The following is a 72089-nucleotide window of genomic DNA, read 5'->3' as shown; positions in this document are numbered from 1 at the left end:
CCAGAAGAGCATCCTGCCAATGTAGACGATCTTTTTCCGGAAATACTTATAACGGAAAACTGTTCCGTTTTAAGCATTTCCGGAAATTCATGCCAGTGTAGACGTAGCCAGGGAGCACACAACACACAGATTTTGTTTCAGTAGAATGTATGTCAGGATGAAAATCAGTTCTCCTTTATATTGGTGTAAATCCAGAGTAGCTTTGGGATATTGTTTTTTTCCTTGTAATTTTCTCTTGCTTTCTCTGGTGTGCTGGTATAACAGAGATGTGCACATACAATTTCAATTATGCAATTTTAAAATCACTCTGTACTGTAATTCAAATAGAGTTAAAAAAACGAGATAGCACTGCTAAAAACTGCATCTTCCAGTTTTAAATAGAGGAAGAACAAAACTCATCTATGTTCCGTGTTTTGTATATAAGAAGCTAAAAGCCCATATTCAGACTCTGGTAATGATAATTCCTAGAAAACTAATTTATTTAGTGAGGTGTCTGAGGTCTATAATTCTTTATACTTCATTATGTAGTTGGGCACGTCATGCCATTTTAATGTGCAAGTGTGCATGATTTCATTTAAATGAAACATTAACTGGGGTAATTCATTCAGAAGAAAATCCTTGACTATAAAAGAGCTATGAAATAATACTTAGTAATTATTGGGTGATTTTCCACTTCAAAACTCTTCACAAACAATAGTGAATTAATCAGCACAACCCCTCTCTGAGGAGTAATATTAGTATCCTCATTCTGCAGGCATACTGTTTAAGTGCCTTCCCCAAGGCTACCAAAGGAATGAGCATCAGAGCTGAAATGAAGATGCAGGACTTGCTGACTCTTATGCATATTTTTGGATCCCTAGACTATATTTTTCACTCTAAAAGGCAGCCATTTTTAACAAAGATATGTATGGTTGTAAAAAACTTATTGGAAGCAAACAAGTACTATAGTGAATGGATAGTATTTCAGCCATTTGAATCTGATGGGATCTCAACCACAGGGCAAGTAGGTTGACAGTATTTAGCCTCCACATGCAATCAAAAACTCACGTATTTATAGATTCCCACAGTGTCCTCACTCACTTTATTATGACAGTTCTGTTGTTTCCATTGAGAGGCCGGTGTTTGGAGTAAACACAACTACTTTGACAAGACAGAATCTCATTGAAACTTTTATTCATAATTAGTTTATTTGTTTGAGTTTCCCATCTGCAAAGAAAGTAAATGTCCTTAAATGTAAGACAGGACTATGCAGCACTTTAAAGACTAACAAGATGGTTTATTGGGTGATGAGCTTTCGTGGGCCAGACTAACATGGCTACATCTCTATTACTAGTCTCCTTAAATGTAAACATTCATTATCATGATATTCTCCTTTACTTAAAACAGCAGATACCATAATCATTCTAAAACGCTGAGTATTTAATGGTGCTAATGGAGCTCAGAAGAGAATGTCAGGTTATATTAACCTGCACACCCCATTTCTTTTAAGGAAATGAAGTAAAAGGGAGTAGTTTTGTTGGCAGTGTACATCTGTTATTAAGTGCAAATACATTGCATTTTATTTGAGGCACTGTGGATATTTGATACCTAAAAGTTATTTTAATTGCCACCCTAAATAAAGGAGAAAATAATACTAATTTTCCCTATTTAGATTGACATTCAGAATAATTTTTAGGCATCAAATATCCATTGTTTCTGTAAACACACACACATGTACAAACACAGAAACACACAAACTCACCCCTGAAAATTCATAGTAGAGACTTAAATATAATATGCAAGTCTCTCTCTCACATATGCACACGATGCACATGCACCACTGGAAATGCATAGAGAATGAAATATAATATACAGGTCTTCTTGGTGATTTTAATATCTCATTCTCTCATTCTCATGCAAATAATTGACTAAGTAGCCATTTGATTTGACATACTCTTAGGATCTGTACATACCATGATTTTCAGTTTTCTTTCTTAGAGTGCTTCATAGTCACTCCTGTATTCAGCATAGCCAGCCTGGAAACATGAATTATTAAATAAAATTGTATTTCATCCTCAAATATTCAACAAAGTACAGTGGGTGGGTTATTAGACTTGGATCAGGATTTGGAATGACCACTTCACGGATTAATCACAGGATTGTTATTTCTAAATTTTCTGATCAATCTGATCAGGAGGGGGCAGGCACTATAGATGAGTCAGAATTCCTAGTTTCCCCTCATTTACCATGGGCCAGGTTGTTTTACATTAAACACAATGTCAAAGAGCTATACATTTCACATGCTCTCTCCAAACATTCTTTTGGATTGAGAATGTGAGATGGGCCCATTGTAGTTTAAGTACTGCTTCTTTATTTCACATTTGAGGGACATTTGCCCATGGACAGAAAAGGAAGAATTCACTGTGTATAAAATTCCATTCGCTCATGTTGTGGGCAAGGCTTTCTTTACTGCTTAAGTGCTGCACTGGGGCTGCACTTGAAGTTTCCTGTTTGCCAACAGGGGCTCCTGTCCATCCTTGCACAATGCAGAACAGGTTTCCATGCAGACCAATACGTTATCTAGAGGTTAGACATAGGTTAGAGTTATAAATCCACACTGAAGAACAACCAGTGACCTCAGTGAATTTGTTGTGGAGAGGTTATGGAAACTGGCACAATATAGAGACTGGAATATTAGCTAGTGTAGATGGAGTAGCTTTCACTCTCCATAGATATTGTTAATAAATATATAATGACATTCAAAAATCGGAATTAAAATTTCCGGTCCTTTAACGCATGCCAAAGCTTCAGAACATATAGCTCAGGAATTCTCTAGGGCTTTTCTTCATCAAAACCTGGGCAATGAGTAAGATTTATTCAAAATCCATTTCTACTCTTAAGAAATCTCATAGTGAGTTTAGCATTAACCATCAACAAGGTAGAGAAATTCAGTCTTTTGACTAAGCTATCATTTCCTAATAATAAGGATAATTAAAAAGGTAATGGATTCACTAATTCTTGGAGTCTTTAAATGAGATTAGATGTCTTTCTCAAAAATAAGTTTGCATCCACCCTGTGTGTCAAGGAGGAAGGGAGGCTGGAGGTAGAGGAGTTGGGGTGGTTAGCCTAGATGTTCACGATGGTTCCTTCTCTCTGATCATTTTCTTCCTCCAGGAGCCATGGAATAAATAGGAACCTCACAGTGTGCTCATATCACTTGCAAGTCTACCTTAAAGCAATGATAATACTCAAATCTCATGCTTCAGCCAGCCCTCTGAAAGATTCAGGAAGAATTTTTTTTTCATCCAATGAACAATTTGCCAGATGTATTGTTGGAGAGCTATTTTGCTTTTTGCTGTCCTCATCCTGCCCCTTCCTCTGGTTTGGCCACAGCTAGAGATGAGGACCAGGCCTTTCTAGATGTATTGCATACATGCTCATATTCAAATTGATAATCAGATTAGGGAATTTCTCCTCAGCACAGATTGGCAAGAATTTGGGGCAGAAGAAAGGAGAGTGCCTCTCTCTGAAGCATTGAACATAGATCACCTGCTGGGATCATGTAAGCACAACTCTCTTAATCAATTCTGCTTCTGTGGGAGGGGCTGCTCAGGCAGTTAAGGCATGTTTGCCCCCCACTCCCACCCCACCTCCCCACCCTGAGTCTTTTGCATGTGGAATCCAATAATTTTGTATTCTTTGGATTCAGATTGTAGCCCTGGAATTTTGTAAGTAATAAGTCAGTTAGTTATAATGAATGTATGTTATAGCAAAAAATTTGGATTAAACTTAAACACAAGCTGTAGGTCTCAGACAGGTCAGGCAGCTTCGTTAACTTAGCTCCAGCTCTGTCTGATGATAGCATGTTCTGATGTTAAAGCGAAGGGATGGAAAAATATTGTAATGCATAGTGATGTTAGTATTAGGCAAGGCCTTGTAATAGATAGAAAGAAGTTTCATGTTGAAAGACTTTGTAACTTTGTTAAAGTGACTACAAGTACTCTTTGTCCCATGCTGCAATTGTGTAAATGTATTGTTTGTGTGAATGAGAGAGAGAATGTTTTAGGAGAGATAAGTGTGAAGGCCACTGAATGCTCAAATGGTCAGAGGAGGGGATGGAGACTCAGAAGCACAAAATAATGATCAACTAAGTAAAAGCAAACTGAAGATGCAGACTACCAGGGCAGATTGACGAACCCTGAAGTTAGTGGCAAGCACCCCTTGATAGGGAACCGATAACAACTTTGGCAAAAGACAACACCCAGAGGTGTTGATATCAGATGACGGTGAAAACAACCTCCAGATAAACATATGTAGCAGAAAAACTGATTGTGATGCTGAATGACTGATTAAGGCCTGACAAGGCAAAATGCATAGACTTGCATGGAAGGAAAATCCTATAAAAGATGTGGCGTCTTATATGGTTCTTCGGGTTCCTGTCCTGCTAAGATTATGGAGCATCAGTCCGGACTGACAAGAACCCGTCCCCTCCCTCGTATTCAAGCTATCTGACCAATAGTTTGGGCCGAGCAACAGACTGGTAACTAGTCCATCAGCGGGGCATGTGTATGTGTGTGTGTATATGTTTGTAAATGCATATGCTACTTTTTATATTATCAATAAATGTGGTATGTTGCCTTATCCCCCTGAAAAAGGTCCCGTGTGCTTCTTTTAAGCATAACAAGATGCTTTGGTCTAACTCAAGTCATTGAGTTTAATATGTGCATCTTGGTGAAATTTAATGTCCTGTGATATATGGGAGGTCAGGCTAAATGATCTCACAGTCCATTGTGGCCTTAAACTCTATGAAACTATGCATTAGGTTAAGTAAAGATTTTCAGAGTCTTTTGAAGAAAAATGGGACACCAATTTATTGAGTAGATCTGACTGGGAAAAATTAGCAGCAAATTCATTGTCACATAACAACTGCTAATAACAGTTCTGCATTGAGTAGCCCAATGTTTTTCCTTGATAAATATCCACAGCACATCACCAACTGGTGGATAAAGTATTTCATAATCCACCTGTTATCCACTTAGGTGGATAAAGGAAGCAATTTAAAGCTTTTGAAATCAGGTTAGGAGTACACAAGTGCCTAAACCTCATCTTTTATCTGGAGTTGGCCTTTATTTTGTTGGGATTGAAATTGAAATATCTGTGAATATTCTGACAGATTCAACATTTAATTCATACTGCCACATGTACTCGAGTAATATTTGGAAGTCATCTAGGTCCCTTACTGGAATAGTGAATAAAATAATCAAGGGACTGAGCATTCCTGGAAGGCTCAGAACATGACTTTACAACAAAGTGTGCAATAAGAAGGAGGACATCTGGGAACTTTAGATCTGAATCATTCATATAAACTAGAATAATACTGGATGGCAGTTTTGGTCTTGATTTGAACTTTGCCTTATGCCAGCTGGGTAAATCTCTCTCACTGTGGGGTATTCCATGGCATCTGTGGTTAACAGCTGTATGTTCTTCTTGTATAGGGATGCCCTATATTGTCTTCTTGTCATGTACCTACTTGTGATTCAGCGTCTTATTTAGTATGGAAATATTTCAAACTATTTCATCAGGAAAAAACAGATATAAATTCTATGTATAAAATGTTTTTCTATAACTTTTCTTTCTCATGGGCCCCAAAATATTTTAGCTTCTAGGATCATCTCACTAACATTTTTTCTCATACTTTCTAATATGTAATAATATTTATGAAGTTGGGGAGAAAATATTTCGTACCCAATTAATTTTGGCTGGTTCTATTTTGCAAAGATAGTCCTTTCACCTTGTTTTTAAAATAAGCTACATTTTGAGCAGCTATTTTTGTTTAATTTGCTGTTCGTTTTTACTTTTTAAAGTATATTTTTTATTTAACTATAGAAAACAAAGTAGAGATGAAAGAAAGGGAAGAAAGGGCACATTTCGAGTTTTATTCTTATCTTACTGAATCTGTGATTGCACTGTCAATGTAAACATCATTATGCCATCATGGAGGAGACACAAAACTCATTCTGTATGGTTTATAAGCGGTAACAGAAAAAAAATCATACGTTCAGTTATCCATTTGATAGTAATCTAAGTAGATGGGGAAAACGATGAGGGGAAAATGAGAATGCACGCTCATGGGTGCTGTTCTCCTACATTAGATAAGAGAAATATATCATAGGACAAAATCACTTTGCTTTATATAGTACGTATACCATTGTTTGCTAATAAAGGACCAAAATGCCAGAAAGTACTGAGAAACATGGGTTTTGTTTTCATAGATATAATATCTAATGTTTTTTAAAAAACTTAATGTCAGAGTGTAAATTTTCTAAACAAGTCATTGTATATACAACGGTAGCCACATTTACAATAAATAATAATAATAAAAATAGTTAGCTCTTATATTAAAAGCAAATTGAACATGCATCTCAGAGCAGATTTGTGGACCTGATTCTCCTTTTTACACCAGTGTTATTCCATGGACTACTGTGCAGTTATTCCTGATTTGCACTGGTGTAAGTGAGAAGATCCAGCCCTTGACACAAAAGGCACATTTCCCCATACACTTGGATGGTAACACTGTTAAATGTGCTTTCCTGGGCAGATTAAAATAAGGTTAAAGCATATGACAATTTTTGGAGTTTAGAAAAATGTTGGCAGTAGATCATGGAAATTACACTATGTGGAGCTATTTGGCTACACACCTGGAAAGTGCACTATTTTTCCATGGTGGGATTGAACCAGAATCAGTGGGAAGTCTTTCTATTGAGTCCAATGGGATTTAGATTGGGACATTTAGGAGGTGTGGAAGAGTGACCTGTGCTGCAGAACAGGTGCATGCAGGTTGAACCTCTCTGGTCTGGGGCTCTCCAGTCCGGCAACATCCCTGGTCCGGATGTAGGACCACAGATGTTGCAAGATCAGAGATCCCCAGACCATAGGGCCCTGGCTTGGGGCTGCAGAGTCCATGGAGTGCTGGCAGCCCTGGGGCTGGCTGCGGAGCTACAGTGACCCCAGAGTAGTGAAGCCCCAGTGTGCTAGAGCAGCAGAGCCACAGCGACTCTAGGTCAGCAGAGCCACAGCACCCCAGAGCAGCGGAGCTCCAATACCCGGGTGCAGCAGAGCCCCAGGACTGTGGAGTCTGTCAGGTTTGGGTCACTGGAGCCCCAGCAGCCCTGGGAATAGCTGAGAAGCTGAGATCCCAGTGGCCCCAGGGTGGGGGAGCCTAGCAGAGGGACTGACCTCCCCAGGTATGACAAACTTTCTCCTTTTGTACTAGACCGATCTCCAGGGTGCTAGACCAGGGAGACCTAACCTGTATTTGGTAAGTCACAGTTGGAACACTTCTCAATGAAGTATATTCCTGTGCTCAACAGCTATTCTAAAAAGTTACAAGATCTTTTCAGAGTTTATAAAGTATATTTTTGGCCTTCATGTTCAAAAATGTTTGAACCATTTTTGCCCAAACTTTCAAGCAAAAATTTCCCTTGCACAAATTCCAAGCCTGGAAAATGTTAGACCAAAGGTTAGAAGTTTCAGAAAATTATAGGCAGTTATAAACAAGGACTGAGAATGGGAAATATTCCTAGCTTTAATAGCAGAGATCACTTCTCCTCCTGCTATAATCATCTAGTATTATAGCAGCACAGAAATATCAAATGTTAGTGTAAATCCTGCACCACTTGTAAAATATGAAAAAGCTTTTTTTTAAAAAATAATACTGCCATTTTATAGATTTTGAAATATTTCTTGGCCCCTACATCGGATGTCATTCCACCTTTCTTCAGGGATTTTTTCAAACAATCAAGAGCTAAACTCCTTATAGTTAGTGGTATATTTTCCTTGCCATGTGAACATGCAACTCTCATTATAGAATAAATAGACTTACTTTGTCCAACTTTTGAAACAAAAAGGGTATCAATATTAGCTAAAATATTTGAAAACCTGAATTTAAGGTAATTTTTATATAATATATGCTTAGACCCAGATCCTACAAATACTTGTACAAATAAATAACTTTATCTATGAGATTAGTTCCATTGAATGCACTGAGACTATTCGAGTGTGTCGAGTTACTCACATATGTAAGTGTTTACAGAACCTAGGCCTTGGGTTAGAGGGTGGGGAGAGGGTTTTTTTTTTCTGTCTTAAGGTTTGTACTGTGCCAATTACTACAGTATGTATATACTTTCCCGGTTACTTAGACTGGCATAGCAAGCTCTCTAGTTCTGTGTTCTGTTCATGAAGTAACATTGGGACCTTATTTCCTGATTTGTTTCTTAAAGAACCTTTGAAGGAAATGGCAATAAAATTGTATCTATAAAGGGCCATGTTTGTGGCCTAACTTTCAATCTCTTCATCTAATACTTATCTGTGCTTTGAGAAACAGGAAGAGACTTTTACACAAATATCTGATATTTTATGGTTGCAATACTCTTGAAAACATACTTATGGTTGCAAAACATCTCGAAGACATATTAACATTTTAAAGTATTTATTGTAATTTTTAAAAATGTATTTAAAATATATTATTCAATATCCAGTTTGTAAAGGACTTTTTGGAGGTGAGAAAGAAACAAATCAATGGTTTCCACCACTTCTTTCATCCTCCTCTTACCATCAGCCACCACGAACTACATCACTGTGTCATGCCACGCCTGTGGGTAAGTCCTTCAAAGGAAGGCAAAAAGATAGATTGATTTGTTTCCTTTGTTGAAATGCACAGGTCTCTAACTCATGCTATTTGGCCACACAGGAGTGAGGGAGCTGAGATTTTCAATGGAGTCCAAAATACTGCTTCCCCTCCTTTGTTTGAAGAAAGGATCCTGGCCCGTTGTGGGCCCTAGAATTATTTTCCTCATTGTCTGGACTTCTTCCCTGTTTTATTCACGTGGCAGAATTCAGTTGTATTATGTGTCTCTGCTAGAGTGCTATATTCCAAACCTAGTACTGGAACAGGAAATGACATTAAGTAAATGAGGTACCTACTTCTCCCCCTGGGGCTGACAGTGCAAATCCAAACAGCCTATCTCAATCTCTTTTTTCTCCTTCCCCTTCTTAAAGGGGAGCCAAGCTCAAAAAACCCAAATAACATGGGTAACCATAGGTTTTTTTTCTGTATAATCTACTGAGAGTGTCAATTCACTCAATAATTTATTTTGCGGGAAGAACTTGGACAGGTTCTCTTATCCAATCTGACCACTCAGTCCGGTACTGTAAAAATCTTTCTCAGCTCTGAAGGAGTCATTCTGACTTTGGCTACATTGGGAAAATTAGCTTCAGTTTCTATTTGATTATATCTCAGTCCTTTCCTGAGAAATGCTACCCTGCTATTGTATTTGTATCAGGTTTATTACGTTTGTTTGCTCTATAAATCGAAAACTTTAATTGTCAAAATTGGACCTTGCAGTTTTTTTCCAAATAGGGATAAACCCAGAAGGCTCACACATAATTCATACTTTGACATGAAATCCAATTATTATAATTCCATTAATGATTCCTTAATGGTTCTAGGTGGAACCAATAAGTCTGTTCATTAAAGTTCTGTCTGTAAAGCTTTAATGATTTTCTATGAAATATTAGAGCATTTAGCACCAAATATCTTTGAAAATGGCTACATGAAAAACTATCAGCTTCATAACTGAAACAACTTTTTCATGGAGAATCACTTATTTTCAGAAAAGTGTCCAAGCTAGTTTAGCATTCCTGATACTGTGAAGTTTTCTGGTTTCTCTCACTCAATACATACATACATTTGAAAAAGCGAGTTGTCATCTTATTCTAATTGCTACCTGTAAATCCATTGGGTTAACAAGCCAAATCTTTTTTGTTTTTTTTACAAGACAAATTTCAAGTCAAACATTAAGCCAGAAGCACAAGGAAATACATGTGTAAGAACTGCATGGCTGAGTTACAACTGAAAAAAGGGCTGTCTACAGAAGATGAAAAATGAGGATGAATTAGTAAAGAAAACACCAAGTAAAATATTGAAAGTCTAGAAAGATGGTAAATGAACTGATATTTTTATCATCTTAAAAATTGTTGACTTATAAAATGAGGATGTGTTGCATACATTAAACTGAAATAAAATATATTCTTATAGTGAAATTTACTCCATGACCATTACATTAATCTCTACCCACACTTTTTCCATTAATTCAGCTGTTGGGCAGAACTTTTGCTGTCATAAATGTCACCATACAGGCAAGATGGTAGCTGTAACAGTAACCAGAAATAACGTTTTTTTCTTGCTGTCAACTCTATCTCAGACATTTGTGCTAGGAATGCCCTCCTCTTTCTAAAATAGTTTTCAATTACCTGTTCTTAAATATAATAAACAATAGTGATTTATTTAATATCAAATACTTTTTTGTTAGGGAAGTTGTCTCCTGCTGGTGCTTGTTCTTTTTCTTAGCATGCAAAGAAGTTTTGAACCCTTGAGAAGATAAGCTGTGTTGTTAGTTTTAGGCGATTCAAGGGGTTTTTTTTTTGTTTTTTTTTTAATAGAGACAGCTGTGGGAGAGAGGGAATTGTGCAAGGCATGGAAGAATTTGCTCTCTGCCTTTGGCTCTGATTAAAGTCTGTTCTTCAGGAAGAGTTATTGTCTGAGAAATAAGCATTGGTGTTGAGCTATGATTTCTGATCGAGGGGATTGCTCCTCATGCTTGTTTGAATATCTTATTTCAGGACGGATGAATGTTTAAATAAAGCAAGTTGTACTTAGGAAATAGACACACGCCACATCACTGATTTCTCTGCCTCTGGAAATTATGATTCAAAGGGCCCTCGACATTGGCCACAGCATCAGAGGAGGGATGCTGGTATCAGAAGAGGACAATGGTATCAGAAGAATGGGAACAGTGTCATATCCAATGCTTACAAGCACAGCATTATTTCTTCCTTATTCACACTGAAAGAGTTAAAATTATTAGAGGCCTGTCTGTCTTGAAACATTTGTTCCTAGCTTTCTAATTGATTTAGTCAACTATTTTGCTGCTTTGGTTTTGGTAAGGAGCCATTAATCTGGTTCCAATTGAATGTCCCAAAGAGACATCAGTTGGGAAGTCAGTCATTTTTGTGAGGTGTGTGTATTCAGTTTGTGAGCCATGACCTAATTATATATAGTTGTGTGGGTCTCTTTTATATTTTATGGCAGCAGGCAGTGCTCATACGTCTTGAATGATTTAACTCCAGTCCCAAAAACACAGACATTGAGGCAGTGGTGAAAGGACAATATTAAGCGTGTTGTATAGGAAAATGACTGTATATTAGATCAATAAATTAGCGAATTAACATGCTTTGTAATTGGCATTTTTTATCAAAAGCAGCACCTGATATTCTGGCTAGATATTGCACAAAGACATTAGCACTGTACTACTAGGATTAGTGATAGGCTTCAGTTTCTGATTGGAGGAGGAGCTTGCCCATCTGACTTTCTATTACAAATTCTTAAAATTTTCCCCAAACGGATTTGTAATAAAAATTGTGTCAACATTTTGATCAAAAACATCAGATAGTGGTGGTGGTGTTGGGGGAGAGGGGAAGGGAGGAACAACTGTATAGGGATGAGGATTCTGCAAAATTCATTAAGTTTTTTCCATTTAGTTTGAAATTAGGACAAAACATTGTTCAGGTTTTGAAATTTGGAAAATATCAAATTAAATTATTAGAAATTGCTAAAAATGTAATTTTTTAAAAATAAATATTCATGGTCATCGACTCACTCTGCTTGTTAATATTCTAAAGTTCAGCTATTAATGTGAAGTTCAGATTGAGTAGGGTATATTGGCTGAAAATTATGGCCTTAGAATATAATTGCCAGAAGACAGCTGTTGCGGAGAGTCAGATTAATTTCAGTTAATTTCAGTTAATCAGAACTCCCAGAAACATTGCACACCATTCTCTGGTGACTTTCAGGAGGTGAGATAATCAAAGAACAAATAGGGTAAACTAACTTCAATACATTACTAACTGAAGGCAAAAAAATGTTGGACACAGTTTTCGTTGTTTACAAAAAAACACTGAAACAAGTAACAATAGAAGCAAATGAATAAGGCTTTGTGGAAAACTGTGTTGGAAAAATCCTTTCTCAGAATTAAAAAAAAACCACTCCATGATATTAAACAGATGTATTATTATAGTAGTTTAAACCACAGGAGAAAATGTATTAATGTATATTACATATATAAAAAATTGTCCCCCCCCCCCTTCTATCCTGATGTTACAGATCTGGACACCATTTATTGGCAAATCCTGAGATTAATAAAACTGATATGCTTCTTGAAAAAACTTCACCCAAAACAGTAATACATAAAGGGTAAACTTTGGAGCCTGATTCAGATCTATGACATCAATATCAGGCTGCTATTTTCTGGAGACTAGAACACCAATGGAGGAGACACTTCTCACCACTAACCTGGTCTTAGGATGTCTTGTCTAGCATGGATCTATGGGCTTTTTCCAGGCAGTCTCTGGACCTATACACCATGGTGGATACATACTGAACTTCATACTCTCCATAGTGGTATACACTGCATAAGCAGAAAACATACCTTTTTTTTTTTCGAAATCAGCTGACAATCCCTCAAAGCAGAAATCAATGCTTTCCTATTCGTCCCCTGAAAGACCAATATACTAACCTTCTTGCCTCCTGGAACTCATGATTCCAACTTCTAAGATATTCTAGAAATTAATCATCCCATGTGCAGGATCAAAGCATCAACAATCTGGTGAATAGCGTAACTATGTGTTGGCTTGCAAGCTCCAAAGTTAGACTCTCAGACTTTGTCAGAAGGGGTAATTGTGATCATCGAGTCTGACCTCCTGCACATTGTGGAATCTCTCCTACCCTTTCCCTAACTCAGCCCCTAAACTCTGGCTGAGTTGCTGAAGTCCTCAAATCATGATTTAATGACTGTACATTACTGAAAATCTTTCCTTTGCTCTACTTTAAACCAGGAAGTGAGCCACACCCTATGCTAGGGTGTTACGTGAATACCTTTAATAAGTACCAACAGATCAAGGATGCCAAAGGTGTAAGAGGGCAATCCTCAAAGAAGTGCTCGGCACTTCCCAATCCTCTAGGGATGGTAAAACCTCTATCCGTATCTATTCACCGTTTTAAAGTGCAAAACCGCAATGAATAAAAACATAAGTCCAGGTATAAATTTTATAACAGCAGGACTATATTGTTTAACAAAGTAAAATTTTAAAACACAATATCTCGATTTAACATTAACCCGGGGGCAGTCCCCGTTCTACAATAACTTAAAGGATAAGAAGGGGAAGTCCCCTCAAATCCTTGAATATTACCAGAGTCTTCGACAATAGTGGAACTGCAGAAGCTGGTGACCTCAAGCCTTTGGCTGTTTTAGAGCCTCGGGTGAGGAACAACCAGGCGATCCCTCATCGGGCGATTCGAGGCAGGATAGTCCCACGAAGACAGGAATTGGGAACGACGACCGGCGATTCGTCTTCTACGGATCGTTTTCTCGTCAGCCCTTTTCACGCTCTTCGGTAGCGTCTCAAACCAGCGATGGTAGAACCTGTACTTAACTTATTCTAATCCTAAAATAAAACCCTACACTCCTCCGACGCGCCCGCCGAACAAACACAATGACGGCCGACCTTACGTTGACCGATGCACCTGTCGCTGACACATGGGAGATCTATCCTAATCTCAGAACTAAACTATACTAAACTAAAGGTGGGAATGACCTTCCGTCATGTAACCCAAGGAAGAAGGCTAGAACACCATAAAGATGTTCGGTACCACAAGGATACCTAGTACCATTAAGATACTAAAGATTCTATATATGGAAAATACCATTAAGGTATTCTTTCTGAAAAGAGCCCAGGATAGGATGCTCTACTAACCCGACGAAACACACGACGCTGCAGGCCCCAGCTACGTCCAGGAACCAGCACGAACTGACGTTCGGTCCAAACTTATATAGGGTGGTTTCATGCTTATTCATTATCTAGATGTTTTAAACTGATTGGATATGGCAAGGATGCTTTTCCAGCGTGGTTTGAATTGATTGGCAAATAGGAATGCTCATACATATTCATGTTTATGCAAATTTAACTGACAGGTAGCTCAGGTTTTGAACACAGATATTCTACCTGCACATTCTATGCCATACCCAATTGTAAAAGACAGATCTGGAAAATTCCAGGTACAAAATGGAGTTTTGGACTCCATTTTGGAAAACTACATTTTAAACAGCTTTTCCCTTATTAATAGTCTTACAAACATTTTCTTGCAATTTACAATTCTACACAACATTTACAAGAGTACATAGTGATAAATTACATCACTTATATCCATTACAGGTGGCAGGCCTTAAAATTTACTCAGATCATTCCTCCATTCAGCATTTCTGCCTTACAAGGGAGAAAGGCAAAAACCACACAAGGTCTCTGCCAATCTGAGCCTGAAGAAAAGTCCTTCCCAATCGCAAAAATGGCAGTTTGTTGGATTCTGAGCATGCGGGCAAGGTCCACCAGCCAGACACCTGGGAAATTATTCTCTGTTAAGTAAAACAGAGCCTTCACCCTCTAGTATCCCGTCACCAACCATATTTGCTGCCATCAGTCTCACATCAGCAACATTCCATTGCAGGCAGTTTCATCTTAACTTCCCTGCTGTAAACTTGTCAAGCTCAGTCTTGAAGGTAGTTAGGTTGTCTGTGCCCCCCACAACTACTCCTCTTGTGGGGAGGGGGATGTTCCTGGCGTTGTTTCCTCTGATTATTAGAAAAAGTTGTCTAATTTCAAGCCTAAACTTGTTGATGGTTGTTATAGACATTTATTCTTGTATCCACATTAATATTTAAATAACTCCCCTCTTTTCCCTGCTATTTATCTCTATAATGTAATTTGTAGACAGCAGTCATATTTCTCCAATGCCTTCTTTTTTGCTAGGCTAAGTAAGCCACACTTGTCTCATAAGGAAGGCTTTTAATTCCTCAGATCATCAGAGATATATTGGCATTGGAAAAGGTTCAGAAAAGGGCAACAAAAATGATGAGGGATTTGGAATGGGTCCCATATGAAGAGTGATTAAAAAGACTGGGACTTTTCAGCTTAGAAAAAAGGAGACTAAGGGGGGGATATGATAGAGGTCTATAAAATCATGACTGATGTGGAAAAAGTGAATAAGGAAAAGTGTAGCCTGTTGGGGCCCAAGGAGGGGCTCCTCCCACTCTGGGTCAGTGGGCAGCCCCTGCACCAACATCCCTAGAGATCCTTTTAGTCCTGGGCCTCAGGCCAATTGTCAGCCCCATTCATCAGGCCATCAGAAGCCTTGGTCCTGATTTGGGGTGGCTGATATACAAAGGGTCCACACTCAGGCCCTGGATCAGGGCGGGCAACAACATGAACAAAACTGTCACCAGTTACAGTACAGTGGCTCATGCCCTAATTCAGAGCGTGGTAGCAAACACCCCCAGTCATATAGTTCTGGTGCCCTGGCCTAGGCTCAGGGCAAGGCTGCAAACAAACAATTTCAGGGTTTAAACGCCCAGACCCTGGTTCAGGGCAGGGTGACAAATAAACACAGTTCAGAATTAGTGCGCCTAGGCCCGGGTGTGGGCGGGATGGCAGGCAAACAGCCAATTCCAAGGCCCAACCCTAGCTCAGGGCGGGGCAACAGGAAAACAGTCACAAGCACTGTTTGGAGCACCCAGTCGGATTCCCTTGCTCAGGCAGGGGTCCAGCAAATGCAGGCTGCTGCTTGAGGACAGCAAAGAGGGGAGACTGCCACATAAGAGTGGTGTGATGGGGGGATGCAGGCCCACCCACTCCACTGAATCCCAGCCCAGGGCCCTAACAGCAGCAGAGCTGTCTGCTGCTGGGTCAGTGGGGATCCGGATCCGCACTGCAACGCACTGACCACTGCTGTGGCCCAGCTTCACTGTGGCCAGCTCTCCCTGGGCTACTTCCATCTCCCCCTCTGTGGGTACCTGGGTCTCTGACAGGTCAGCTAGGTAGTTGGGGTCAGTCAGTGCTGGTAGGTTTGCCGATCCAGGCTACTCCTCAGCTCCCGGCATGTGCGGCTACACGTGGCATGGAGTAGGTAGTTCGGATTAGGCTCTCTAATCCGAACTACTGTTACTCCTCATGGAACGAGGCATGGAGTGTAGCCGCGGGCACGGAGTCCGAACTACTGGGGCTTTAAAAATGGCAGCGCCCGGCAAGATGCAAATGAAGCCCGGGATATTTAAATCCCGAGCTTCATTTGCAACTTTGGTTGCCTACATTAACCACCCTAATTTGAACTAGGGTATTAGTGTAGACATACCCTAAGAGATTCTACCAGATTAAATGTAAAAGCCAGAGACTGCCATGTTTATGGCACACAACCTTTGACAAACTCTTTGATGTATGAAATAGTACTACTCTAAAATTGCTATGACAGAGAAATTTTTTCTTGGTTTTTCTCCAAAGTCATAACCAATGGATCCATGCAGAGGAGTCAGTCAATTAGTCTAGACTACAGGGTTTTTTCAAAAAAACTTCCCCTGCGTCTAGACTGCTGCCGCATTCTTTCGAAAGTAAATCGAAAGAATGTGGCAGTTTTTTCGACCATGGAAAACCTCGTTTTACAAGGAAGAACGCCTTTTTTCGAAAGTGCTCTTTCAAAAAAAGGCGCTATGTAATGCAAGCTGTGCTCCAGACTGCCTGGGTGCTCTCTTTCGAAAAAGCGGCTTGTACTGGTTGTAGTCTAGATGCTCTTTTTCGAAAGAGTGTTTTCGAAGGTATCTTTCAAAAAAGCCTAGATGTAGCGTAGGGGTTTGGGAGGATATATGTGTATTTAAAGTAAGTTAAATATATGTGCATTTAAAGTAAGTTAAATATATGTGTATTTAAAGTAAGTTATTCTCAGTGGACTCGTCTACACTGGCCCCTTTTCCGGAAGGGGCATGTAAATTTCACCAGTCGTCGTAGGGAAATCTGCGGGGGATTTAAATATCCCCCGCGGCATTTAAATAAAAATGTCCGCCGCTTTTTTCCAGCTTTTAAAAAAGCCGGAAAAGAGCGTCTACACTGGCCCCGATCCTCCGGAAAAAGTGCCCTTTTCCGGAGGCTCTTATTCCTACTTCAAAAGGGCACTTTTTCCGGAGGATCCGGGCCAGTGTAGACGCTCTTTTCCGGCTTTTTTAAAAGCCGGAAAAAAGCGGCGGACATTTTTATTTAAATGCCGCGGGGGATATTTAAATCCCCCGCGGATTTCCCTACGACGACTGGTGAAATTTACATGCCCCTTCCGGAAAAGGGGCCAGTGTAGACGTAGCCAGTGACTCTGTTGATTTTCCTTTTAAAAGTAGAACATATAACATTGCAAGAAGAGAATTTGATCATATAGCTATGTATGCAACATGACTATAATGGGGAAAAATGAAGAATTCTCTAAAATGGGACTGATACATACATTTTAGCAACATCTGTTACCTTGTAGCTTTATTTTGAGGTGGTATTATTAGCTGTCAATACAATTCCATTTGACTTTCATGAGAGTGTTTACTGCTGTAAAAGCCTTCTGTCCTTTGTTATTTAAAAACAGTTTCTAAAGATGTTTTCAGAAGGTGTTAGCAACTTTAGTGAATGGCATTAGTAGTAGACAGCATCAAACTTGATCAGTTAGTGTGACTTCATCATCTTTGTTGTGATTACGGTAGAATTAAAACATATTAAAGATGATGGTGGATGGGCTCAGAAATAGCAGGCCCTGAGATAATAAAGCAGTATCAGCCTCAACGTAAGGTGAAAAGTGGTGTGCCTCAGAGATAAAAGAATCAACATCTTTTCTTGTCTCTAAATGTACATCCAAAGGGAGAAGGAATTTCTTTACACGCTGAAATGCATTAAGATCCCATTGTCTGACTTTGGGAGATAGCAAGTGAGTTCCTTGATTTACAGGGCCAGATTTTGACCCACCAATCGCTGCTTTGCACTACTTTGAGTGGAGAGACAGTTTAGCTTGTTATCCAAGGATTCTGCTAGTACAGGGTAAAGCCAGAACCAGGGACAAAGGCCTAGTGTCTATACATGGCAGATGTAAGTGAATTTGGACAGAGTTTCATCTCACTGAAGCAAAATTCACATCTCCTAATGGAATCAAAAGTTTGTCCTATAGAAGGAGGACTATCAGATTAATTCCAGAGACAACTATAATAGCATGGTGGGGAAAAAGGAAATCCCTATGTACTGCTTAAAATAGTATTTGTTGATCAGTGCAAATGTGAAACAACTAAATGCCTCCCTGGCCAATACTCTCCCGAATTCCCTTTTATTATTAATGTTTTAATAATAACTTCATCTCTTGTGGGTAGCTTGTCTTTGTGTACTAAAATTACAATCCTAGATTCATGAAATCAGTCTGCCATATAACTAATATTCTCTGATAAATACAGCATTGTGGCTTCACTGTAGGAGGAAGCACAGAAAATCTGACAATGAACCAAAGCTCTTTAAAAATAATTTATTAGCAAGATTGTGACAACATTTCATTGCATCCTACAGTAAATATTTATGAAACTATTTATATGTTTATTTTGCCTATTATGATTATCCAATTGCATATGTCTAGATCACTGGGCTATGACAGTGATGAGAATTATTTAGTGCTCAGATGAGGCTTAGAATTATATGGTGGTGAGATGATGCAGCTTTATTAGACAATCTTTTTAGACAATCTTTCTATTAAATGGCCACCGTTCTTGTCTGTCTGTCTGTGTGTCATGGGTTTTTCAACTTTCACACACACATGCATGTACGTATACAAACATATGGATGTGCATTGTATTTTTATTGCAAGGGTTAGAAAGGCTTCTGGAAAGTTTGATTTGACTGGGATGGGTTCCAGAGGCTTCAAGAAGGTTTGATCTTAAGCCACTGGCGTGTGAACATGGACATTCAACCATGCGCTGTTGCTATTGCCATCTCCTATTATATCGCCAAGTACGTCACTAATGTGAACCTATGAGTCTTGAAAGACGCCTCAGGGACACTATTGCTCAAATAAGCAATATTTCTCGAAAGTTGTATAAATATGTAAGGCTTGGTCAATGGTAAAATTGGCACTATCACCAATACAAAATGACCATATTTCCACTGCAACCAAACCGATATCCCTACATTTGAAATTGAATTCAAAGGAGATGTCTCAAAGCACATCATCGAGCCAATCACATGTCAATATCAAGTGAATTTTGGATACAGTTTTATGGACTGGTGAATGCTTCCAATCATCCATGGTCAAGGTGGATAGAGCAGATGTGAACCTTGGCTTTCAATACTTTGCGCCAGTTCAACTATTTGTTGCGCTTAGTCAAGTCCATTCTTTGGAAGGCATAGAGATTGACGAAATCGATCCAAACAAATTCCTGGGCGACAATGTTTGTCATGAAGACACCTTAGAAGAATTACAGTGCCTTTGAAGCTTTCCTCCTTTTAGCCAACAAAACAATTGATCGATCACCTCAATTACTTTATCCTTGCCTTAAACACAACAACTGATTATAATTAAAAACGTAAATACCTACAAAAAACCCTAAATGTAAATGTAAATACCTAGTGCATTTTGGAAGACACTTTAGCTCAACATACATAAGCATATCAAAATGAACCTTGGAGTTTTTATTCTTTGCAACACACTAGATTTAAGACCAAATAGAAAAAATATTTAAAACAATTTTTTTTAAAAAAGACAATCCTTCTAAAAGCACACCAAAAGACTAAAAATAATTTAAAAAAGTGCACCAAAAAGTCAAAAATAAAGTTTTAAACCAGCAATGTAGGAGAAAGAGTGTATGTCTAACAGTTGGCAACTACATTGAATCATACTTAGCCATCTAATCTTGTCTTTTTTTTAAAGTTTTTAACATATTTTTAAATGTTGTATCTTTTTTCAACAAATGTGTTCTTTTTCGACAACAAACACACATACAGTGAACATATTGACATTAGTGTCAAAGTAATACTTGTGGATCTGAGAGCAGAATTGGGACCAGTTATTGTTCTATTGTTCAAGTTCTACTCCTTTATACATATTTCCCACACATTTTAAAGTTTCTGGCACCTCTCTTTTAATGGAATTAGTAATAAGGTGAGATATTATTTATGATAAGATTAGGATACCAGATTTTTATATTTTCACAATGGGAATTAGAAAGTATTTTGCCAAAATCTGAGATACTGTTAGAGAAAGTACCATATGGTTCTAACTACTATTTCCAAATGCAATAATTTATTTTCTTGAATATGAGCCATTTAAATGGACTCTATTTAAAGTATGTTCTTATTTTTTATTCAGGTTATATTCTCACTGGTCTTGTTTTTGGAGTGATTTTCTTCAAAATAATGAATAAAAAACTACTTTTAATTTGCTTTTAACATTTACCTCACACAGAAACAAACCTCAAATGCCCATTAAATGCCAATTTGAGAATAAAATTAACAAGACTTTTTTTCTCCTTTTGAAATTCAATTACAAATGTATGGTGTGTGTGAGTCTCTATTCTAAATGTAAACATTGGGACATAGAGATAAAAATCCATTAAACAGGAAAAATAAAATTAAAAGACCATGAGAAAATAGCATGTAACAAAAAGATTAGCACTGGAACCTGGATCTCCTTTCATATTGACCACATCACAAATCATTTTTGACCTTCACATGCTTATTCTATAGATAGTGGTACATGATAACGTGCAAAATTCTATTCTTTCTAACTATTACTGAAACAGTAAATAACAGGAAAATCTCAGTAACTTTGTGCATATGTGAAACAAAGCATGAATAAAAATGCATACTGCAAAACTTATGCAACCCTAACGCAAGTGGTTTAGTTTGACTTTAGTTTCAAAAGACCTCCAGCCTAAATCATCACTGAGTTAATCCAATGCTATGCTGGAATAAATTAGTTGAAATCAGTGAAATACCACAGCATAAAACTGTAATAACATAGTGATGAATCAGACTTGCTTAGTTCTTCATAGAGCTGTTGAAAAATGTATGCTATTTTTCAGGGGAAAAAACATTCATAATTTGAAGTTTTGAAAATTTTTGACTACTTTCTATAAGCTAGTCAAAAATATTTTCTGCAAAAAGTGCTGGAATTTGGGAAATATAAAAAAAGTAAGCCAGCTCTGTTCTTTTTCCATATAGGTGCACAGAGCACTTGATGTTGCTGTGGCTTATATATAAGGCGGAAGTGAAGATTTTAACAGAAAATACGCTGATTGATAATAAAATAATGGAAAAAAACATAAGCATCATCCCACTTATCCAAACACATATGTTCAGGAGCACATCTTTGGCAGTAAGGAAGAAAGATGGCCAGACCCGCTGACAGAATTGCTGGGCAAGGTGGGAGGAAGGGAACCGGGAAGAAGGGACAGGGTTGGGGGCTAGCTTTTCCTTCTCTGCTGCCCAACCTGCTCTGCTCAGAGCTCCAACAGCAGTTTAACAGTCTCAGGGCTCCAGTCTTTGCCACTGCAGCAGTGGGCTCTTTTGTCACCCCCTTGAAGTTTGGCCTTGAAGTCTGGCCTTAATCATCTTTCTAGTCCCTTGTTTCTTTAGCTCAGCACTCAGCTTATATTACATCATAAGAACATAAGAACAGCCATACTGGTTAAGACCATGATCCATCTATCCCAGTATCCTGTCTTCCAACAGTGGCCCATGCCAGATGCTTCAGAGGGAATGAACAGAATAGGCAATCATCAAGTGACCCACCTCCTGTCACCCCTCCCATTTTCTGACAGCCAGAAGCTGGGGACACCATCCCTGCCTATCTATGACTAAGAGCCATTGGTAAACCTTTCCTCCATGAAATTAGTTTTTATTTTGGACCCTGTGATAGTCTTGACTTTCACAGTATCCTCTGGCTAGGAGTTCCACCTGTTGACTTTGCATTGTGTGAAAAAATGCTTCCTCTTGTTTGTTTCAAACCTGCCTATTAATTTCATTTGATGACCACTAGTTCTTCTTGTGTTATGAGAAAACATAAATAACACTTCCTTCTTTGTTTACTCCACACTTCCTTGATTTTATAGACATCTATCATACCCCACTTTAGTAATCTCTTTTCCAAACTGAAAAGTTCCAGTTTTGTTAATCCATCCCCATTTAGAAGCTGTTCCAGATGCCTAATTTTTTATCCCCTTTTATGAACCTTTTCCAATTCCAATATATCTTTCTAAAGATGTGGGCATGTCATAAATTTAAATGGAGGCAATATGATATTTTCTGTCTTATTATTTATTGTTTTCTTAATGTTTGCCTTTTTGACTGCTGCTGCACAATGAGTGGATGTTTTCAAGGTACTACCCACAATGACTTTATGATATCTTTCTTGAGTGCTAACAATTAATTTAGACCCTGTCTTTTAATATATAGATTTGGGATTATGTTTACCTATGTACATTATTTTGCATTTATTTTCATCTGCCATTTTGTTGCTCAGTCACTCAATTTTGTGAGGTTCCTCTAATTCTTCACAGCAGCTCAGGTAAATCCTTATGCTGGGAGAATCCCCATAGAGCTAGTTAAACTGGACTTAAAGATACTGTAGGCTGCCAGGAAGGCACAAAGCTGCCTTCTTTCTCTCTCTGTCTGTCTCCACACACAAACATACACATCCCTTAGTAATCAGTTTGCACTATGGACAATAAATAAATACAAACAGATGTAGATACCTTCAATTCCAATGCCAAAAAAAGCCAACAAGGATTGAGTGAGTTGGGATGTGCAGGGTGTTGAAAAGTATGCTCTCTGAAGGTGACATTTGGTCAGAAACCCAATGAATTCTGTAGGCTGCACATTCCTGCTATATCAGAGACATCATATGCACATTTTTTCTGCAGTGAAGAGTCTCAAGTGAACAATTCTACTAAGGAAATAAATTGATGGAAGCCTTGGAGGCCAATCTCCTGGCAAAAGGAAAATTGCTATGATAACTAGCAGAGAAGGGAAAAGACTTTTCTTTGGAGAATAAAGATGAAAAAGAAGTATAAAAAATGATTGTTGGTCATGTCTAAATGGTAGTGTGACCTCCACTAATGAGAAAAAACAATAGTAGTCAAGAATAAATAAAGAAGTAACATAAGATGAGGTGAGCAAATAATGAAAATATCTGGATTGTAGGAGCCTAAGAGAGATGAACCATGCAAAAGTGCTTGCTCTTTTAAGATGGAATGGTCAAATGCAGTGTATTCATCCACTTTTTATATAGTTCCTCCAGCTGTGCCATAAAGAATCTTTTTTGACTGAATCTTCCCTTGGGGATTTTAGATTGAATTTCTTAAAGTCCCGAGTTTCTAGTTAGTACAAGACAAGTTAGAATTATGGCAGGAGTGCTCCAAACTAAATCACTTAATGACTGTAATTAAGCAATTTTATTGTTTGGTTCAATATAATGATTATAACTAGTAACAGTCAAATTATTACATAATATATGGGCTCACTTATTAATGTCAGCACAATAAAACCAAAGACCTACTGCCAATAAAATGGCAGCTATGTTACCAACACATGATTTTCATAGATAATTCGTAAGTGTGGCTTTACAGAGATTTTGTTGCTACCACATTTTTTAGAACCTTGCATTATCCTCTTTTGGCCTTCCACACTCTGCCAACACTGTATGGCTGATAGCATAGAGAGTGTGGGGTAGGTATTTATAAGCAGGAAGCAAAAGATTATGTAGACTATATGGGACCTAACCTCAAGAGGCTCACTGCTTCTTCAGTTCCATCACTTTCTGGAATTGTGTCCTTAACATGCAAATGCCTAAATAGGAGTCTGGCTGAGGAATTTGAGTCTGAGTAAATTCTGTAGTTGTGACAGTCTGTAGCAGCTTGCTAGTTCAAACTAGGGTGGCTAATGTAGGCATTCGAAGTTGCAAATGAAGCCCGAGATTTAAATATCCCGGGCTTCATTTGCATCTTGCCGGGCACCGCCATTTTTAAATCCCCTTTAGTGCGGACTCCGTGCCCACTTTTACAAGACTATGATAAATTTTGTACAGAGTATGCCTTGTGGAGTATCATTTGAAAACTCATAACCTGCATTATTGTCCTGGTAAAAAACGTGAGACAACATTGTATGTAAAGTTATAAGATTCTGCTGTATAACATTGCTATAACATGCTCCAAGTTAGAAAGGCAGGGCCAAACCAGCTCTTCAGAGACAATAGACACAACTGAGACCTTGGTCATGTATGAACAATGTCATGTGAGCTATTAGTTACAAAGCCATTCTTTGGTAGAAGGAGGGCATGAGAGAAAATGTTCATATTGGCAATGAAAATAGCTGGAAGTCCCATGTAAACAGATTGACTTTCACCTAAACCTAGTTGAAGATAATCCTCAAAAAGAGAATGATATAAGAATGAGGAAACAAACAACATACACCACCTCTCTCCCTTCTTTGTTATTCACAGCATTAACAACACTTGGAAAACATAGGAAACATCAATGAATTGGAGAAGGGGAAGTAATTCATTTGGACTGTGAAATCTGATGGTGAAAGAAACCTTTTTGCTTCTTTAAATTCATTTAGTTTGTGAAGCTATATTTTAGCTTAACATTATCTTGTTAAGCTATATTATATTGTCGTTTAACTGTTTCATTTTCTTTATAGCCAGTTCTCAATGTTATACCTATTTTCTTGTAATCACTTAAAGTCTGTCTCTCCATAATTAATATATTTATTTTATTCTTTTATCAAAACCAGTGGGTTTTTTGATTGAAGTGCTTGGTAATCTTCACATAACAAGATTTGTGCATATCATTTTCCTGTGATGAAATGACAGACTTTCAATGAACAAGACACAAATTTCTGAGAACAACTATGAGCTGAAAGTTAGCATTTCTGTACTGACACTTTTGACTTTCAGCCAAAATATTTTGTCAAAGTCAAAACTTTCCACATGGGTTGAATGGTAAGGGTGGAAAATACATTTGCCACCCACCGCTAAAGTATATATGGAAAAATATTTTAGTAGTTTCTAAATCACCAGTAATTTTTTTCTTCTTTTTCCCATCCTGAACATTTGGTTTAATAAAATTAAGGCACCTGACTTTATAGGTAGTGTGGTACAAAAACATACCAATAAAAATATTTAAAGCTCAAAAAGCATTTTTTTCAATAGTTTTTTTGTAAAATGGGGCATACAGAATACCTCATAGTGTTCCGTGGCATAAAATGGTTTATTGTCAAGTGTTTGGGATGTACTACATCCCACATTCATTCTGATAAAACCTTGATAGTGCATCAATATCTACTGTAACATGTTGCTTTTAATTGAAGTTTTAATTGAAGTTCAGGGTGTTTTCCAAAAGTACTTGTCCATTGTGTCTACCATTATGCCCATGAAATAGACTTTAGAGGTAAAACTGAGCCTTTTTGATTTACACAAGAATTCCTAAACAGTGACATATTGATACACCTATAACTCCTGCCCTGAGGCATGGCTGCAGCTTTCTCCTTTTTTTCTTCTTCAGGGATCTGGGTTCCCTATAATGTGCCTGGTATCTCCACCCAAGGAAGACCCTTTTAGTGAAGAGCACACACACCTTTCCTCTGGGAAAACATTTAACACACAATCTGGAGTGTCAGTGAAAGCACTCAATAATAAAATAGCTAAGGGTATGTCTACACTAGCCACCCTAGTTCGAACAAGGGTGGCTAGTGTAGTCATTTGAACTTGCAAATGAAGCCTGGGATTAAAATATCCTGGGCTTTATTTGCATGTTCCCGGGCACCGCCATTTTTAAATGCCCGGTAGTTCGAAGTCCCTGCCCGTAGCTGCACGCGGCATGGGCTAGGTAGTTTGAACTAAAGCCCCTAATCCGGATTACCATTACTCCTCCTGCAATGAGGCATAACAGTAGTCCGAATTAGGGGCTTTAGTTCGAACTGCCTAGCCCATGCTGCGTGTAGCCGCGGCAGGGACTTCGAACTACTGGGCATTTAAAAATGGCGGCGCCCGGGAACATGCAAATAAAGCCCGGGATATTTTAATCCCGGGCTTCATTTGCAAGTTCGAATGACTACACTAGCCACCCTAGTTCTAACTAGTTAGAACTAGGGTGGCTAGTGTAGACATACCCTCAGACAATTCCCAGTATAATCAAATAGTAACTGTGGGTTTATTAGGAATGGAAAACTCAGAACAAGGGACAGGAGGATAATAAAAGACAAAAACAACAATGGCTAAATCCCACTCCTCCCAACATTTACAGATCACCCTGTGCTGCTTTCCAGCCCCTGCCCAGACAAAGAGTTAGCTTGGACTCAGTCTTTGGTGGGTGGCACAGCACTGACATTAGTGGCAACCTTAAAACAAAATAAATAAACTACGGTGTGCTGACAAAGTAGCCATACCAAGGATGGCAAGTAGCTTGTGGGGGATAGCTCAGTGGTTTCAGCCTTGGCCTGCTAAACCTAGGGTTATGAGTTCAATGTTTGCAGAGGGGATTTGGGGCAAAAAATTTGTCAGGGATGGTACTTGGTCCTGTGAAGGCAGGGGACTGGACTCAATGACCTTCAAGGTCCCTTCCACTTCTAGGAGATAGGCAATCTCCATTAATTTATTTTATCATCTTTGTGGCTCTCTGGTCCAGATTATAATATGCCTTGTAGCCTGACCATGAGTCTCTTTACCCTCTTCAATTTTTGGTCTCTGATGAGAGGATACTATACAGAGCACCCCAAATCCCAAAAGGATTCAAAGTCTTCCCTTGGATAGGGAAGTGGAGATGAGAAGTGTCCTCCCTGGCTGGGATGCTTCTATCCCTTCTACACTCCAAACACTAAACATTGTCTCTTTGTGTTCTAGCTTAGAATTGCTTCTGGTAGTGTTTTAGACTTAGCTCATTCTACCTCCATCTTGGACTCTCAGCAAACTGGAAAACATGGTCCAGAGCCTCAATGCTCAGGCTATGTGTACACAGCAGGGAAAAGTTGGAAAAAGATATGTAAATTGCAAACCACAATTTGCGCATCTTTTTCCGCTTTTCTTCCGAAAAAGGCTTTTCTGACATTTGGCCCATGTAGACGGGGCCAGATGTCAGGAAAAAACCCTCTTTCAGAACATCCCTTATTCCTTGTTGAATGAGGTTTACAGGGATGCCGAAAAAATGTCTGCTTTTACAATATTTTTTTCTGAAAAGCAGACGCGTTCCTTGGACGTGGCAGGGCTATCCTGGAAAAGCTCTGCAGTGTAGACATAGCCTCTGTGTGGTTATATAACATAACGTAGTCCTCTTAAAATCAGGAATAAGGGACCTTTTGGAAAAGGCTTTATTTTCCGAAAAATCCCGTCTAGACTGGCACTTTTCTCCGGCAAGGCCCCACGCCGGAAAAAAAGCAGCAGCCATGTTTATACAAATGAAGCGGGGGATATTTAAATCCCCCGCTTCATTTACAATTCCGACTTGTCTCATCTGCATCCCTTTTCCGGAAAAGGGGTGCAGTGTAGACACAGCCAGAGGGTAAAATCATTCTTGTACCTAAGGGAAAATTACCCTGGAGCATGAACTGCAGATACTGGTGGTAAAACTGCCTTCTGAGAGCTACCTCATAAGCAGCAATATAGGTTCTGGGTTAGGGCAGGAAGAACAATGATAGGTATAATGCCTTGTTGCACAGTGCAGGGAAGATTATGAATATCACTTTGATCCATAGGCTAGCCTGAGGAGACTGACATAATTTAGAAACTCCTTGAGGGCCATCTCAATTATTAACATAACTACTCCAGCCACTAGAACAACTCAGGATTAGGATTGTGCAAAGAAGGCTTAAAAACACCTTAACTGCACCTTCTTTATGGGCTGTGGATTTTATGCCATATCTCTAAGAAGTGCAGCCCCAAATCTCATGAAGGATTTCTGAATGTGTGAGTGTAGTACTGTATATAAGTACAGTGTTGTGGGATAAAACCTGAGGTGATTTCAATGCAATTGCACCAATGTCTATTAAAAGTTGGATCTGTCTCAGTCTGGATATTCTGCTTGTGTACAGACCATATGCAGCATCACTTCAAGCAAAAAGATACATACACATAACCTAATTTTTTGAACTTCAACATTGTTATTGTGCTGCAGTCAAAAAATTAATAACTAGTGACAGTTTAATTTCACTTTTTTTCTTTAAAAAAGTTCACTAATAGCAAATTGTAACATGCTGTAATTATCTCAAGTTCTAGAATAGTTAATAGCCTAAGCATTGTTCAATTATGGCACTAAATATGTTTTGTAAATACTTTTTTAAACATTAATTTTCACACTTAGCTGAAAGATTGGTTTAATCTAGCAGATCTCCTTGAATGTCTTAATTTATTTGAAGTAATCTAAAGAGATTGTTCAGCTATATTAAAAGCATCAGAAATCATAAGAAAATTAAAAATTCAGATGTAAAATACAGGTATGCAATGATATTTGCTGTATTTTAATAAGATGTTTTTTATAATTATGTACGTCTGCTTTCTTCTTACACATTTTTAATTAGAAGATTTAAAATTTGGCTTTGAAATTTGTCAGTGGCAGTCCTATCTTAAGTTTCTGACTTATATCTCTTAAAATACTATCAATCTATACAGAACTCAGTACTGCGGTGAAACCTGAGAATGGGTAAAACAGGGAGCTTGTTTTTTTGTGTGTCAGATTTAGGACCATTTTTTCCATTATTCACAGTATAGGTGTAAGTTTATGCATTATGTATCTAAATTTGATTAGCAGGGTCAGATACATATAATCCTGATTGACTAGAGACAGAGACATGATTGGGGTTGAGAACACAAAAGCCTAAATGGTGGAGAGGGAACAGAAAAATCCTTCTCCTCAGGAACTACACTTTTCTATCAGTTTATATTTTGCTACAACATAGCTGTTCTGTATAGTGGTTGATAAAACAGTCTCTATTAGAGGTTGTGCTTATACCTCCAATGGGTCTGCACCTCCCTACCTCATTACTTCCCTTTGGGTGCGTCTCCACTGCACCTTTATTTTGAGATAACTAGCGTTATTTTGAAATAACAATGTGAGCATCTGTTATTTCAAAATAATGTTGAAATGATGGGCAGCTTATTTGGAAATCTGTAAACCTCATTCTACAAGGAATAATGCCTATTCCAAAATAGCAATTTAGAAATAAACCATGTGTAGATGCTCCACAGCTGCTATTTCGAAATGGCCCTCACCAGGGCCATTCTAAATTATTCTTCCCCAGTGCCTCCTAGGCTCTAAATTGAGATAGCACATCCACATTAGGGAAGCCTGCCTCAGACTAATTTTGAGGCTTCCCTGCAGTGTAGATGTGCTATTTCAAAATAAGCTATTTCAGAATAACTTATTCCAGAATAGTTTATTTCAAAATATCAGTGCAGTGTAAGTGTACCCCTTCTGATTAAAACAAAACAAAACAAAACAAATGAAACCTAATATACAAATGTTCATTATGAAGTAGTTCAGATTGCACAACACACAGTATACCTGCCACACACCCATAAATGAAAGAAAATGAGAAGTTAAATCACTTAATAAGACAATCTATTCTCCACAAGAGACACACGTAACCATGAACTACCATACACAATATAACAGGAGTAACAATCTAAACTAAAATTTTATTCGTTTTTTACCTGATCTTCTAAGCACAATCCTTTACCAAACCGTCCCCTCAAAACACAAACAACTATAACCCCTAACATCCACAACTACTAGTGCTGGGGAAGAGAAATCGCTTAAAGGAGCATGTATAAAAAGGCAAAAAAGTGATCAGAGTTAAGTGGTCATCTATATTTTCATCTCCTTCCCTGTCAGTTATTTTGTGGATTTATGAATCCTAACTGCTTGGCAATGTTTTGTTTATTAATACAATAGGAACATTTGATTTTACAATTGAAATAAGTGAAAAAAGTATAAAAATGTGCTTTTCAAATAAAAGATTTACCAGCGCTCTAAAAAGAAACAAAGGTATTTTGCTTTTCTCCCTTTCCCAGTCTCTTGATAGCTGGAGGGCCACCTGAACAGCTTCAGTTCCATGGGAGTATAATTGGACTTACAAATTCAAAGATTTACAAAGAAAAGAAAAAAACAGGAAAAAAGATCACTAGAAACCTTTTACTCCTCTTTCTAAATATTAACAGACAGAGACTGTGCAGATTTGGGATCTCTTTGGAAAAACAGCAATGTTGTGGTTCATTATGACAAACAAAACCTTAAGGAATAAAAGGTACAGATGAAATGCATGTAAAATGGAGTCAATAATTAATTACTGATAAAATTGTACAGGAATACAAAGTATACAAGCTAAAATAAAACTACGCTAAGATAATATGCGTTTGGGATATGACAGACAATGCAAATCTTGAACAAAGAGATCACATCTTGGTGAAACAATCTAAATGCAAAATCAATATGTTATGGTTATCAGGGTATTGATAACATCAGGAAACATACAGATATCAAATGTGGCTATATTAAGTTTTGCATATGTAGACTAACAGTGTAATTTGCCTCCTGGAGATGCAATCTCAGTTTATGGTTGGATCTTCACGGTGCATCATTTATTAGATTGTGATTTCCTTCTTTTCTTCATCCTTTTCCAGTCATCGTCATCACCATCCCAAATCACAAGGGGATGTGGCTCTCTGGCAAACTAATCACCTCCTGGCAAGGGGCAGTGTGTGCATACAGTTTACATCCATAATTGGCAATCTGGTCACATCACTGAAACTTCTAGTCTCCATGTGATCTCTGGACATATAGCCACATTCCTTGGCATGCAAGTTTTGGAATTTGCTAGTCTTCCATTCCAAAATACAACCATACCACGAAAGCTGCTGATACTGCATCAGAGCTGATGGAGGCAGTTGCTTGGTTAGGTTTCAGTCTCCTTGTTTCTGATCTTGTACTCCTATTAGGTATGGAGAAGCTCATGAAGACAATTAGAGGCTTACGTTCTTCAGACTTTCTTTGCACCCATGTTTCACTTCCACATGCCAGAGTTTGTATAAAAGTGGTTCCATAAGTATGATGTCATCACAACCTCACAGAAGCTGATGAAAAGGCCAAAATGTGGTAGCAGCTACTGCTATATGAAAGGTCATGTCTTTTCAAACATTTTCCAGCACTGTCTTTAATAGTGCACAAACATAGGATAGCTGTCCCCCTGCTTAACACTCTGTATTAATACTGAGCTAGTTATAATGTTATGAAGACTGTTTGATGCTAATGGTCAGGGTCTTATTTTTATAGGTATTAATAACCAGATCAATGGATGCTGCTTCTTGCACAGATCACCCATCATCTGCAGTGATTCATGCAACTGAAGCAACACGGTGGCTTCATCAGCATACTGATGATCCATCAGCTGATCAATGCCAACAATGTCAATAATGACAACAATGGTGATGGAGTACAAGCTCACTGAACTCCTGTGGAAACAGGAAACCATGTTGAAGCACATACATTCATGCTGTCAAGATGTTTAAACTGAAGTTGGTCTTTAAACTGAAGTTGACAATTTGGTTAATTGTCCTTGTAGCTGAATTGAACAAGGGTTTCTCTGAAACTGAGGCAAGAATGACCACTGAAACCTTGCAAAAAGGCTATTCCAGTGTCTTGTGTGTTGCTTGCAACTGTAAAATTGGTGCCTGGGATGTCTGGGCATAATCTGAAAAGCCAAAGCCCATCCTTCTTATCAAGCATGAAAATTTTAAACATGAAGATCTGTGCACTGTCTGAATTGCACTGACCAGGAGGCTATGAAAAGAAAGTTGAGATTTATAGAGTTTTAAAAAGCCATTCTCTCCTGTGCTCCTTACTTCTCTCTGAAAAAAGATTCAATAGCATAATGATTTTGTGAGGCACTTCTTCTATTTATAAATATTAAATCGGAGACAAGAGAAAACATGTTAGCTGACATGGGTGACCAGTCATACAGATGAAGATCAAATTCCTAATATTGATTATTCAAGTGAGCATTCACTGCAAACAATTCACAAAAACCAGTAGGTTAAATATGCTCATAAAATTATTTGTTGAATAATTATGAATATTTGTAAAAACCAAACAAACCTGGGATGAATTCACCAACCATTCACAAACAGAAAACATTGTGCAATCCAATGAACAAATTATGTGCAATTAACAGTTTAATCAGTTCTATATATGGTATGTCTGCACCCAACACTCCTTGTTGCACATGAGTACATTACATTCACTACACACATCTACTCCTTGGCATGGGTATAAATAGAAGTGAAGATACTGAGCCATAGCTTACACAAGTAAAGTTATGCCTAAACCCCCTAGAGTATGTACCTTGCTCTCTCTGAACCCAAGCAGAATATACACACTACTGTTAGTTGCACTACTTACTTGTGTTATTTGTTTGTACTTGTTTTTTATAATTTGATTTAATTTCTATAATTTGTAGGACTGTTTTTTGAGTTTCAGATCACTGAAGATCTCCTGGTGAAGTCAGACTGGTCTCTTGCCATACCTATCTTATCTCTCTTATCCTCTTATTTTTCTGATGCAGTTGGATAGTTTGCACTTGTGCCCTTAATAATATCTCTTTGATAAATTGCCAGTTCTCCTGGACTGATTTTCCCCTTAGACTTGCTTCACATAAGATGTTATTCCCTGAGTTAAAATAAATTCTCCCTTCTTGTAATCTTTAAAAAATGGAATTCATTATTTTCCACTTAATGTGTTTGACATCCCTACACTACAAGTTGCACAGCCTACAGAAAGTGAAACTCCTTCCCCTAAAGAGTTTGAAACATTCACCACTTCTCATTTTACTTCATGATGGGGGAGTCGAGGAGAGAAGACAGTAGAAGATCATGTGGATATGTAAGTGGTGTGTACATATGGATAGAGATAATGGATTCCTTTTTCTAAACACAAATTATAACTGTTTATACTGTAATTTTAGGGGATGCGGTGAGACAGGAGGGCTGTGTCTAGACTGGCAAGTTTTTCTGGAAAATCAGCTGCTTTTCCGGAAAAACTTGCCAGATGTCTACACCGGCCGCTTGAATTTCCGCAAAAGCCCTGATGATCTCATGTAAGATTGTCAGTGCTTTTCCGGAAATACTATGCTGCTCCCGTTCGGGCAAAAGTCTTTTTCTGAAAGACTTTTGCGCAAAAGGGCCAGTGTAGACAGCACAGTACTGTTTTCTGCAAAAAAGCCCCGATTGTGAAAATGGCAATCGAGGCTTTTTTGCGGAAAAGCACGTCTAAATTGGCTAAAAGTTGGTAGAGCTGAATGATTTTTTGCGGAAAAGCACGTCTAAAAGTGCTTTTGCGGAAAAGCATCCTGCCAATCTAGAGGCGCTTTTCCGAAAATGCTTTTAACGGAAAACTTTTCCGTTAAAATCATTTTCGGAAAATCATGCCAGTGTAGACGTAGCCTGGATGTGTGGGATATGAGAGGGGATTAAGCTGGATGGTGAAAGTTGGTGCCAGGTTCACAGGAAATAGGGAATAGAGGAGAAAAGCTGGATAATGGTAAGTAGTAGTTGGCTGGGTACAGAAACAGAAGAGAACAGAAAGGGTGTCCGGGACACCGCTAGCAAGCCGCAGATCTTTATAGGTCACTTCCAGAAGGGTTCTACTGACACTGGCTGGTGCTACTGCAGTGGTGCCACATGGAAAAGTGGGAAACTACTCTGACTTCGCAGGAGAGAAAGAAGGCACAAAAATCCACAAATATCTCTTTTCCCTGTTTAAATGGTGATCAGTGCTAAGCTAATGGTCTGTTATTAAATAATCTATTTGCTGTCTTTCCATTTATTATTGTATAATTTATCTTTGTGATGAAGCAAAGAGACCACCTACCATCACAGAAAGTGTTTAAGAGAGCCTTTGGCCCAGTTAGACCTACCCCATTATACTTTCAGCTACGCTGGAATTGGGGAGAAAAGGAATGAACCTAACTTAGTCCAGGGCTGACTGGTGAAGAAGTAGAAGCTGGCTGAGGGGTGTGCAATAATTTTTGATGGGTCACCACTACAAAAATGTGGTAAGTGGGTAAGGGCCACACTTTTCTATGGAGGACTATGGGGTCTGGGATGGAGGTTGGGTGCATAAGAGAGCTCGGAGTAGGGGATTGGTATGCAGAAGAGAGAGTGGGGCCTGAGAGAGAGTTTAGGTGAAGGAGGGGGTTTGCAGTGCACAAAGCTCCTCCCCCACACCAGCACAGAGAGGCAGATGGAGCACAATAGTCATGCAAAAGTATTTTTTCTATAGTGAAGGGCATGTTGTTACATCTGAGATTCCTAAGGTCCAGCAGAGGACTCAAGTGTGTGTTTCACTTTAAGTGTGGAAGTAGCTCAGTTGGGGGCACGCTAAGCTCCAGGCTCTGCAGAGATCTGGCTGCCTCTCGGCTCACCCTTTTCAGGAGTGCAGAGCCAGGCCTCCTCGTCCAGGCCCCACCAGGCCATATCTTGCCTACCCTTGAGCTAGCTGCCTTCCTACCTGAGGGGAAGTGTCAATCATTTGCCAGACAAGCAGATACCAGGAAATAAATACTGTCTCCCTGAATAACACATAAACTGTTTTCAAAGAAAAGTTTGTGGATAACTAGCTTTCCTGTGCTAGATTTTAGAAAGCTGCAGCCTTTCAAATATATTCACTAGAAATGTTATGCTGTTTCAAGCTAAGTGGTTTAATGACTTCTCATATTAAGCAAAGAATGAAAATGGGTGTGATATATAGTTTGAGGGCATAGCCCTTTGTCTGCCAACATAGTACACAGGAAGGGTTTTTTTCAGATTTGGTCATACTAATCAATTTATTTTACTACCCAGAAGCATGACAGTAATTCTAACCCATCATTAACACAGTGTAAGTCCATCATGTTATATTGGCTAATAGATTTTAAAATCATTCAGCTCTACCAACATACATCATCTCCCCAGAGGTGGATAACTAGCATGCTCCCTCTTCTTTATTTTTAGGGCTATAATAAACAAGGCACTATATAAATTCAAAATATGAGATTGTAGTGAAACATGTACCTCCAGTGAACAACTGTGACACTGTTGAGGTTTTTAAATTTGTGGTATGTTTTCCTTTTCAGTGTAACCTACTTCCTTAACTTTATATACACATGTATATTATTTCTTATTTAAAAATAATATGATCTGTCATCAATATCCATAGATACTAAGGTATATACTCTTTCTCTGACTCTTTTTCAAATTTGATACAACTTATTCAAGTACGGAATTCCATCAAGAAAGTTTTGCAAATATTTATTGAGTCAATTTTTAGCAAGATGAGAGAGGTTTTTTACCCTTAACATTCACATAATTTTGAAGCCATAGTAAACATAGATCCCTCTTATATTTTCATGGAAAATAATAATGATCTTAAAGAATTTAATTAGCCATAAACTAAAATAAATCCCTGCAGAGTTACCAGAATATCTTACCCATGGAATGTGATTATATTTCAGTTTCCCAAGGAGATTTATGATATCATGTGTGGATCCTTCAGTGTCCTAAAAGAAGAAATAAACCATATTATTTCCACTCTTATGAGTGAGGCACTTTGCTGGCATCAGAATATTTCTGTACATCTACAGCATTTTGTTTTAGGGTTCACTTTTTAGCCATCATGCCTTCTAGGACTTCACCTCAGTGCCAGTTACTTCAGACTGCCTTCATGAGTTACGACTCACAATGCTATCCCATTAACATCATTTTGGTTACATTATAGTTACATTTATACTCATCGGCTTTATCACCAAAAATGAACACAGCGGAGAATCCAAGCACGCTGAAGGAGGCATTAGTACTGCATGGATTAAGTGGAAATATGTGCATTTCTCATGCATAATTATAAGGCGGCATCTTGCCCAGACATATCTAAGCACTGTAGTTCTTTCACACAAAATCAGACAAGGCTGTTAAATCACAGTTTATTTTTTGTGAATTTAAATCATCCCTTGGGCTTTCAGTCTACAGTTAGTTTATTTCCCCTTCAAAGGCTAAAACTTCTGTTTCCAGGACATAGTAAAATGGCTAAGGAACTTGAAGATTTACACCACTTTGCTGAGAATAGGATGATGATCTTGTAAAGGTAGACCAATAACAAATAAGTAGTCCTCCATAATGCTGGTGTGTAAATAATATAGAGGATGCATAAAATATACTGGTCTAGTGGTCTGAACATAGGATTGGGAGCCAAGATTTCTTTGAGCTATAATTCCAGTTTAGACACTTCCTCTCTATATAATCTAAAGGTAATCACTTAACAGTTTTTTTTTCATTTAGGATCCTCAGTTGTAAAATGTGGAAACTAGTACTTACCTACTTTACAAGGGCTGTGTCTAGACTACACCTCTCAGTCGACAGAGAGATGTAGATTAGGCATGTTGCAATTGCTAATGAAGCAGGGATTTAAATATCCCACACTTCATTAGCATAAACATAGCTGCCGCTTTTTTCGAAACAGCTTTTTAAAGAAAATGGCAGTCTAGACGCGGATCTGTCGAAAATAAACCCTTTTTCAACAGATCCTGTAAACCTCATTTTTGGAGGAATACAGGATCTGTCAAAAAGGGTTTATTTTCAACAGATCCGCGTCTAGACTGCTGTTTTTTTCAAAAAAGCTCCGTTTAAAAAAAAAGCGACTGCCATGTTTATGCTAAAGAAGCGTGGGATATTTAAATCCCTGCTTCATTAGCAATTTCAACGTGCCTAATTTACTTCTCTCTGTCGACAGAGAGGTGTCGTCTAGATATACCCAGGGAGTTATGATGTATTAATTATGGGTTTGATTCAACCCTTTTACTGCAGGAAAGTGCAAAGATGAGGTAACTAGGTATCAGACTCCTGTAGCTTTTTAAGCATTGTGTGCTCATACATAGATTAAATTTCAGTCATCCACACTGGAAGTCACATTCTGAGAGATCACCATGGCCAAGTCATCTATTATCATAGGTGACTCATGGTAGAACTCAAGAAGTGCAATGCCCCTCCATTTCCTGTACCTCACCAAAATTTTAATTTCTAAATGGGGTGCTCCCTCGTGCCCCCTGCCTGTTCTTCTCAATGGTTATCCCTGCACCTCCCTCCACAGGCATCAGTTGCCTATGTCCATTATGATGAGGTAAAGTCTTCCATTATTATTATTTGTATTACTGCAGCATTTGGAAGCCTAGGCAGTATACAATCACAGAACAAATTGACAGTACCTGCCTCAAGGGTCTTGAAATTTAAATATAAGAAAAGTGACAACATGGATACAGAAGGATAGGGGAGTAAAATGAAATAATGAGGCAATATTGCTTGGCGTGGTACGTAGGGATCTCTGAATGCCAGCAGTCTAACCATTGTCAATATTTTTTTTGTACACATCAGGGTGAAGGAGAGTTTTAATGAGAGTTCTGAAGGAGGATCATGAGTAAGCTTTGCTGATGTTTATGGGGAGCTGTTCCCAAGTATAAGGTGAAGTATGGGAGAAAACATAAAGGTTTTAAATTTTCAGACAAGCTGCTATGTAATGGAGGCTGACATCAAGAGCCAATAAGAAAGTGAGCATTTTGTCTCTGTTACATGAACCAGTGTGAAAGCCAATTGGGAGAGGTCCTGGCAGTGGGTTAGATGACTCAGTTTATTTTGATCAGAAGTTGACACCAGAAGTAGTTTACAAGGTGATTTTCTTGAAAATTGGCTAGATTGTTCTTGGGTTTGGGAGCTGATGATAGACTTCCTGAATCAAAAGTGGAGGTGACTATTTCTGTTAGCAAGGGTCACACATATATTTCACCAGACACAACTGTCAGAGTGGCTGGCTATATGCCCTGATGTAGAAAGAGTAACAGTTCTCTGGGAGGACTGTGTACCAGTGATAGCCTCATATCAGCAGAATCTATCCCAATAATTCCACCATGAGTAAGTCCTATAGAATAAACCCTCCCTTGCCATTAAAGTCGTAGTCTCAGGAGAGTGTCCTAACTGGACATGGGGGGTACTCTAGGGCAAGTTCTTCATCTCTCCTAATGAAGTTGCTTTTCATGATATAAATTAAATATTCATGAGTGCAGGGATTTGAATTTGCTTTCTCTCAGATGAGTGCCCTAGTCACAAAGTTATAGAGTCACTCTCTCTCTATGGCCGATGTCTATTCAAGTATTTTTTACACAGTAGAATGGCTTCAGAAGGAAAGATTGAGAGACATCTGCCCCAAAATACCCACCAACCCATGGAACCTTATAAAAAGATATAAGAACAGCTCCTTCTTCTGAGCTTAATATATTTGTAAATTCATATCAACTTTACAAATATATTCAGTGAGCTTGAAACTATTTTTTTGGCCAAAAAGCTACTTTTCTGAAAAGAAAAAAATATCCTGGTCTAACTAGCTTAAGTATGTTTTGGTCCTTTGTGGCGGTAGATAACAGTGGCAGGATTTGTACACATAAAACTAACAAATATTAGTCATTATGTATATGTTTGTATTCAAGATCTGAATGAATTCTCCCCTGAGAGTTAGTGATGAACTGGAGGAAAAGGCCTCAGGACCAGACTGTATTTACATAGAAGAGATCAGCAGACAGACCTGCATTACCAAAGTGATCAATTCTAGGGTTTTCGGGGTTAAAATTCATTTTAATATTGAAAGTAGGGGTAATGAAGTACTGTATCCTGGTTGTATGAGTAAAGACCAACAAGACTGTACTTGTAAATCCATGTAAGAATCAAACATAAGAATGGCCATAGTGGGTCAGACCAAAGGTCCATCCAGCCAAGTACCCTGTCTGCTGACAGTGGCCAATGCCAGGTGTCCCAGAGGGAGTGAACGGAACAGGTACCGATCAAGCAATCTCTCTCCTGCCATGCATTTCCACGCTCTGACAAACAGAAGCTAGGGATACCATTCCTTACCCATACTGACAAATAGCCATTAATGGACTTAACCTCCATGAATTTATCTAGTTCTCTTTTAAATCCTGTACATTTATCCACATTCAATTTCATTTGCCATTCTGTTGCCGAATCACTTAGTTTTGTGAGATATTTTTGAAGTTCTTCACAGTCTGATTTGGTCTTAACTACCTTGAGCAGTTTAGTATAGTCTGCAAACTTTGCCACCTCACTGTTTACCCCTTTCTCCAGATCATTTATGAATAAGCTAAATAGGATTGCTCCTAGGACTGACCCTTGGGTACACCACTAGTTACCCCTCTCTATTCTGAAAATTTACCATTTATTCCTACCCTTTGTTTCCTGTCGTTTAACCAGTTCTCAGTCCATGAAAGGATCTTCCCTCTTATCCCATGACAACTTAATTTACGTAAGAGCCTTTGGTGAGGGACCTTGTCAAACTGTTTCAGGAAATCTAAGTACACTATATCTACTGTATCCCCCTTGTCCACATGTTTGTTAACCCCTTCAAATAAATCTAATAGACTAGTAAGACATGATTTCCCTTTATAGAAACCATGTTGACTTTTTTCCAACAACTTATGTTCTTCTACGTGTCTGACAATTTTATTCTTTAGTATTTTTTCAACTAATTTGCCCGGTACTGACGTTAGACTTACCAGTCTGTAATTGCCAGGATCACCTCTAGAGCCCTTTTTAAATATTGGCATCATATTAGCTATCTTCCAGTCATTTGGTACAGAAGCTGATTCAAAGGATAGGTTACAAACCATAGTTAATAGTTCTTCAATTTCACATTTGACTTCTTTCAGAACTCTTGGGTGAATGCCATCTGGTCCCGGTGACTTGTTACTGTTAAGTTTAATTAATTCCAAAACCTCCTATAATGACACTTAAATCTGTGACAAGTCCTCAGATTTGTCACCTACATAGGATGGGTCAGGTTTGGGAATCTCCCTAACATCCTCAGCCGTAAAGACTGAAGCAAAGAATTCATTTAGTTTCTCCATAATGACTTTTTCGTCTTTAAGTGCTCCTTTTGTATCTCGATCATCCAGGGGCCCCACTGGTTGTTTAGAAGGCTTCCTGCTTCTGATGTACTTAAAAAACATTTTATTTTTACCTTTTGGTTATGTCTACATTGCAGGCTTTTTGTGCAAGAACAGCTGTTCTTGTGCAAAAACTTTTTGGGTGTCTACACTGCACGCACGTTCTTACACAAGTAAATTTACAGTAAAGCGTCAGAAAACAGGGCTTCCTCTCTGCACGAGGAATAAGCCATTGTGGAAGAGCTCTTGTGCAAAAGGGCTTATCCCTCGTGGGGAGAGGAATAACTCTTCTGGAAGAAGCCCTGTTTTCCGACACTGTACTGTAAATTTACTTGCACAAGAACACGCGTGCAGTATAGACACCTGGAAAGTTTTTGCACAAGAACAGCTGTTCTTGCACAAGAAGCCTGCAGTGTAGATGCAGTCTTTGAGTTTTTGGCTAGCTGTTCTTCAAACTCCTTTTTGGCTTTTCTTTTTACATTTTTACACTTAATTTGGCAGTGTTTATTCTCCTTTCTGTTTACCTCACTTGGGTTATGTCTAGACTACATGGCTCCATCGATGGAGCTAGCCTTTGTTATTGCCTACACTACCACTTGGCAGAAAGGTTACACATTGAAGAATGTACTGCATTACATCATTATTATCGGAAATTGCATAAAGGAAATGGATTTGAAGTTTAGAGATGGATTGACCACATGTGAGATCCTTTAAATAATGTCACATTCAGATGCTTGGTATATTTCCCTGATCCGACCCATAGGACAGAGTCTGATCTCGTTTTTATGTAAATCTAGAAGAATTCCACTAAATCTTCATTGGTGTGAATGGATACTAAATTGATTGCATGTATGGTATAATGTTACTGTATTTGTATGGGTACCACATTTCCTGAAATCAGTGCTTTCCCTGGGGCATGGGTGCAGTAAATAACTAAAGGCACTATTTCTATTGATCTGAAGCCAGAACTCCTGCTTTCCTGAAGTAGTATTTGATGATATATTAGGAAATATTTGGCAATTTATCAGTTCAGAGTGTGGTTCCTATAGACAGATATAAAATTATGTGTTCTAGGATATGTGGCAGAGACTTCAGTACAATACAGACTTTCAATTAATATATAATATCAGTTAACTGCAATATAGACTACAGTCAAACTATCTACTTTATAGCAATGGGAATATTTCTGGTTGTTTAAGATTCTACATAAGGGCCATTTCAGCAGAGAATGTAAGTACATGCTTACATCTTTCCCTGTTCAGCAAAATACATAAGCACAAGCTAGTCGCATTGAAGGTAATGGGATGTGAAGTCATGCTTACACATAAGCATGTGATTAAGTACCTTGCTGAATAGATATGGACTGCTGAATCAGAGTTCTGATTTGGTCTGATTTTCAGTCTGGTTTTCATTGAACACAAAGTCGCTATTACGATTCATGTCAGAGAGGGATCATCATACTGAGACACTTCAATTTGCATAATGTACATTTAATTAATTCACATTTCATTCCAGCCCATTCTTACTGCCCACAATTCACCATGAAGTGGGCCTGCTCCTCAAGGCAGTAGGAGATTTACGTACTGAGAAATTTCATGGCACAGATGGGGTTACTGTCAAGTTTCTTATATAGAAGGGAAACAAAACCTTAATGACTTTCTTCAACCCATGTCTGATAAATATTTAATTATTTTATGTTCTCAGATCAAATAATGGTGAGCTAATTTGCCTGCTAAGCTGGATGTTAAATAAAACTTTTCAGTTTATTTAAGATTCTAGAGGACCTAGATACTTAGAGGGGGGTTACTGGGGTAGTCCACAGCAGTAAGGATGACACTGCAGCTGCCAGCTCCTCCCCCCCCCCCCCCAGGTCCTCTGGCAGCTCTGGGGGGCAGGGCAGGACTGTGCGGCTTGGCCTGGCCCTGGCTCTAGCAGCTCCCCTTAGGGGGGGAGCACAGGGCTGCACAAGCTGGCCCTAGTGGTGCTCCTGGGAGGTGCACTGAGCTGCAGGGCTCCTCACCACCACCATCTGGGGCTGTGGTTGAGGACCAGGGAGGAGGGATTTGTGGGTAGGGTACCACATACCCATAGTCAGTGGCCAGCAATTTAGAGAGCTCTCTAGCCCCAACAGGTCACTCTCTTCCTGTGGTCACTCTGCAGTATAGCTATCCCCTGTGCTCACTGCCCACCAGTGGTAACCGTGAGGCATAGGTGTCTCTACTTTCAGCTCCTTCCCTTTCTGTGTTATGGGAAACAATCAGATTCCAGGCACATCCCATTTCGCTCATACAACCAAATCTTTACCTTGTTTTAAGTTAGGATAAGAGGAAGCTGCATACCAAATTTGGTGGACCTAGCTCTTACCATTTAGGAGGCATTCTTGAGCAGACTCCTTGATAGATGAATGGACTCACAGGCATACAGACAGATGCGCAATCTCCCTAAGATAGACAGATATTAATAATTGCAAAGTGTGTAAGAGGTTTGTTGCTAGAACATCTTTAAAGTTTCATTCAAGAAATACGATAACACTCCACTTCCATGGTTTACTAAGCATTACAAACTGGAATTGCTATGAGAGTACACTGTGGTATGTTCACTATTTCCAAAGATATATACAGGTATTAAATACATTATTATTATTATTATTATTATTATTATTATTATTGTTGTTGTTGTTGTTGTTGCAATAATTAACAAACAAACAAAAACTGATAAAACTCTAGAAGTAATATATTACCCCAACTGGATAATGAAAGGCCTTGAAAGGATTTCTGAGCAGGGACAATAGAAATGGTTGGGGGGGGGGGGGAGCGGGGTTTCCCTCACATCTGCTGTGTGTGGAGGGACTGCCTGTGGAATTTCTGTGGAGGAGTTTAGTTGATTTTACTTTCTGCTTTGCTCTATTCTTTAATTTTAAGAGCAGATCTCTCTGAGAGTCATTCAGAAATATGTATTAGGTTATTCAAATGAATTACCTCCACTGTTGCTGGATCAACGTATTATAGCCTGTGGCAGGGTGTTGGCCTGCACTGGCCCTTTAAAGGGCTGAGACCTGGAGTCAGGAGGAGGCCCAGCTGGAGGCCATATAGAGCAGCTCCTGGGAGGAGGAGGAGGAGAGACTTGCCTGCTGGCCTTCAATGAGATAGGCTTTGGCCTAGCAAACCCAGACCACGTGGCCTGAGGCCCTATGGGCTGCAAAAAGGCAGTCATGGAGGGGGGGGCTCACATGGAGGCAGCCCTAAAAGGCCAAGTTGCAAGGAGGCAGCCATGGTTCACAAGGAGGCAGCTGCAGTAGGCTGGGGAAGCCCCCAGCCATCAATCCACAAGGCAGGGTTGCAGGAGGTAACCAGGCAGGCAGAGTGGGAGAAGAACTGGGGGCCCTAAGGAGTAGGGAGGACTCTAGAGGAGGAGCAGAGGAAGAACAATGACTCCTCCTCCCCCCCGGAAGGGGGTGCAGACCAAGACCGGAGTGGTCACTGCTGGAGGGCAGTGCCCTGAAGACACCACACCCAAAGGGGGCGTATCAGAGCAGCCAGCTACTTTCCCAAAGCCACCCCGAGGGAAGAAGCCGTACTGAAAGTGAGTTGAGCCCGCTACAAGCTAAACACCTAAGCTCCACCTTAGGAGTCCAACTTTTACCCTATAAAAGACACCGATTCCATACTGTTCCCCACCACCACATCTATATTAAGTCAATTCACTTTTCCTCCCCACCAACCCATTATAGCCCCAGCCCATTCTCTGTCAATCCAACATGCGTTTCATCTCCTCAAGCCCACAAACAGGGAGGGGACAAAGGGGGCCATTGACCGGGGGCCCAGTGATTCAAAGGGGCCTGGACTTCCCAGCCACTTCTGCTGCTACTGTGGCAGCAGCAGTGTCCAGAACCCTGGGCCCTTTAAATTGCAGATGGAGTGCCACACCTCATGCTCTGGGTGGCTCTGAAGGCTGGAAGGGAGGTGCACGCTGTGGTCTGGGCAGCACTGAGGACTGGCTGTCCCCAGCCCAACCCCTTCCACCCAAGACCCTGCCCCTTCTGGGAGGACTAAGCCAGCTCTCCCACCTTGCCCAGGGTCCCACAAAGTCTGTTAGCACCCCTGACTTTCTCCTCTAAGGTGCCACAGGAATGGTTGTTGTTTTTAAACTTACAGATTAACACGGCTACCTCTCTGAAACCTTATAAGCTATGTCTTGAGTTTCATTCTTTGTAAATTCATAGATGCCATTGCTCTGAGAAAATAAAGCTTTCCACACATGAGAATATTTTTTCAGGGTTTTGTTTTTTTTTTGGAGGGAGGGTACTTTGCTATTGCTAATAATTTTAAGTGGAAGGAAGTCAGATACTATTGAAATGGACAGCAGTATAAAACCCCTCTAACAAGCGGTAATGTCACTATCTATCTATGTTGGTCAATTTTTCTACTGAATTATACCAGGCAGCAGCTGTCACATTGCCCATTTTTATTATGATATTAAATCTAAATATTACTTTGTTACTCCTTTTTCCTATTTTGGGTTACATGTACATAACCTAACAAGTTATGTGTTCCTTGATAAGAAAACAACACGTTCCATGATCATTTGTAAGAATCTCAGTTTCACTTTTTATCTGGGATGTGGTGTAATGAAAGGTAAGTGAGGAGGAAGATCCCAGTAATTGCTTATGCTAAAAGAGTAACATTTAACCTATTTGGAATAAAAGGGAGTTCTAGCTTAATCAAAGACTGGATTTGTTTGTGGGAGCTTGAATGCAGTCATAACAATTTACAACATCTGAGGACCTACCCAAGGGTATGTCTACACTATAAAGTTAATTCGAACTAACAGCCATTAGTTCGAATTAACTTTCATAGTATCTATACATGCAAACCGCTGGTTTGAACTTAAATCGAACTAGCGGAGCGCTTAATTCGAACTTAATTCTAGGAGTAACACCTAGTTCGAATTAAGTAGTTCCAATTAAGGGCTGTGTAGCCACTTAATTAGAACTAGTTGGAGGCTAGCCCTTCCCAGGTTGCCCTGGTGGCCACTCTGGGACAAACCAGGGAAACTTTTCTGCCCCCCTCCCGGCCCCAGAGCCCTTAAAGGGGCGCGGTCTGGCTATAGTGCTCATGCCAGTTGCAAGCCTGCCAGCACCCAGCCAGCAGACCCTGCACCTGGCACGGCATGAGCCAGCCACCCGCTGCCACCCAGCCCTCCACCTCTTCCCAGGACCAGGCTGGCGGCTCTCAGGAGCCTGCCCGGGGCTGCAAGAGGCGGGCGCCCACCTGGTCTAGTGCAGAGAGCATGTACCTCATCGAGGTTTGGGGGGAGGCCTCCATTGTCCATGACCTCTGCACTAGGCACAGGAATGCAGCCATCTAGGGCAGGATAGCTGCCAGCCCGGCCACCAAAGGCCACATGCAAACCCAGGAGCAGGTTTGCATGAAAATCAAGTTGGTCTAGTGAGACCCCCAACCCTGAGCCCTGAGCTTAGAACATAAGAACATAAGAATGGCTGTACTGGGTCAGATCAAAGGTCCATCTAGCCCAGTAGCCTGTCTAATGACAGCGGCCAACACCAGGTACCCTGGAGGGGATGGACCGAAGACAATGACCCAGTGATTTGTCTCCAGTCTTCCACAAACAGAGGCCAGAGACACCGTTCCTACCTCCTGGCTAATAGCACTCCATGGACCCAACCTCCATGAATTTATCTAACTTCTCTTTAAACTCTGTTATAGTTCTAGTCTTCAAAGCCTCATGTGGTAAGGAGTTCCACAGATTGACTATGTGCTGTGTGAAGAAGAACTTTCGCTTATTAGTTTTAAACCTGCTGTCCATTCATTTCATTTGGTCTCCTCTAGTCCTTATATTACGGGAACTAAAGAAGAACTTTTCTTTATTCACCCTGTCCACACCACTCTTCTTTATTCACCCTGTCCACACCACTCATGATTTTATAGACCTCTATCATATCCCCCCTCAGTCTCCTCTCTTCTAAGCTGAAAAGTCCCAGTCTCTTTTGCCTCTCTTCAAAAAGGACCTGTTCCAAACCTCTAATCATTTTAGTTGCCCTTTTCTGAACCCTTTCCAAGGCCAAAATATCTTTTTTGAGGTGAGGAGACCACATCTGAACACAATACTGAAGATATCGCGTACCATAGTTTTATACTTCCCCTCCTCCTTCTTCCCCTGGCTTCCCCCTTCCAGCTTCCTCCTCTCAGGTGTCTCCCTCCCCTCTCCCACCCTCTCTCTTCCCCTCTCCCACCTCCTTTTCCCAGTCTCCCCAGAAGTTAATCTCCCCTCCCCCGCAGTTTTGTTAAATAAAGAGAGTTTCTATTTTTGAACACAAGTGTCCTTTATTTTTTACATCAGGAAGGGGGGCTAGGGAAGGGTAAGTAGAAGGTGAGGGAAGAATGGGGCACGAGCCCCCGATGGGGAGGACTGGGGTGGCTGTGCAGGCTCCTTGGAGTGGAAGCTCTCCTGCAGGGCCTCCTGGATTCTGACAGCCCCTCCATTGACCCCCCCAGATGGCAGCCTGTAGCAAGTGCAGCTGGGCTGATGGCCGAGTGCTGTGATGTGCTGAGTGTGGGCACTCAGGGCACTCCAAGTCAGGACTGCTTTGTTATCCCTCATTGAGTTAGACAAGAAAGTGGGGAACCCTGAGAACTATCTGTCCGGGGTGGGGGTCGGGTCAATTTAAGCACAGCCCTCGGCTAGCCTGAGGCAGCAGCTCCACACTCCAAGTCCTAACCTGATGCCCTGCCGGCGCTGGTTCCGGCCAGCTTTAACTTCGGTTCAGGGTCCACTCAATGTGGACATGCTATTTCGAATTTGCAAAACGCTAATTAGAATTAGTTTTTAAGTCCAGATGCACTAATTTGAATTAGCTTAGTTCGAATTAACTAATTCGAATTAAGTTAGTTCGAATTAGTGTTGTAGTGTAGACATACCCAAAGAGAAGGGAAGTGCCACTGCATCAGCCTGGGAATCCTTTGCTTCAGGGATACCAATAGCTTATGCAGGTGCCTGGGCATGGGAGGGAGCACCCAAAAGGGTGGGCCTAGAGGCAGCCAGGCCTCTGCACAGCACGTAGCATAGAGTGCCCCTCCCCAGCCCTCAGAGCCACATGAAGCACACAGCACAATGCTCCAGGAGCGATTTAAAGGGTCCCTTTGAATTGCCAGGCCCCTGGGCAGTTGCCCCCTTTCATCGGTGGGCCTGCTTTGCTCCCATCTTGCTCTGTTATTTACTGATGTCCTTAACAGGAGACAGCTTGAAGGCAAGTTTGCAGAAAATTGAACTAACGGTTATTCTTCCTGCAAGGAGGTTTAACAGGCAGTTCAATTTAGGGGCTTTAATTCAAAATACCTGGTCCCTGCCGCGTGTAGATGCGGGCAGTTAGTCCGGACTTGTAAATTTCAAAAATGGCGACCGGCCAGGAAGATGCAACTCAAGCGCGGGATATTTAAATCCCGGGCTTGATTTGCAACTTTGAATGCCTACATTAGCCTCCCTAGTTCGAACTCGGGGGCTAGTGTAGACATACCCTCATTTGTGCAACACGACTCAGGTAGTACGCAACAACTTGTTGAAAAAACATCTTCTGCGGCCTCCCTCCCCCCCACACATACATAATGAGACAGATAAGGGGGAAAAAAGAGATGCTTCCAAAATATTTCTATCTCATAAATTCTTTTATCTTTTTCCAAGATGAAGATATCCCCAAGTAGTAACAAACTGGTTTGGGAGTGCGGCTTTACAGCCCCTTATTTCTCTGTATAGCTGTGTTAGGATTAGTCAGACTCTAGCCCTAAATCAATACACTAAAATGCAATAAATAGGCAAATTAGAAAGCGTATGTGCATGGGTACAATGTTGCTGTCACATAAGCAGGACGTGTGAGTGCTCATGAGGTTTGAAGAATGTCTAACTCTTTTTTACTTAAACAGCTTTAGGCAGAGGAAGGTAATGAGTAATGGATTGAGCTATGGTAAAGCCTGAGTCAGCCCACATTACAAGCTGAGGCATTAATCCATAGCCGTCAGTTATCAGTCACAAATCCGCTATAATTACTCAGACAGTATAAAAGGGATTTATATGTCAGTAGCCTGAAGGTCGAGATTGTAATGAGTTGCAAGAGTTCATTAAAGAACCATTTCATACTCCTGTCAATCTGTCATTTGTTTCAGGTTATTGCCATAAAAAGGGGTTAACGCAAATGAATAAACACTCATGTAAAAAGATTTTTTCCTCATTTTTTGTGCTCATGAACTTGACTAGTTCTTTCCATAATGTAAGGCATTAAAAGGGCAGGGAGGGAACATAAAACAATTGTGTGGGTACATCTTGCAGTGGGGCCTGATCCAAAGCCTTTCAATCAGCTCCATTGTGTTGGCCATTCTTTGGGAACCTACAGAACATTGTTCTGTTCAGACATGCTTCCCCTCTCATTGCCTGAGACAATCAATTGCCATTTTTCAGTTTACATTATAATCCCAGAGAAATTGTTCATTATCCAAGGCGCCAGCACCAAAAGTAAACAATGGAAAGGTAGTGTTTTCTTAACAAAAAATAAGAGCTATCATTTCAGGATAATAATAAAAGACTCCAAAAGGCAAATCTTTGGCCAAAGACTCTTTTTAGTCCCTTGTGGAATGTCCTCCCTCCCTCTCTCTCTCTCTCTCTCTCTCTCTCTCTTTATAAACTGTGCTCTTTTTTCTTGTTACAGGAAACCAAAAACTGTAACTATTAAAATGCAGTCCAATAACAACATCTCATATGTTATTTTCTAGACTCTATGTTAAAGTCAAGGCATAAATAGAAAAAAATGAGAAATACCTATTTCCTTTTGGAATTCAATGAATTGTTCCCTGGTTGTGGTTTAGATTTCATGTTTGTACTTGTGGATGGCAGAATCTTGGAGATTTTCAAATTGATTCAGATTAAGTTAGAACAAAATTTGAATCCCCTTTGAAACTCTGAGATACTTTACGCTCTCATGCAGCTATAGTAACCATTGCTTTAAATGGATTTTTAGTCTTGGTAAAAGAGGAAAGCAAAACACTAGAACCAAACACCAGAACCAAAAGATTTTCCCCCTCTGTTACAGGCTGTTAAAATAAGATCAGTTGAAATTATGCTATCTATATTCTATATCAATACACATGTACACGCATGTGTTTACATACATACACATGACATCACACATTTATGCTGTTAAAGCAGAGTGTTTTAAGAGCTTTTAACTCTGCATTAGGCATGAATTAGGAAGCTTTGATAGATGTGGCTGAAGCTAAAAATTCACTCATGCTTCGTATCATACAACATTTAATGGCCAGAAGAAGAGAAGAAAATAGTGGGCACATAACAGTGATGTCATTTCATAGTGAAGTGTCAGTGGCAAGCATACAATGTACAGGAGAGCACTATAAGCTATTGTGTTTTGGTAGTGAGGTCAAAATCTAAGTGGGAGAGATATTAGAGAAAAGGAGAATGAAGAATGTAGAGTTGGATCTGAAAGTCAGGGATAGAGAGATTATCACAGCCTTTACTTGCCCAAACTAGGGAGTAAAGAGAAATAATTTATACCCTTGCCCTCAGATTGCATATCCTAGCTGAGGAGGGAGAGCAGGGACTATGTCTCCTGTATTCTCTGCTACAAGAAAATGTGGGTTGAAGGGATGGGGAATGAGAGGAGACTTTCGTTCCCTTTATGCCTTTCTTGTCAGTCAGAATCTCTCCCAGCTGTGGGGGAAGGAAGCTGCTCCCTGAGGCTACATCTAGACTCCAGGCTTCTTGCGCGAGTTTTTTTCGGAAAAGATCTTCCGAAAAACTTCTTGCGCAAGAGAGCATCCACACTGTAAAAGTGCATCGAAAAAAGCAATGCACTTTTTTGAAAGATAGCGTCCAGACTGCCTGGATGCTACCTCGCATGTAATCAGTGATTGCTATGGACAGAGTGGCCACCAGGGCATCTGTGTCTTTTCCTCTTCCCTCTTCTTCCAAAAAAATTCCCTCTTCCCTGTCCCCATATGCCTTTTTGCGACAGAGCTCTTTCGGAAAAAGGCTTCTTCCTTGTAGAATGAGGCTTACCAATTGCACAAAAGGCCCTCTGTTCTTTTGATTTACTGTCTAGAGAATGCGCTTGCAGTGTGGACGTAACTCAAGTTTTGTCGGAAAAATGGCCGTTTTTCTGACAACATTCTGTAGTATAGACATAGCCTGAAAAAGGATTATGTAACTTTCTCTCCCTGCACAGCAAGTGGGGGGTAGGAGCACTTTCTGAAGCTACAATACCCCACTACATGCAGCAAACATAATGTAGGCCAAAGGGAGAAGGGGAGAGAAGTATGGACTGAGAGAGAGGTGTGTAGAATAAGGGAACTGTAGTTCCTGTAGGTCACAGAGATGGAGATGGAGCTAGATGAAGAGCATGTTAAAAGAGAGGAAAAGATCTTGCCAACATATACATAGTCTATCAATGTAGATATAGCTATACCAAAACTGTATTCCATTATTTAGAACAGTGTCATCTTTGGATAAAAGATGCTGCTCAAAATATAATTTGTTATAGTTCTCAATCTCACGTGAGCTGCTAATGGGAAAAGAACCAGATGAATCTAGCAAAAGCCATGTCATGGTATTAACAAAGGAAGTAGAGATTCAACTGAAATACAAGTATAAAAGACATACAAATAGGACTAATGGCTGGAAAGAAAAAAAACAATCTCAAGGAAAGAAATGGCAGGAAAGTTTAAATAAAAATAGCTGCTGTGCTGAATGAGGAAGGAGACACAGACCTAAGTATAACCCTGCCAATCTGAATCTTACATGTTAAAGCTGAAAAAGACCTACTGTATATTATCCAGTTCAGTCCCTGCAAAAGTCAAGATTTCCCTATGGTACATTTTATAATGTTTTCCCCCTTCCTTTTATTATCCCAGGTGATGGAGTTTTTATCACTTCTCTTGGGAGACTGTGGCACAGCCTAATAAATCTTACTGACAGTAAGATTTTTTTATTTGTGCTCTAATTTTTTCCTTTCTTGTTTTCTTCCCATTATTCTTGCCTAAATCTCCTTGTAGCACCCTAAATATTGTGCTCACTTAAGAGTACTCATAACATCATTACAATGTTGTAATTTGTATTTCTTACATACTCTTTTTCCTTAACAAAACTGCCAGTATATGTACTTAATTCTATTTTACCTTTCCTCATAAGTCAGTCCTTCAATCCCTGATTATTTGTGTTGCTTTTCTCAGAACTCCTAGTTGTTTATACTTTCTTACAGTAGGATATTTTAGGTGTGGTCACATCAGAGTTGTAAAGAGAGGAACTGTATCTCCCTGGTTTATAATGCTTCAAACTGGTTGAAATTTTATGGCCTGTGCTTGTGGAAATGAGAGTAATAACTCTTTCTAGCCTTTAAACCTAGGGATGAAAGTCTGTGCTGTGCCTCTGTCAGGGCTTCTCAGCACGCAGCCCATGGGCCGCATGTGGCCCATGACCCGTTTGTTTGCGGCTTGCAATGTGCTTTGGGTTTATGTAGGGCTCAGCGCACAGCCCATGGGTGGAATCCTTTGAACTTGGCCTCCACTGGGAACATGGTCCACAACGGAGAGGCAGAAGAGCAGAAGAGCAAACACGTTCCTTGGACACGGCAGGGGTTTTGCGGGATACCTCCAGTATCCCGCAAAAATCCCGTAGTCTAGATGTAGCCAGAGAGATGAGACCAGGAGAGAATTATTGGTGAGTCTTATGTATCTTTATGATTTTAACTTTGTCTCTCTAATCCAGTCACCCCACGGGCAGCAAGATGACCAAAATCTTCATAGGACTATATGCTGTGGCTTGGCCATGCCCCAGAATATCCCCATCACCAGGACCTGCGAGAAAGGCCATTGACATTCTTTTTAGGCCATATAAATTTTCCTCTATCTGATTGTGGGGATTCTTTATGCTCCTCTAGTTACTTTTCCAAGTGTACAGCAGCTGGAGTGAGATCTCACACTTTTCATAAGAAACAACAGAATAGGTGGTTTTCACCTGCCTTTAGAAATGCAGTGGAGCTGCAGTGAGGAGGGGGGAAGAAACAAAGAACAGAGGCTTGTAAAACTCAGTGAGGAGATAGAGGCAAATCTATGAAAACTTTTTTCCTCCATTTATTACATCTTCTGTTTTTCTAGTTTTCTAGAGTCACAGATGGTATTCCAGCAAATGGACTGTGTTTGTATAAGAATCTGGAAGCATCTCTTCCATCTCCCTCTAGCAAATGAAATGTTACTAATTTTATCCCAAATACTGAATGAACCTTAATTCTAGATGTGTTCTGTCTCCCATACCCATTAATGTAAGGGAATGTATCCTGCCAAATCTATTTCAGGGATATCAGGAAAGGCTTACTAGACTAAAGAGAACATCTGTTTCAAAAGGATAGGTAACTAACAGGCCTGGTTATTGTCCATTTATCTACATTATGAGGCTTCCTTACACTGACAAGGGAGCTTGAAGTTAGGAGTGTTTCTGACCTAAGGAAGCTAAAATCAGCAAGATTCCATTAAACAGGTTGTTCTTATGATAAAATCAATAATATAAGAATATTCAGTGAAGTGTTGTGATCAATTGTGAAATGTGGCATTGTGTTTTATAGGACAATGGTCCAATAAATATACTAAAAACGCATCACAGATTTGGCACATCAGCAGAAAGAAGGGAGTACTGCGAAGACAAGAACAAAGCTCAGGGCCTGTCTACACAGTGTGTGCATGTGAGGGAAGTAGTGATATCTAAAGTGCACTAAGATGTTGTGTATTAATTATCCACATTGCGTCTATTTCTGTGCAATAAAGTTTCCTAATACACTTTAATGCAGTACAGTTTCAATCGGCACGACACTAAAGCATACCAGAAGGGTCTAAGTGGACTGATTAATGTTCAACAAGCTTGTGTGTTTTGGGAATAACACCTCTTTAGATAGATTACTCCACAATGTAGACAAGCCCCTAGATCAGGTCAGAATATAGGAGAAGGAAGGAGCTAGAAATTACCAGGTCAGGAGGCAGGTATGGACCAGCTACGTGTCAGCTACTTGAAACAAAGATGGGCAAAGGTTAATTCAAGCCAAATGCAGGAGGAGAACGTGGTTGGGTTTGAAGGAGGAAACAGAGGGATAAGATAGGGAGAGGGAATTACAGCTGAGCCTTATGCATCCTTGTGATTTTTTAGTTTTGTCTCTCAGTAAAGATATAAAATATCTGGCCTGGAAGCAGAAAGCTATGGCAGAAATTTCAAAAGGGACCCAGCTCTGAGAGATCTATCTGTCTAGTAGGGATGTAAACTCAGATTTGGTTTTGGAAATAAATCTGCCTAGTTAATGACAACAACAGCAACAAATTACCAAAAATAGGTCATTAAATTCCTGAGCTCTTTCTTATACCTTTCCAATTAGTCATTCTATAAAAAGCAAAGTAGGCATTTGTTAGTTTCATAAAATCATGGCTTTGTTTTGTTTTCAGAACTAATGAGCACAGCTAATCAGAAAATGGTGATTTTTGGAAAAAATCATTAAAATAAAATTCTATTTTTGGACACTAAACTGAAAAAAGCTATTTGTTTTCAGTTTGAAAAATTTGTAAAAAATTGTTTGAAAATAAACTATTTTCCACAACAACTTGCTTTGGAAAAAAAGACAATTTCTTGTCCACTTTTTTTTGTCAAGACAGTATTTTGACCAATTCTAAAGATGTCTTTCCTAGGGCTTGCACCTCTGAAAGAATCCACTTCTATCTTGCTATGTCTGGACTTAATTTTTTACAGTATTCTATACAGATACAGCAATGGAAGACTGGGTTGTACATGCTCCTACTGGAGCCTTTTGGAAACCTTATTAGAGAGAGTTTGTACAATTTTGTCTGCTTTCAGGTCTCAAATGCTCACACCCACACTGTTGAGCTTTGTGTAAATTAAATCCTTTCTGGCATCACAAGGAACATTTCATGCTTTTTACATGTCCAGTCCTGCAGCAAAACAGTGCATGTTGAATAAAAGCCAAATCAGAACCATTTTTTTAGTGTTGGATACCCTTCTGGCCTACCACTCAGAAGTGATACCATTGAGCTCAGTGCCAAGTCCCTACAACTTTCAGATAGACGTGGGGGTTTTTCTATTTCCTTTGGTCTCTGCTAAACTGACTATTCTACCCTGCTGACGGAGGCCTCTCCAATTGGGAATTTTTAAAGCCAGGAAAAATCAATTCAAATTAAGGTAGGAGCATGAGACCAAACTTACTGTAATTTACTACAAGCAGTAAGTCACTAAATAGCTAAGCTAATAGCCCTTAATGACATGGTACTTTGGTGATTTTCTCCGTGGTACTACATTAAAAAAGGTAATGATATAATCTATACACTGAGACTGAGTATTGAGCATTCTTTCAGGTCCCTTTGATTTTAACTTTCTGTCCTCAATAGCACAACAGAATTCTCAAGCCAGCTGTGTTGAATCTAGTATCACCATTCTTCTTTTGTGGGACTATGATAAGCCACATTAAAAAGCCATTGTTCAATCCAAAACAGCCATCTAGCATGTGTACCAAGGAATCCTTTCACTTCCTTCACTCCAGGGTCATGGCTAGTCTAGACAAAGGCTGGAGGGGCAATCACTTGTTCTTCGTTCCAGAATACTACAGCTTTTGCTAACCACTTCCTGTGTATGCACACCTCAACTGTAATTTAACAGATGATATGACAGGATAAGGAACTAATGTCAAAAGAGCATAGACTCATCGAATCATAGAATACTAAAACTGGAAGGGACCTTGAGAGATCATTAAGTCCAGTCCTCAAGCACCATCTAGATCATCCCTGATAGATGTTTATCCAACCTGCTCTTAAATATCTCCTGTGAAGGAGCTTTCACAATCTCCCTAGGTAAATTATTCCAGTGTTTTACCATCCTGACAGTTAGGAATTTTTTCCTAATGTCCAACCTAAACCTCCCTTGCTGCAATTTAAGCCCATTGCTTCTTGTCCTATCGTCAGAGACCAATGAGAACAATTTTTCTCCCTTTTAGATACTTGAAAACTGCTATCATGTCCCCTCTCAGTCTTCTCTTTTTCTAAACTAAACAAGCCCAATTTTTCAGTCTTCCCACATAGGCCATGTTCTTTAGACCTTTAATCATTTTTGTTGCTCTTCTCTGGACCTTCTCCAAATTCTCTACATCTTTCTTGAAAGTGGTGCCCAGAAATGGACTCAATACTCCAACTGAGGTGCACAATAGAGTGGAAGAAGGACTTGCAGGCTACGTCTACACTGGCCCCTTTTCCGGAAGGGGCATGTAAATTTCAGCAGTCGTCGTAGGGAAATCCGCGGGGGATTTAAATATCCCCCGCGGCATTTAAATAAAAATGTCCGCCGCTTTTTTCCGGCTTTTAAAAAAGCCGGAAAAGAGCATCTAGACTGGCCCCGATCCTCCGGAAAAAGTGCCCTTTTCCGGAGGCTCTTATTCCTACTTCAAAGGAATAAGAGCCTCCGGAAAAGGGCACTTTTTCCGGAGGATCGGGGCCAGTCTAGACGCTCTTTTCCGGCTTTTTTAAAAGCCGGAAAAAAGCGGCGGACATTTTTATTTAAATGCCGCGGGGGATATTTAAATCCCCCGCGGATTTCCCTACGACGACTGCTGAAATTTACATGCCCCTTCCGGAAAAGGGGCCAGTGTAGACGTAGCCCTACTGTCTTGCTCACAACACTCTTGCTAATGCATCCCAGAATCATGTTTGCTTTTTTTGCAACAGTATCATAGCGCTGACTCATATTTAGCTTACGCTCTACTACGACCCCTAGATTTCTTTCTGCAGTAATCCTTCCTAGACAATCACTTCCTATTTTGTGTGTGTGAAACTGATTGTTCCTTCCTAAGTGGAGCACTTTGCATTTATCCTTATTAAACTTCATCCTATTTACCTCAGACCATTTCTCCAGTTTGTCCAGATCATTTTGAATTATGACCCTATCCTCCAAAGCACTTGTAACCACTCCCAGCTTGGTATCATCTGCAAACTTAATAATCGTATTTTCTATGCCATCATCTAAATCATTGATTAAGATATTGAACAGAACCGGTCCCAAAACAGACCCCTGCGAAACCCCACTTATTATGCCATTCCAGCATGACCGTGAACTATTAATAATTGCCAATTATGCACCCACCTTATAGTAGCCCTATCTAGGCTGTATTTTCCTAGTTTATTGATAAGAAGGTCATGTGAGACCATGTCCAATGCCTTACTAAAGTCTAGGTATACCTCATCCACTGCTTCTCCCTTATCCACAAGGCTTGATAGCCTATAAAAGAAAGCTATCAAATTGGTTTGACGTGATTGGTTCTTTATAAATCTGTTCTGGTTGTTACCTATCACTTTATTATCTTCCAAATGTTTGCAGATGAATTCTTTAATTACTTGCTCCATCATCTTCCCTTGCACAGAAGTGAAAATGACTGGTCTGTACTTTCCTGGGTTGTTCTTATTCCCCCTTTTATAGATGGGCACCATATTTGCCCTTTTCCAATCTTCTGGAATCTCTCCTGTCTTCCATGATTTTTCAAAGATGATAGCTAAAGTCTCAGATACCTTCTCTGTCAGCTCCTTGAATATTCTAGCATGCATTTTGTCAGGCCCTGGTTACTTGAAGACACCTAACTTTTCTAAGAATGTTTTAACTTGTTCTTTTTTCTATTTTAACTTCTAAACATATCCCATTTCTACTTGCATTCATAATGTTAGGCATCCTGCCACTATCAAATTTCTTGGTGAAAACTGAAACAAAGAAGTCATAAGCACCTCTGCCATTTCAAAGTTTCCAATTTCTGTTTCTCCCTCTTCACTGAGCAATGGGCCTACCCTGTTCTTGGTCTTCCTTTTGCTTCTAATATATTTATAGAATGTCTTCTTGTTTTTCTTTATGTCTCTATCTAGACTGAGCTCATTTTGTGCCTTTTCCTTTCTAATTTTCCCCCTCTATACTTGTGTTGTTTGCTTATATTCATGCTTTGTAATTTTACCTAATTTCCACTTTTTAATATGACACCTTTTTGATTTTTAGATCATGTAAGATCTCCAAGGTGGTCTCTTGCCATACTGTCTATTTTACCTTCACAGTGGAATAGTTTGCTTTTGGGCCCTTAATAATGGTCCCTTTGAAAAACTGCCAACTCTCATCAATTGTTTTTCCTCTTGGTCTTGCTTCTCATGGGACCTTACCTACCAGATCTCTGAGTTTACTAAAATCTGCCTTCCTGAAATCCATTGTCTCTATTTTGTTCTTCCATTCCTTAAAATCATGAGCCCTATGATTTCATGATCACTTTAACCCAAATGGTATATTAAATGGCAATGTATAAAATAGACATGGATTTTAATTATAAACCACAAATTAAGCAACATAATAAGATCATGATAAATCTGGATAAATATGAACACAAAGGCATTAATAAGAAACAGTGGTCTCTTCCTGGAGAAAAGGATGCAGTCTAGAATGTGAGGGGCAATACAGTGGGTAAAGACTGCCCTTGATTAGAGAATCTTCTACTGGTTTTCAGAAGTGGAAACAAGTGGAATGGCATAGGTCCAGTCTCCACTATCATATAACTTCCTGATCAGCCTGAACAGGTGACCACAGGCCCCTATAAGGTGACTTCCTTGCTAGGTGACGTCTCCTCTGATAATGCAGTTCTTTTAGATAAAAGCAAGACTACTGTCTAATTCAGTGAAAATTAGTGACCCTCTGTTGTCAGTCCTATGACACTACTCCCTACTCCTCTAGACTTTCCTTCCAACATGAAGGGAAAGGAACAACAGAGAAAGCAAACAAACCCTGCATTGACCATGGAGTGCATTATGCCACAGATAGACTTTAAGAGACCCCTAATAGCAAACAGAATTCAGAGCTATACATAGATTCCTCAAATCATCATACCTGGCATGGGAAAACAGCACGGAGGTGAGCTGACCCTAGCCCTTCCAATTAGATTAATTGCAGAGTCTCACAATGGACAGCTACAACCCCCTCTCTTCCTCACAGCAATCCTCTGTGGTGTTTTTTAGCTTGGCTAGTGCAGGTGGTAGATGGGTCTATAGTAAATCATTGCACCTGGGTCTACAGTCAATCATTGCATCTCTTTTTTTGTGCAAAGAGCATCACTGAACACCCAGTACTCCACCAGGAGCAAGGAATGTAACTGTCCCTGGCTCATGCATGTGGTGTGCAAGAAGAAAGTAAGAGTCTCTCCTCTCTATGTATCAATGCAAGGGAAAAAGAAAATCTAGCTTACCGAGTATGATCCTATGGAATGTTGAGGGCCCCCCCTCTTAGTGAGTCATAGGCTGAGAGGCCTAGGCACTAACAGTGTTCCTATTTGTTTGTTAATTGTGATATTTTTGATAGAGTTCAGCTCTGCTCCCCACAAATTTCTGAGCAAAAAGCAGCCATCAAAGCACTCTGCTCTTTGTTTTGAAAGACATTTTCAAATTTGCTGAATACAAGTATGCTTTTTTCCCTTTCCAACTCAGTTATCTCTCCTGTATTCTCTAACGAAGGGTTAACTCTATGAAAATCAACCTTCCCATTTTACACTGTGGTCAACCTCAAAAAGGCTGGTTGTTCTAAATTATTTGATTCACAAACATTCTCTGTAACCCACACTAACCACATCTTGCTGAGGTTTGAAATCTGCCCATAAATATCCATGGTTAACATACACATATGTGTACCATTGACACAACCACATATAGCCATGTAATGAATTTCAAAGCCAGGGACCTTTGATCACTCTCTGTCTTTTCTATTCCAGCTCCCCTCCACAGCATCATCAGATGTTTTAGTCCCCAGTCCTGGAAACAGACCAGATTGGCTCCTCAGGAGCTCTTACTTTGAATTGCCACTTTTCCCTCCAGATTCCAGATTTCCCCGTCAATTTGACTTCTGCCCTCCAGTAGGAGTTGACAATTTCTTAACAGAACAGCTGATGGAACCTAAATAACAACCTCACTGGAAATAAGATTTTGCCTGATGCTCTATAGCAGTGTTCAATAAATGTAGGGAGATTATGCCCTTTACATTAATTTGGATAGGAGCTCCAAAATGTCAGTTATACTGACATGGTGGATTCAGATATCTAATGAGAAGACGTCTATGTATCTTTAAGAATCAGGGCCAAATGCCTTGTGTCTCTGGTACAAGAAGTTTCATTACTTTTAGGGGGGGAAATCACTGGTTTCTAACCCTTAAAAGGCACAAAATATCATACATTAAATCTGTCATTGGCCCAGAATTACATATTGCCTGTCCAGGCCCAGCTTGGGTGAAATTTTGTTGAAGAAATTTCACTCCTCAAATGAAGAAAGAAAATATTGTTCTGGAAATTACCCTTTTAAAAACAAACACAGCTGTTTAAGTTGATCAGATGTTTGGGATATTAGATGTAGCCCCCATGGAGGTGAATTAATGGGTAGAGTGCAAGGGAAGTGTTCCAATGAGCATGATAAATGCTGTTTATTAAATGGTTTTGCAAAATATCACATGGATATGAAGCATGAGGTAATGTCTATACACCGAGGATCATCTCTTAAACATGCCCATTAACTACATGGGCAAATAGCAACACAGAGAGCTTTCAATCTAAGTTAATGTTGCTGTAGCAACCTTGGGATAGAGCCTGAGCTCTACTGACTCCAGTGAGGCCATCCTCATTCAAAACAGCTGATGTTGTTCATTAACATTAGATTTCCTGGGGATGTTATTTTGTGTTCTTTTTTATTTTAATTACACCGCCATAGCATTGCATAAAATTAAATTTTATTTCTTAATTTCATTAAACCTTTTTTACTTAGTGGGTTATCACTTACCCTTCATTGTCACTAAGGCCCATTAACTACAATGGATTCAGACATGTGAAGATCATTAAGAATGCATATAATCTTTTTACAAGAATGGGCCTAAATTATATTCTCAGCAAACTAGAGCCATGATTTTCTTGGGGGAGGGGAGAGCGGGCTGGAAGGAGGTGGGGCAAACAGGGTGTAAGTTTGAAAAAAATACTTTTTTTCACACTGATAAGACAACAGGAACAATGCCAATAGAACCTATTAGTTTTAGTTTTAAGATTATTCAACTGTCTGCTTTTAAAGGGGGAACAAAAAAATAATACAGTACATTGTATTATTTCATGTAATGTATTAACAATAATTTAGAAATTCCAGTAGGGATTAACCAGATCAAAAGATTTAAACACATATGTTCCACATTACCGACTTCCTGGATAGATAACCTTCTTTAGGGGTATATATATTTTCTTTTTTTAGCTATTATGCTTTTCTTGGTGAAAGAGAAGGATACATTACCTAATTTGCTGACAGTTTAAAAATCTGAGATTAATAATAAGAAAAAAATATTATTCTAATAATATACAGGAACCTTTGTGCTTTATTTTTCCTATAGAATTGTAGGGAAGGCTCGAGTTTCAAAATTCAGATCTGGTCCAGATTTCAAACACCCAGAGTTCAAAGGTGTTTAGAGTAAGGATTTTTGTTCTGGACACGACTGAGATAAGGGACAGCCCTGAAATTTGGTGCTATGTCTGTGTTTGAATTCCATTCTCCCTCCTTCAAATAAGCTGGGTGAAATACTGGCTCTGCTGAAGTCAATGGGAGTCTTTCCACTGATTTTATTTGGATGAGGAATTTCTCCCTTGCTGCTTGGGTATCTGGTCAGGGTTCTCTTTACTCACTTGTTGTTTCTGCTACTGGGAGTTCCTGTAGGAAACCACAACAGTCGTGCACATACATACTCCCTAGATGCATACTCCTAGTCTGATTCATGGACCCCAGACAGAGACAGTATCATACATCTCACATGACACACATAAATTTAGCAGCCCTGTTATGCCTGCTCATATAGCTGGTAAAATGTTAGTCCATAACTGAGTGAGTGAGAGTCACCCTATTCATTTCTTGAGGTAAAGTGCCATGTGTGAAGGATCATTGGTCTTGAACCCCCAGCTCCTAGGCAGTGTTCAGACATCAGCCTCCATCCAGCAGCTCACTGCAAACTTTGGAGAACAAGACTAGTGCTCTAGCTCACCAAGGGCTCCATCCACAAAGTTCCTGATCCAGTGAGATATTTGGCCCCACTCAGTGGTTCAGACTTATTAATAAAGCCAGGAAGAGGCAAAGGAAATTGCCTGAGCAACTAAGTGGATTCCTGGGCTGGCTGCCACTTTGGATGCTGACTCCTATCTGTTCCTGGTAACTTCTCCTGCCTTGCTCCTAGTCCCTGCTCCTTTGCTAACTCCTGGCTCCCACCTCTGGTGTTGTCCTTTGGTTCTGTTTCCTGGCTTCAAAATCTGATTCTGCCTTTGATCATTGGCTTCAGCTACTGGCTCCCAACTCCAACCACTAGGTCAGATTGCCCATAGGTCCTTACAGAGTAAACTGTGAGCCAGGAAGTGAGGAGCTCAGGTACGCAGGTAGGAGATAGTCAGTTTTCATTCACCCATTTTACAAATAGCATGAAGTGACAGGTTACACAAAGTCAAGTCAAGCAGAGCCTGGCAAAGGTAAGCATCATCCACTTTGCCACTCTGCCCTTTCACTTCTCAGAGAGCCAGAAATAGAAGCAAGGAATCTTAATGATGAACGTTCTGTTGCTGTCATGCAAACAGCTGTATAACCCAATGGAAGAAAGTCCTCCCCCCTCCTTCTAGAAATAAGTGGGCAGCAACGCTAACAGACTATTCCTTCTATGAAAGTTCAAGTGAAAGGAATGTAGTTTTGAAGGCCCTGGAGCCAAATCTCAAGTGGGTAAAACCAATATGTGATTATGTCAAAGTCAGGACATTGTTAATGACTGAACTACTTTCACTTGTAGATAACACATCTGAATCTAGACCAGCTAACTGGGCATTAAAATTTGTTCTCTTCTAATGGTGGTTCCTATATGAGATGTGCTTTGCCAGTCACGTTTTTCATTGACTGGCAAAATTCAGTGGAAAGGCTCAGAACTGCATGGCCACAGATACTGATCTGCCCTTGCCACCCCTGGAGTAAGTTTCTCCCTAAATCAGAGATGAAGCACACTACAAGTTGGACATCCCTAGTCCAGCACCCTGGGGACCTGATCGGTCCCATAGGAGAGAGTTTGGCAGACCAGTGGAGGTTGGCTCCTCGGCCAGGCTCCCCACCCCAGGCCATCAGGTTCCCAGCTCCTTGGCTAGTCCCTGGGACCCCTAGGGCTCCGCTGCTCCGGGCCACTGGGGCTCCACTGCCCTGCGGTGCCGGGGCTCTACTGCTCCAGGGCACTAGGACTCTGCTGCTCCAGTTTGTTTGGACTCTGCTGCTCTGAGCCCCTGGGGCTCTACTGCTCCAGGGTGCTGGGGCTCTGCTGCTTTAGGCTGCTGGAGCTCCATTACCAGTCCAGAGTCCCGGACAAGAGAGGTTGAACCTGTAGAGGCACAGTGTTTGTGGGGAATCTGTCTGAATGCTGCTCTGGAGATAAAAAGAGGACTTATTTCACAAAGGCTGTCAATGTAACATCTTTCATCAGAATTAAATCCACAAATGTTTTTAAAGGTGTGGTTAAGGGTTATTTACCACTTATTTACAAATATGCAAATTAAGACATTAAATCATACATGTTCAATAGCACATGGAGAGCTTCTCAGAACTTGGCACAGATGGAATTCCGACCCACTGCTGCCAAGGTCTGGATAGCTCTCCACTCTCAGCAGCAGCAAACCTCTCCAGGTCTCCTAGCTCTACCCACTTACTCCTCAAAAGAGGACTGATCCAGATGCCTGGTCTCCACTGCCCTGCTCTCTCAAACTATGGTCCACTCTGCAAGCAAACCCAATTTGTATGATACTGAAGTTGTCTGCACTCTCATATTCCTGTGGGAAGGGAAATTAATTGTAGAACACAGTCAAATGAGGCTGCCCTGCAGAAGTTCAAGATGTGTTTGAATCACACCTACTTAGCATAGACTAAGACCTTAAAATATACTGATCTGGAGACAAAAGGATCACCAGCGTACAATATAGAGTAGTTACTACACTGTATGCTCTCTGTGTAGCCTTTATAGGGACAATGATTGCAAAATGGGGGCAGGGTCAAGGTTTTCCTGCAGTCCAGTGATCTTCAGTTACCATAACAGCCCTTGGAAGTGCTCTCAAACATCATTGAAAAATGTTTTAAAGTAACCAGGGAAACGACCCACCATCCAGCTGACCAGTGACATAACTGACCCTGGATTGGGGAAGCCCCAGCTCCAGATAAGGGCCTTTGCCTTTTTTAGAACAATTACCTTCCTTTAGTTTAAAAACAACATGTTTTTTATGCAAATGAAGTTTTGATTTGCAAACTGCAATCTAACCATGATTAGGAGAAAATGTCAATCCAGTTGGATTTCCGCTGAAACTATTAAAAGATGCTAAAGACCAGATCGAGTCTCTCAAATCTGAGCATATCAGGGATATGCATCTTCCCAGTCTTATGCAGAAGGATGATCCCTTCAACACCTCCTAACACCCCACTAAGGCTCTTTATGGAGTCGGAATCTATGTGGGCAAGGGACCCTGTAGACATGGGAAGAGCCTGAGTTTCTAGACAGTAGAGGACATAAACCTCAACTATTTCTGCCTTTAACACAGTGATAAAGAGCACACAAACCTCCTGGGCTGCTTAAGTGCATCAAGGTAGTCAATGAAAGTTTTTCCTTTGACTTGAATGGAAATAGGATTGTGCCCTACATGCTTGGCATGGATACTGCTGCAGATGCATACTTAATGGCTTTAGACTGTTCTTCAAACTGAACTTTATGAAACTAGCCCTGAATACTTTGCCCTTTAGCTTGGTCAATAGAGCTGCTATGTCAGAACTGAGGGCCTTTGGTTCCACTCCCAGGAAGGATTACATTCCTCACAAAGCAAGAGAAGGCTGAAGAACTAAAAAATGCAAATCTCTTTAGAAACATTTAGCATATCTCCACTTTGACTTGTTCTGTACAGAGATATAAAAGCTTGTCTAATTTGTTGGCTCCAGGGAAAAAGAGCAAGCTAACACTATTTCAACAAAGCAAAGAGGCAATGAATAGCACAGTGACTTCCGCTTTGAGTGGACGCTAAAAGACAGCCTTAAAACACTGGTGGGTTTTCTTTTCCAATTGTACGGGGCTGTGGAATTTCAAATACATTGGAATATAAATCAGCATATGTGCCATTACTCATAGGGCAGAGCTCATCAGACTGGAATGTTTATTATGTTGTGTTTGCTATTAAAAATCAATTCAAACAACAAATGCCACAAAGCCATTGTGTCTCAATAAAGTCTCATTATAATAAATAAATCTGGCCACCAAGGTTTCCCTAGGTTGTATATGTTACGTACTCAGAAAATGAGCTGAAAACAAAATACTGGCAAGAGATATGTTTTTCTTCATTAGTATGGTATCTCTCGTAAATTTTATTTACACCAGGAATGTTGAATCTTGATTTTAAAGCTTAGCTAAATCTGTGTTTAGATATTTAGTTTATGTTTCTGGGACTTAAAAAATATTTAGCTTCACAGTAAATGGAATTTCAATGAAGGAACGAAACTTTCAGTAACACAAGTCTATGGGAAATTAAAATATTTTCATTAGCCAGGCTGAAAAAAATCCAAATTTTTCTGGCCCCAAACTGGTTTTGGGGTTTTGCCTTTCGATCAGAAAAACAAAGAGGAACAATGGACAATGCTGCTAATTATTCCATTATGTTTATTTTAAGTAACCTAAGACTGAGATGGACCATCCCTAGGTGATTAAATGTAGTTCATTAACTTCCTGGCAGTATCAAATTATGGGAAAATCCCCCTCTGGCAAGCATTTGACAGACATTTCTGAAACAGTATGATAGAGCTTAATGTTATTTATACAGTTAAAATGATGTCTGTTTATGAAAATCACTTTTGCTTAGTAATTTAAAGTCAGAAATAAGATATGAAGATTGTAATCTATGTAAGTTGTAGGTAAATTCTCTTTGTCTAAGCAAATAAATTGAAGATTATTATCTAGAACCCAACCTGGCTCCACTGGAAGTCAATGGAAATGTTGCCTTTAATCAATGGGATGTGAACAGGAATGGGTTTCTAATCACAGCTCAGAGAATATGTTTTAATTCATTCTGAGGATGCATTAGGCCAGACTGTGAACCCCTTATTCATGCAAAGTGAATTGCAATAACTCCACCTATCCATGTGAGCAGCTGTTCACCCAAATGAGGCAGAAATTCCAAATTTCACCCTTATGTATTATAAGGTCATTTTCTGTCAGCTTTGGCATTCTCTCCTGTGGAAGATACGATGATATGGGGTGATTTTCAGAGTTGCCATGTTTTTTTATGTATTTTTTTAATAGTGTAACACCTATTACAAGTATTATAAGTCACATGAGTTTTCTGGCTTTCTCCCAAAGCATTACTTCTGTTTGTGTATCCTATATTTCAGTAAAAAAGGGCTCACTCTCATTCCAGTCAATGGAAAAGCTCCCACTGATGTGAAATGTGCAGGATCAAGCAATGAACATTTAGTATTGCTGACCCTGAAGTCAATGAAAAAAATTCCAACTTCAGACCCTACATTTCTCATTGTACAGGAAAAGCCATTTGAGCATAAGCAAAATCTTTTAGCGCCTATTGCCATATGCCTTGCCTTTCTGCTCCTGCTTGTCTGCTGCATTGATGCTTTCATGATGCCTGACAGAAAACAGAACATGTCAGGCATCCCACCCTGCTTTGCAGAATGGTAGGACACTATCATGCAGACAGCAAAGTGGATATCTTGCTATCTGAACGTGCCTATGTATACCCCAAAATGAAAATCTTTTTGAAATAAGAGAAAGGAATCTGTAGAATCCATCTCATTTAGCTATGAGCTCTCTGATATGTAACAAAACTCTTGGTGTGGAAATTGGAAGTGGATGGTAAGGAACATTTTGTGACTTACTCCAGATTTGTCATTTTTCCAGGATTTTGGGTAGTAATGTTTCCCAGCAAAGTCTTTTAATCTCTTTTGGAAATTACACAGTCATAAGTCTTTATGTTTGTTTTATGCTTCACCCATTACTACGTGTGCTTTATCAGTGGATCAAAATTCATAGCTAATCTCTGTCTTCAAAGATTCAGGCTGAAGTTGAAAGAGGCACTTATGCTGTTCCTGTACAACTATGTACCAATAATAATGAAACAAAATTTGTTCCAGAAGTCAGCTGTAAATTATAGTAACCTTCACATGCTGTGCTGCACCAGAAAATACCATAATACAGCAAGAAGAAAGGAAGTTTTGTCATTTATAGATTTGGGCATTACACAAAGTTTGTGAATGTTTTCAGGACAATTATTCTCCATTTTAAATGTCTTTAAAATACAATATATTTTATATTTTAAATTTTCTAGTAAATGAATTGATTTTAAAAATTCTTTTTGTCAGAAGTGATATGGGATTGCTTGTCGATATACATTTTAAAGGTCAAATAATACAAAAAGATAATCTGTCTCCTCTGAAGCTTTATAATGGGACAGTAGCAAGCTTTAACCTCTCAGAGACAAGATTTCCACCACACTTTTTAAGTCCAGAAATTGCTCAGTTAGATTTATGGCAGGGCAGAAACTAAACTCCAAACCAATTTAGTTAGTATTGGCTCATATACAAAACTCAGTTCTGTTATTCAACCCACCTATATGAGTAAATTTAGCTACTTGTCCAAATTAAGCAGACTCCTGAGTCAAATTCATAGAAACTATAACACCAAGCAAACCTGGGATGAGCAATCTTAATCTTTATAAGAAACTTTCCACCAATAAGAATATTCCTGATGCCCTTTTCTCAAAAGTTATTTTTCCTTAAAAGCATCACTTTTATTCTACACAATCCGTCATCTACTGCTCTGCTTAATAGCATGATATTTCATTCAGCCCAAAGCTATGTAGAAAGTATAATTTTGGTTTCTCTATTCACATTTCCATTTGCCATCTTCACATCACTGACTTTCTGTTCTTGTGTGCAGCTCTTATAAAATTCTCACATTTATATTTAATGCTATCACCTGAAATGGCTTTTTCTTACTTTCTTCTTATATCACTTCCCATCTTCTTCTGTTCACTCCTTATCACAATCGTCTTCCTTCAATTCACTGTCCTATTTCCATTTCTAACTGCATTTCTTTCCCTGATACAACATGGAACTTTCTTCTCCTCTCTGTTTTACTGGCTCTAATCATCAGTTTACATTCTATCCCCAGACCTCTCTCTCTTTCTCATCTTAACAGGCCAAAATTAATCCCCTAAAACAGATCTCTCTTCTGTGATCACTCCCGATTATAGGATGATTCTTGGCATTTTCATTCCAATTCAGATTCACAGCCTGAAAGGAAGTATTTCCACTTTTGATTCATAGTGTTTCCTCAATCCTATATCTCTTCTGCTTATCTCTTATTCTTATCTTACCTATAAATTTTCTTTCTAACACACAAACTTGGTCATTTCCCCAATTCCTTCCCTTCTCATTTCCCATAATTTACAGAATCTTCTTCCTGGATTTCCTCTATGCAGTGAAACAATGACAGATCAATGCCTTGTTTTTACCTGGGAATTTGGGAAAAGAGCATCTGGCCTTTGGAATGTTAAACTGAATCACCACAATAAAGTCAAGGGCACAGTGGTTTGACTAAATAAGGAATGTAGCATTTAGGCCATTGTGCACGCATGTAGCCTAAATGTGTAACACATTGCCAAGGTCAGCAAATGAAACCAAGTACTTGTTGAAGACATCAGTGAATTTATTTTTGGGGAAAAAAATCAGAATGAAAGCACTGGGTAGATTTTTATGAGTTAAGTTGATCAATTGTTTCTTTCCAATATTTAGATTTATATTTGTCAGGGCTATTTGGGCAAACCAATCTTCTCCTATCCTTTAATATGCTTACATAAAATATCACCCCCTGTACAAACAACATGGCTACCTCTAGACTGGCATGATTTTCCGCAAATGCTTTTAAGGGAAAAATTTTTCTGTTAAAAGCATTTGCGGAAAAGAGCGTCTAGATTGGCACAGATGCTTTTGCGCAAAAGCACTTTTTGCGGAATAGCGTCTGTGCCAATCTAGATGTGGTTTTGCACAAGAAAGCCCCGATCGCCATTTTCGCCATTGGGGCTCTTTTGCGCAAAACTGTTTTTACCTGTTTACACTGGCCCTCTTGCGCAAAAGCATTTGCGCAAGAGGACTTTTTCTCTTGCGGGAGCATCATAGTATTTGTGCAAGAACACTGACCATCTTACATGAGATCGTCAGTGTTCTTGCACAAATTCAAGCAGCCAGTGTAGACAGCTGGAAAGTTTTTCCGCAAAAGCAACTGCTTTTGCGGAAAAACTTGCCAGTCTAGACACAGCCCATTAGTTTGGATATTTACAACCTAAAAGACACATCCTGCTGTTACATAATATATAAAACTCTTGTGAAATTAGGACTTTGTGTATGATGGGAAGTTGTATTATAGTTCTAAATATTCTGGCAACTAGAAGTGAGGTGGGTAGGGAACATGCCATAAACTCGCTTCTGCATGAGAATTCCTAATCCCAGGAACATAGTTAATTTCTGGGGCAGCTCTCTCTCATGTTCAGTGGAAGCAAAGCCTTTTTCATTCAGAAGGGTACGTTTATAGAAAGGAAACACTCATAATTATTTTTCTTCCAAGAGGACTATTCTTTTAGGATTCAGCACTGTACAGCTGTCAGGTTTTTTATGACAGCTACAAAGAACACATTTCTAATCTACACAAAAATAAGATATAAGTGAGTAGAGAAGCATCCAGATACAGAATGAACAGCTTTTCCATAAGGAGTAAGAAGGGTCATTATACCAACTCCTGTTTGGTTCAATTAGGAGCAGTAGAACTGAGAGAGAGAATACTTTTGATGCACAACCTGCAGTCAGAAGACCATGTATTAATTCCATGCAGTGTATTACAGGCATGTTTTTAAAACAGTTGAACAATACGGCATTTCATTAGGACTGTGTTCTGAAACTGATGCAATCCGAGCACGAGGTAAAGAGAGCTGTGAAAAAATAATTGAATCAGAAGAGCAAAATGCAAAATGTGCCTATGTAGTGGGTTCTCAAAAGGATAAATAATACCAGAATTTGCTTGGAAATAATGCCCACATTTCACTTCTTATAAAAAGCATCTCCTCTGTCTTTAAAAACAAAAGGTATGTTTGAATTTGTTTGAAGCTCCAGTTATGTAGAAAACATAATTGTTTATTACATGTGACAATCTAGCATTACACTCCCAAACACACATCAATATGCATTTGCCTGCTTGAATATAAAATTGAGTAAGCAATTTTAATGGTATTCAAATAGCTTGAAGCAGATGAATATAATGGCAAGGTTATATGAACTGTACAGTATACAGCATGAATTCTCATAAACTGTTAAGCAAGGGCATGTTGAAAAGTCCATTCCACCAATGTAATGGGCTTTGAATCAGGCCCCAAGAGCTACCAACACACAAGTTTTGTATTAGGATCCCTGTGTGGCTTATGTGTAAGACAGGTATCCAGATGTCTAGCTGGAGGCTACTGTTCGCATGCTCACTAGTAAAAACTTAGGCATGAAGAACATTTTAATTGTGCAAATTTAGTTACCTACAAGGGATTTTAGGCACCTACAGTGTCAGCCAAATTTCGTTTGTGCTTAAATGTGGGATTTAGGCACCTAAATAGCAGTTAGATGGCTAACATTTCTTGAGCCTCTAACCCCAAACAATAATTTTTAATACTAAAATTTGATGATTAGAAAAACTTAGTTTATATAGGCCATGCCCCTCCTGGAGACAAATCGGCCCATTTCGGATGTTATTTCATGGTTTTGGCTCATGTCTTTTTTAATTGTCTAAAGTGACACAGTAAATCTCATTGTTTCAAAGCTTTCCTGTAGAACACTAATTTCTCTATCATGCTGCTAACAGCATTAATATAATAACTACTTTTAAAGAGGAAATGACATATACATGGTTTGATTCTTACATGCTATAATAAGGTACTGAGTTTACTTTTCTTCTAGTCCTAAGTACAAACACACACTGAAAACACTTCTCTTATACTTAGTGGTTTATTTCTTGCATCTTCTTGCTGCTTACCTTGGTAAAATGACAGACAGTGATAACAGAAATATGTCTGTTGATGATCTACCCAGAGAGAGCAGCTTAAATATTGACTTGGCCTAAAGAGAGTTTCGTTACTAAACAGAGGTTAGTTAAGGAATGGTTACTTTGTTTGGAATGGTTATGTAAGACCTCAAGAGGACTTTTTCCTTCTTGGGTGGCTGAGGAGAAGCTGGCGTTAGCAGTTATAATTACCTCATTAAATTTCAGAGGCAGGGGCATATTAAAATGCATAGGTAGCTATGGGCCTACTTCTACAGAAAAGTTTTATGACCACAGATCTGGTCATAGTCCAAATCCACTTAAAATGCTTTCGCTGCAAAATGTTATATGTAATAGTCAGACCAGAAAAGATTGTTCAAGCAAAGTGGGTTACCATAATAACTTCATAGCCATTCCACATCAAAAGTAATTGAGAAATGTAATATTAACCAACAGTGTTATTAAGAAATGTTTGGAACTATTATGTCTATGGCAGATGTGTGTGTCAAAACTAGAACACAGAAAAATTAAAGATTCTCATCCTGCTTCCACTGACATCTGTCTACTTCCATCTTCTTAATAGCACTTGTCACTTAATACCTGCACATTTAATTTGAATGTTTCCATTGGCTTCAGTAGAAGGTAGGAGAAGGAACAGTCTTCACGTTTGAGTTTTGGCTCAATTAAACCTCAATCTGAGGCTGATCCAAAGGTTACTATAATCAATTGAAAAATACTGTTTTCTGTTGACTTTGGATTAATCTCCATTTTTGTAAAATTCCAAACTATTCAGAGCTACACTGAGTTGTGGATCAACCCTGGAATAATAGTCTAAATGGAAAAGCTGCCAAGAATAAAATGTAAGCCTCAAAGGCTGACAAGTGATGGAGAGTCAAAGAACACTAGCCAGCTGCCAAAAGTTGACAGCCAGAGGTCCCTGATTTTTGTGTTTTACTAGCAGTAAGGACTGACCATTTTATAGTTCCTTGTTTGCTTTCTATTTCTCTAATGCAAAGTAGCTGAGCCAGAGCCTAACCTATTGTAAATCAGCGAAGTTCCACTTATGCCATAGAGCTTTGCCAATCTATACTAGTTAGGATCTAGCTTAAATTGAATAATTCATGGTGATTATCTTGCTATCTTACTTGTCTGTGAAGCTTCTAGTATGCAATTGACATTAAATATATAACAATATAAAATAAACATGCATGGCAAAAAAGTCCAGGGATGATGGATTGGGGTGGAAGGGAATCCCCATAAAGAGCTGATCCCACTCCTATTGGCTTCAGTGATTCAGAACTGGCCCTAGAGGACAATGTACAATTTGTGCAACTAATAATCCACCAAAACATGTACCCTGAAAAGGTTCAATGTCAGTAATAAAGAAGGAGAAAGCAGTGGCCACTTCATTATATATAAGTGACTTGGTCTGACTAAAGAACTGATCTGAACTTAACAGAAAACTTAAAACAAAACTTTGAGTTCATTTACCTTTTAAAAATAGTAATACAGCTTATTTTTTCACCTAAGCATTTAGTAGGTTTATCAGAACAAACCTCTGAACCTTTTCAGCTCACCCATTAGTACACCTGGCTGACCAGAAATAAGGTTATTTGATTTATTGCATTTCCTCTTCCTTCTATTACAACTGAACATAGTATGGTTGCTGCTTCAGCACATAGCTGCATTAGATGAAATGCTAATTAGTCAAAAAAGGGCTGGCCCTGTGCATGGTTATCTGATCCTGGAGGATAAGGATTGGTTATGTTTCATTGGATAAAGGGGTGGAGCAGGAAAGCAAAAAATTGTTTGATACTCGCCCCAAAATATTAATTGCATTTCTTCTCCTCTGTCTAAGGGTATGGCTACACTAGCCACCATAGTTCGAACTAGGGTGGCTAATGTAGTCATTCGAACTTGCAAATGAGGCCTGG

At 39.5% G+C, this 72089-nt stretch overlaps 1 long non-coding RNA gene across 1 annotated transcript; it reads right to left on the bottom strand.

The window, feature by feature from the left end:
• Positions 1-29499: 29499 nt before the first annotated feature.
• On the bottom strand, positions 29500-42380 carry LOC142827023 (uncharacterized). The gene is made up of 3 exons (XR_012901365.1): positions 42304-42380; positions 35431-35499; positions 29500-31816 (listed from the first exon to the last, which is right to left on the bottom strand). It is a non-coding gene; the product is annotated as an uncharacterized LOC142827023 (long non-coding RNA).
• Positions 42381-72089: the final 29709 nt, after the last annotated feature.

Source organism: Pelodiscus sinensis, chromosome 1, assembly GCF_049634645.1.
Source record: "Pelodiscus sinensis isolate JC-2024 chromosome 1, ASM4963464v1, whole genome shotgun sequence".
In the NCBI taxonomy this organism is placed as follows: domain Eukaryota; kingdom Metazoa; phylum Chordata; order Testudines; family Trionychidae; genus Pelodiscus; species Pelodiscus sinensis.
This window is presented reverse-complemented; position numbering and strand designations above follow the sequence as displayed.